The 71,563-nt window shown below is 41.1% G+C and overlaps 2 protein-coding genes across 5 annotated transcripts in view; both read left to right on the forward strand.

The window, feature by feature from the left end:
- Positions 1-2,770: 2,770 nt before the first annotated feature.
- Positions 2,771-36,335, forward strand: Ago1 (argonaute RISC component 1). Of its 3 annotated transcripts, none has more exons than XM_060379547.1 (19): positions 2,771-3,024; positions 7,639-7,822; positions 9,378-9,498; positions 10,080-10,261; positions 10,712-10,848; positions 11,077-11,211; positions 11,345-11,432; positions 11,985-12,132; positions 16,197-16,316; positions 16,569-16,700; positions 16,826-16,959; positions 21,474-21,658; positions 27,010-27,169; positions 27,342-27,432; positions 28,313-28,507; positions 30,122-30,256; positions 30,824-30,925; positions 31,231-31,430; positions 31,652-36,335. In XM_060379547.1, exons 1-19 carry the CDS (start codon positions 3,000-3,002, stop codon positions 31,758-31,760), a joined length of 2,583 nt encoding a protein of 860 aa, XP_060235530.1. In that variant the 5' UTR covers positions 2,771-2,999; the 3' UTR covers positions 31,761-36,335. The 3 variants fall into 3 exon arrangements, with proteins under 3 accessions (XP_060235530.1, XP_021515599.1, XP_060235531.1); XM_021659924.2 differs by having other exon boundaries at positions 2,772-3,024; positions 16,569-16,691; XM_060379548.1 differs by lacking the exons at positions 2,771-3,024; positions 7,639-7,822; positions 9,378-9,498 and having other exon boundaries at positions 10,130-10,261; positions 10,630-10,848.
- Positions 36,336-41,214: 4,879 nt separating this feature from the next.
- The window catches only part of Ago3 (argonaute RISC catalytic component 3), a 99,401-nt gene continuing 69,052 nt past the window's right edge, over positions 41,215-71,563 (forward strand). The window contains exons 1-5 of one of the 2 annotated variants that reach the window (XM_060379549.1): positions 41,215-41,605; positions 54,353-54,524; positions 62,723-62,843; positions 65,211-65,419; positions 66,688-66,824. In XM_060379549.1, coding sequence (XP_060235532.1) covers positions 41,587-41,605; positions 54,353-54,524; positions 62,723-62,843; positions 65,211-65,419; positions 66,688-66,824 — 658 coding nt within the window. In that variant the 5' untranslated portion in view covers positions 41,215-41,586. Of the gene's footprint in view, positions 41,606-54,352; positions 54,525-62,722; positions 62,844-65,210; positions 65,420-66,687; positions 66,825-71,563 lie in introns of those variants that run through there. The other variant, XM_060379550.1, reaches the window with a different exon arrangement.

A 71,563-nucleotide genomic window follows, 5' to 3' on the forward strand; every position in this document is an offset into this window, starting at 1 on the left:
GGTTTCCAAGAACATGTATTGACAGTTCCTGAATGGCCGGCAAGATGGCCCAGTGTAGCAAAGGCACCTGCAGCTGAGTTTGATGACTGTGGCCTATATTGTCCTCTGACTTCCCCACATATGCTATGGTGTGCATACACACAAAACAGAAATATACCGTAATAATTAAAAAAAAAAGAGGCCCTGAGTGTGTCAGCCTGAAAAACAAAAAGCTATCTGAATTTCCTTATACCACTTTTCTTAGTGAAGTTTCTAATGATGGAGGCAGTGTGTGAAAAGGGTCTGAAAGCTAGGCCAAAGCTGGACTCCACTAAACACTTTGGAGGCCAGGCAGCAGAGTCACCCGGTCCTTTCCTTCACATTAAGCACAAGGCTGAGTCCTAACAAAGGGAGACTCAGGCTCCGAGGGAATGCTGACCTTTCCACCTTTCCATTCTCTTAATCCAGGCAAAGGGCTTGCTGTTTCTGAAAGTTGTTGGTGTTTTTTTTTGTTTGTTTGTTTTTTTTCTTCTCTATTTGATTCAGCTAAACCCAAATTTACTAATCATTAAGGCACATATTTGCTTAACACTAAATGAGGCAGAACCGCATCTGATATGATCCATCTTTAAGGAGCTTATTGTGTGGGAGGCAGATAATGACTGTGACAGCAGCTGCTGCTGTGCTTGCATCATTTTCAGCACTGTTCTAAAGTCTTTCTTATTAATTCTTTTAATCTTTACAACAGCCCAATGATGTAAATGCTATATCACCACCATTTTGCACAAAAGAAAACTGAGATGCAGAGAAGCAAAATGGTGTGTCTAATGTTACACAGCTAGTGAATGGCAGGGCAAGGATTGAAGCCAAGAGACGCCAGCTCTAGAGCTTTCTTCTTAATTGCTGGAGACTGGTTTTTAGTGTGGTTCCCCAGATTAGCCTCACCTCAAGGGCAGGTGTGCACCTGCACGCATACACACACACTGTTTTTGTTTCTCGAGACAGGGCTTCTCTGTGCAGTAGCCCTGGCTGTCCTGGACTCTCTTTGTAGCCCAGGCTGGCCTTGAACTCACGAAGATCCACCTGCCTCTGCCTCCCCAGTGCTGGGATCAAAGGCATGTTCTGCCTTGACCCGCTGAAGTGTATATTCCTTTATCCAACCTAAGACCTATGACTCACACTGCAGGCAGGGCTCGGCAGCAGTCAGTGTTTTAACAAGCCCGCCAGGCAATTGTAATGGTTGCTCTTTGAGAAGCTAGCTAAAGTGAGTGTCGTAAGTTCATCTCACTGATAAAGTCTGCTCACGGTCCATCCCCTAAATTCCTTGCCCTTGGCATAGCATCTGGTGTAAATCAGGCGTAGAAAATACATAGGAGCCGGGTGTGGTGGCCGACTTTCATCCCAGCACTTGGGAGGCAGAGGAAACTGGATATTGTGATTTGGAGGCTAGCCTGATCTACAAAACAAGTCTCGGGTCAGCCAAGGGTACGTAGTGAGTCTGTCTCTCTCTCTATGTGTGTATGAATATGTGTATGTGTAAGTGATGTTTGAACGGGGCCTCACTAGAATTATCCTACCAGTGCAGTAGACCAAACGGGAAGGATATGTGAGATCACCAAGAAAGTAGGAGCGATGTTTCTGGCAAGGTCTGAAGAGTGTACCCACCCAAGGAGAATGAGAAGAAATGACAGGGGTAAGCACATCAAGACACAGTTGAATCGGGCAAATGGGCAAGGGAGACAGGAACCGACATTTTTGCCATGGAGATGCCATTCATTGAGACAGGACAAATATATATGTTTTGTGGAGGAAAGGAGAGGGTTAGGTTTGGACTTAAATTTGAAGTGTTAGATCCAGCTGGAGCTGTCCAGCAGGCAGTAGGAAATACGAAGCTGCGAGGTGGTTAGACATAAACACTTGGGCTTTAAGAGTGGATGAAGCCTTGAAGAGGAGGGAGGAGAGGAGAGTATAAAATCCAGGTTAGACAGAACCACAGTGAACAGAACAAGAGAAGTCACTGAAGAAAGCTGTATAGGACAGGCATTAGGAGACTTAAGAAAATGTGGACTCCAAGTCGAGTCTTAAAAAACAAAAAAACAAAAAAAAGGGGGATAGTGTCAGATGCTGCAGAGAGAAATAGTGGAGCATTAGCGTTTGGGTTTTGACACAAAACGTCATTGAAGCGATTTGGTAAGAGCAAAAGCAGATCGACCGGCTTCTGCATATGAGAAAGTGAAGTCAGGTGCTTCCCGGATTCTGCAGATAGAGAGCTCTGTCTCCACATTAGCGTTGAAACTGCGACATCTTCCAGAGTAGGCAGGGTCTCGCCGCCCTGCACGGCCTGGAAGAGAGGGTGGTGTCAGTGAGATCGGCGACTAGGGACGCAGAAAGAGTGACTTCGCAGAGACAGCCAAGACTTAAAGGATGAGGGTGATTGGGAGAGGTGGGAGGCAGGGCCCCTGGGTTGATGGGATGTAGGAGGGGAAGAGGGTCGGGGAAACGAGGTGGAAGCCGGGCTGTGTGCTGAGGGCGCGGCCTGTGGGTAGGTTTCCAGGGACCTGTTCAGGGAAAAGACAGGGCCCCAAGCTGCAGCCGGAGAAGGGGTGTCACCCAGCCCCGCCCCACTTACGCCACTGCGCGGTTCCGCCACCGGAGCCCTCCCGCCAAGCTGCACGGCCACGAGTAGCCGCCAGGGGCCGCTGCGTGCTCGCCGCGCCCCCGCCCCTCTCCATTGGCCTTTGTTGCCGTCGAGCGCCCCGCTTGACTCGTTCCCGTCCGCCCCCTGGGCCCATCGGTCGCGCCTGCGCACTGGCAGCTACTCGGGCGCTCGCAGGGGGAGCTGCTGCAGGCTCCGCGGCGGCGGCAACGGAGGCTGCGGGGGCGACGGCGCTAGCGGCCGGGCTTCGGGGGGAAGCCGAGCCCGGCCCGGGAGCCCGAGCAGTGCAAGTGCGAGGCACCTAGGCCCCTCACGCTGGACTCCTCAGTCTCCCGGACGCCTGTCCTCCGCACGGGTATATGGGATGGAAGCGGGACCCTCGGGAGCAGGTAAGGGCCCTCGGGAGCGGGAAGCGGTGTGTATTCCAAAGCCCTGGACGCTCCCGCGGGAAGAGCATGGTTCCCGAGTGCGGAGAGGGGCTCTCAGGGGATGGGGGCCCCCATTTTGAAGGGGGCTGTGTGCAGTTCCGGCGGAGAGCCATGTGAAGATCTGAGACCCGGGCTGTTTGTCCTAGGAAGCAGTGTGCAGTCCTGAGGGTGGGAAGTAATCCGGGAGAAGGGCCTGAATGCATGGGAGTCCTTCCGTGAGGTCTGGAGAGGCCTGTGGGGAGGCCCGGCAGGTGGCAGGGGGCGGGCTCCAGGTGTCCAGGAGAGGAGGGGGCGACACAGATGGGCCTGGAACTACTGCCTGCCGGGGGCGGGGGCTCGGCCGTTCTGGGCTGGGCTAGGCTAATGTCTCCGGGGAGTAGGCTCCAGAGCTGGCCTCTGAGCTCCGCCCCAGCTGGGCCTGAAGCGAGGCTGAGGGTCAGGGGCCGGTGGGTGGGGAGCTAGCTCAGGGATTTCCCCCTTAGGCTGGAGACTTGAGTGGTGTCATGGGAGCATGCGCGAAGGTACCAGCCTAATGGGTTTCCCTATGTGGTGGGGGCGTGGCTGTTTGAATACCCCCTACCCCTCTGCCCCGTTTGGTTTGGGAAAAGGAGTGTTATTGATGGTGAATTTTCTCAGATTCTGTTGGCAGAGTACAAATGGAAATTGCCTTCATCTCTGTTTTGGGGTGGGGGTCTCCGACATTTGCTCCTTAAGCCCCGTCGTGGCTGTTTGTTGAAAACCGTGTGGGCCTGGTACCACATGGTTTACAAGTTTCTAGACTGAGGAGAGATGATGGGGCTTTTAATCTAAGGATACTCTCCTTTTTTTCTTGAATTGGCTCTTTATGTTACAGTGTAATCTCAGTATATACTTGTGGCTCCTATTTCCCAGTGGGTCTTTTCCCACGTTAGGGCCATTAGACCCCAAACTACCAAGCTAGTGTGTCTGATAGAAGCCAGTTATTAGCCATGCAGTGGTGGTGCATGCCTTTAATCCCAACAGGCAGACTCTGAGGCCAGCCTGGTCTACATAGTGAGTTCCAGCAGAGCCAGGGCTACACAGAGAAAACCTGCCTCCAAAACAAAACAAACAAACAAAAAATTAGAAAAGAAACAAAATGTTGGAGGTGGGGACATGATTATAGCATTGACCCTGATTGTAGCCCTGACTTATTTTTTCTATTCATAGGCAGGAGAAAAGTAGATAATAGAGGAGAAACTGAGGCAGGGCTGCCCAGAGAGGACCTTTAGACTTAAGCCTGTGTTCTAGGTCTTTCTTTCACCCTGCGGTAGAAAAGACCCAGAATTCTTTAGGTTATCTCTTACCACCTCCTTCCATTTGGTGTGGGGATGGTAACAGGATTTTTGTTTACTTTCCAGAGATTTTGGGAAACATCTTTCTCAAGCCAATGGAATTGCTCCTATAACTCCAAAGTCTTTGATTCAGTGATCTGTAGTGACTGTGTTCCCCCAAACAAAAACAGGCTTGTAAGGAAGAGTGCAATTCCTAGTTTTCTGGGTTGCAGACGACTACCAACAACCTGTGGACTAGAGTAGCATCCACATCCCGACATGCTGAGGAAGACTCATTGTTCCAAATAACTAATGGTTTTATCCTGATGAATGTCTACTGGGTTATGGTGATGAAAAAAAATGGGCTTGTTTGTTACAGGAAAAAAGCTTCTAGGTGAAGGGCTGGAGCCCGGGAGTCAGCCCTATCATTGGGAAAACGTGTGGCGTGGGGTTTGCTTCCATCAATCATCAAAAGATGTAATTGAAATTCAGCCTGGGAAAGTCTGATGCAGAGACCCCATAACTTATTGCTTCCTTCTGGGGCTCTGAGATGTTGGAGGTTTGTTCTGAGAAGGCTCGAAACTAAAGCTGTGTTGTTCATGTCCAGATGTGCCTTCCGTGTGCAGGTGTGTTCAGGCTTGTGGACTGGCCGGGGAGCACCTTGAGGGTAGAGGTGCTGCCCGACTTATCTGTGGCAGCAGTTGCCTGGTGTATGGAGGCCCTGACACAGAGTGAATGGTTATTAATCGACTCAGATCACATTCAAGTGTGAACATATGGTTAAACCCATGTGGGTATTCTGTAACTTGTGTCTATGCGTGTGGGTGTTTAATGTTGTGTGGACAAATATTTCTGGAGAGGTTGGTCTCTTAGTCTTTTCTTGCTCACCACCTAGCTGACCAAGGGTACGTACCCTTCGAGTAGGCAGTCAGGTTCTTTAGGAGATGTGTGAGCCTCTGAGTTCCTGGGGAGGAATCCTGAGCCTGGGCCTTGAGCTGGGTTACTTTTCCTTCTCAGTGCTGGTTGGGGATGGGGGAGGGGGAGTGTCATTTTCAGGGCCCCTCCCTTCTTGCTTTTGTCTGCAGGGAAGGGCCCCGCCCCTTTCCCCCTAGGCTGGAGCTTTGTCCTCTGTGCTGGGGCCCTCATCTGCATCACAAAGTGGCCGTCTGTCCCTGTCTGGGTCTGAGGGGAAGTGTCTTCCTTTCTCAGGCTAAAAGCTGGGGGCAGGGCGAGGTTGGGGAGTAGAGACTGTACAGCTGTGGCGCTTTCCCCGGGATAGAATGGCTGAGGTAGTTTCCCTCTGCCTTCCCCCCGGTTTAGGGATGAAGTGCAGATACATTCTCCATTTCCCCCGACTCCTGGAGAGGACAGTGCTCTCAGGCACTGGTGTGCTGTCCATTTCGGGGGTGGGGAGGAGCTCTGAGGGGAGCTCATTTCTGCTCAACCTCTAGTTCTACAGGGGTGTCTTTCTCCTAAGATTTCAACTGATTATTCAGTCTGGGAGGCAAATGGTGAATAGAGGCCTAGAACTTGGGGAAGGGAAAGCTACCTCCTCAAGAGGGCGAGCGCTCCTCCCGTGCAGTTTGTGATTGCTGGGGACAGTTGCAGGCGTGTTTGCATGGTTGATGTATTCTTGCTGTGCTTATGGGTGTGCTCATACAGCAAACACCTGTGTTTACGCCCAGCATTAGCTTGAGCTGCGTCCATGTCAAGTGCGGTCCCTTCTTTTGAAGCCCGAGAGTTTCAAAATCATGATCGTGAGGAGAGTATGTAGAACAGTAAACTTTGAAGGGCTCAGTTGTATGTGGTAGGGATGTTTGTCTGTCAGTGGGCTTTTATGCAGTATCTGTTAAGCTTTTTCTAGGATATGTGTGAATAGTTTAGTTCCCTTGTTGCTGAGTTCTGAAGGCCCTTTGCCTTTGGGTTGAACTTGGATTTTCCTCTTTAGAAAGGGGCTGGGGCTGATTGACAGGTGCATTAGAGGGAGACCAAGTCCCCCAGCTTTGGGAAGTGTTTACCTTCCACAAATGGTTCTGGCCTCTTCCTGCCTGCATTGCTGAAGATACCTCCATGCCCTCCGTCCCTCCCCCCACCACCCCCAAATCTTTTATGTCTGTGAAAGCAGAGTTCTGGTTAAGGGAGGTTCTGGGCTGGTTCATCCTTTTCTCTTTCCACCTGGGCTGGTCCTCTGCTGGCAAGAACAATAGTAGCTGAAGACAAAGCCTTTACTTAGTCAACACTCTCTCTCTCTCTCTCTCTCTCTCTCACACACACACACACACACACACACACTCTCTCAGAGGGGGGGGGAGAGAGAGAACAGTAGAAAACAAGACTGGGAGTAGCAGTCATGTTGGCCTAGCCTAAGCCCTTTTTCCCAAGGGCCCCCTCTGTCTTGAAATTGATCCCTTCTGCTGTCTGGACCCTCTGTGTGGAAAGATAGGTGAAGCATAAAGTGTCTGTCTTATAGTCTCCTTGCGACCTAGTGTCTTTATTCTTACTGCTCTTCCTCCTTCCCAGAGCCTCTAACAATCTTCATGTGAGCTTTTTAAAATTATTTCTTAATTCTTGATCTTGATAGTTCCTTCCCTTTACCCCAGCTGCAACTTATCTTGCCCTACCTCCATCCTTCTCTCCTTTCTCTGACTAGTTCAAGCCATTTTCTCTTGTGACCTCCAGCTCTGACCTTTTTTCTCACCCCTGCTAGCCTCTCTTCATTTTCTTGGTCTCCAGATGCTGTTCTTCTAACCTTATCTTATCTCCAACCATTGCATGTCTTAATCCTCCTGTCTCAAAGCAGCACTGGCCTTGCCCTTCCCAGCCTGGCTTTCTTTGGGTCTTTCTTTTGTCCACTTTAACAGAGTATGTAGTTACAACGTTCTGGTGCCATTTTGTGTTCTGGATGGTAATGAGTGAAACGAGCTCCTTGTAGCAGAGAATAGAACGTACTTAATCTCAGGTACTTAATCTCAGGTGTCTCAAGGTTTTGTAAACTAGGACCCAGACTTAGCTCCTTCCCCTGATGTGGTAGGAACTCATTACACATTTACTTGATGAATTTTGAGATACACATTTTCCTAATTGAAGAAAGGTTTAAAACAAAAATAAAAGTGAAGCTAGTCAATGAGCCTGGGAATATCTGAGCTAGTGGAAGCCGCCTGCTGGGTTAGGAAACAGGAAAGAGACCCACACTCCGCTGGACTTGGTCTGAAAGGCTTTGTGTGATCACGGTAGTTAGAAGTTTGCCGGACTCTGTCCTCACGGGCTTCCTTTGTCTTCGCAGCTGCAGGCGCCTACCTGCCTCCCCTGCAGCAGGTGTTCCAGGCACCTCGCCGGCCTGGCATTGGCACTGTGGGCAAACCAATCAAGCTTCTGGCCAATTACTTTGAGGTGGACATTCCTAAGATTGATGTTTACCATTACGAGGTGGACATCAAGCCGGATAAGTGTCCTCGCAGAGTCAACCGGTAAGTGATACCCGTGGGTGGCACCAGGTCCAGTCTGTTATAAACAGGGAAGGAGGGAACACGTTGTCTAGAGAGCACTGTACGAGGGAAGTAGAGCGCCCAGCTCGTTCCAGCATTTGTTGAAATGGAGGAGTAGAGAACTTGTAAGGATGAGTGTGAAGGCGCTGGTAGGGAATGAGAGGGTAAAAGGCAAGGTCAGGAGTGGCGGGAGGAAGAGTAGGATGTTCTCACTTGCAGGAGATGCTGTGGGACGCACAGTCGGAGGGACTTGTTTTAGAAGAAGCAGACTGAATTGTTGAGTCGTTACTTGAAAACCTTATTGAAAATTAAAAACTTTAAGAATTAGCAGTGAAAAATTATTGTCCCATGAACATTTAAAAAACAATCTTGAGTGTATTTTCAGATATTTGTCATTGCATGCGTACATTAATACTATATATGTGCATCAATATTATATACATGTATATATAATACATTTTATATTAATATTACATTAGCACCAGTTACTGGTCATCATTGCTAATTACTAAGTAATTATATTATTAATAATTGCATTATTAATGTGCATATAGTATTAATTAGATTAATATTGCATAATGTATATGTGTATGTACATTATATATAAGTATATGTAATTAATGTGCACATTAGTCATATATAAGCATTGCATATAATCCAATAATATTTGCATATGTTAACACATGCGTATATGATATATTATATGCATGTGCATAATAATAATGTACAGTTCTAAATACTTTGTTCTATATTCTTCACTTTTCTGTTTCACCACATAATTTAGAAAATAGTACATATCAGTATGTAGATGTGCCTCTTTTTTTTTTTTTTTTGCATAGGACATAGATATTACATGGAATGGCCACATAACTTGCTTTGATCTATTGAAGAATATTTAGGTTGAGTCTAAAGTTTTGCTACAAGATTGAAACTGTTAAGTATTAAATAAAGATACATATTTTCACTGATGTGTGAGTGTATCTGTAGAATAAAGTCCTAAGAGTGGAATCCTTGGCCCAGGACAGTTTAAACTGAGACATTGTCAGTTTTTAGAGACAGTGTCAGAAGAAGTCAGAAGTGAGATTGGGGAAAAGATAACAGAGAATACAGAGGTGAAACTTCAGAGAGCTGGAGATGTGAAAGCATTCTACAGTGTATTTTATTATTTCTAGTCTAGTTCAGAACTTTTCTGTTTGTTCCTTTTTGTTTTTGCTTGGCAGACTTGGAATTAGAGGTTGTGGAAGGTTCAGCATAGACTTGGGAACAGCCCCTTCTCCCCTCAAAGGGTGTGTGGGGGTCGTGGTAGCCTGAGGACCAGCAGCGTTCCCGTAGGATGTCAGAAGCATGGGTTTCTAAGCTACACTGTAGGCCTACAATTCAGAAGCTGATTTTAATGAAATCTCCTGGCAATTCCTAGGGATGTTGAAGCTTGAGATGTGCTGCCATAGAGTAGAAGTTAGGAATGAGCACAGTAGATGGGACATAGAAGCCCGAAGCAATCAGTATTCGCAGCTTCACGCTGTGCCTGTCTTCACAGGGAAGTGGTGGAATACATGGTCCAGCATTTCAAACCTCAGATCTTTGGGGATCGCAAGCCTGTGTATGATGGCAAGAAGAACATTTACACCGTCACAGCACTGCCCATTGGCAATGAGAGGGTAAGGCTAGGGATGAGGCTAGGCCTGTGATGGTCTGCCATGGAACAGAGCTCACAGAGGCCTACCTGGAGTCTGGTAGTCCAGAGACCTTTTTTTTTTTTTTTGAGACAGGGTTTCTCTGTGTAGCCTTGGATATTGTGGAGTTCACTCTATAGACAAGGCAGGCTTTAAACTCACAGAGATCCACCTGCCTCTGCCTCCCAAGTGCTGGGATCAAAGGTGTGTGTCACTGCCCAGTAGATCCCTTTTTTCTCTTGTGCTGAAGAGAATACTTTGGAATATTTCGGGGCATGATGAGTCAGGGTTGGTGCCTAGTGTGTGTGTAATTCTCTGCAAATAGACTGAGATCACACTTTAACCAAAAAAAGGCCCAAAGGATTTTCTTCTGGGTTGAGGGGGCCAGAATCACTGAGGTATGATCCTTGGAAATAGGGTGTGGGTTTTTACACTGGGTTTTTATTCTGAGCCCCTGTGACTTTAAGGAATTTTGTCTGGAGTGTGGAGTGGGAGACAGTGAGTAAGGCAGGAAGATTAGTCTGTGGGAATATGGGAATAATTCTTTGCTTCTTTCTCTTTTGAAGGTTGACTTTGAGGTGACAATCCCTGGGGAAGGGAAGGATAGGATTTTTAAGGTCTCCATCAAGTGGCTCGCCATTGTGAGCTGGCGCATGCTGCATGAAGCCCTGGTCAGTGGCCAAATCCCTGTGCCCTTGGAGTCTGTGCAAGCTCTGGATGTGGCCATGAGGCACCTGGCATCTATGAGGTACTGAGTATAGTTATTATCTAAGCTATCAGAGTTGGCAAAACTGCTGTTGGGGGAGGAGGGAGTGAGTCTGTTTTAAGGTCCCTCGGTGTATCATTGGGACAAAAACTGAAGCCTTACCATATGTCAGGCAAGTATGTATATGTGTATGTGTATATATATGTAATATATATTATATATAATATATATATTATATCACATATACACACATTTAGATGGTTAGATCCTGGCCCTTCCTTAGATACCATTTTGGCCTCATTCCATCTATCCATGCAGGGCAGAGAAAAGGTAGAAACTTGTACAAGGTCAGTCTTACTATTGGCCCAAGAACAGAGCTGGCATTAAAGCCCCGGTGTCCTGCCTTCCAGGCCAGGGCTCCTCCGTGCCCAGGATGCCTCACAGGGTGGGGGCCTGTGCCCTAGGGACCAGTTCTCTGCCTGTCCCTGCCAGGTACACCCCTGTGGGCCGCTCCTTCTTCTCACCGCCTGAGGGCTACTACCACCCGCTGGGGGGTGGGCGCGAGGTCTGGTTCGGCTTTCACCAGTCTGTGCGCCCTGCCATGTGGAAGATGATGCTCAACATTGATGGTGAGTGGGGAGAGCTATGGAGCCAGGGGCACCCGAAATCCAGTGACCACACTCCCAGCCTTGTCCCTCCCAGCTCTGCAGCCATGCTCCTAGTCTAATTCCTGTCACCCTGGCATGCCCTGTCCCGATCCTGGTACCCTATGAAGAAGAGGGTATACATTTTAATGCCTTCATTAATTTTTTTTCTGAAAGAATCTGATGCAAGCTATCCCTCCCCTGTCCCCACAGTCTCTGCCACTGCCTTCTACAAAGCACAGCCAGTGATTGAGTTCATGTGTGAGGTCCTGGACATCAGGAACATAGATGAACAACCCAAGCCCCTCACGGACTCCCAGCGTGTTCGCTTTACCAAGGAGATAAAAGGTGAAGACCCACCCAAATGGGGAAGGGGAAGCACTGCTCTCTCCAGACCTAAGGGGAAACCCCCCTGGGAGAGGCCAAGCGAGGGAACATGAGCAATCTGTTGCGACCGTGACAAGTAGTGTGTGTCTCTCAGGCCTGAAGGTGGAAGTGACCCACTGTGGACAGATGAAGAGGAAATACCGCGTGTGTAACGTTACCCGCCGCCCTGCTAGCCATCAGACGTAAGTTGGCAGCGTTGCTGAGAATGGTCAGCTGGTAGCCGCAGGCCAACCCATTCCCTTCTCGTGCTCTCCCTCAGACTGAGACTTGCAGTGGGCTGTGCTTGAAGATAAGTGATGAGAATTTGTCATTCTCTCCCTGACAATCCCAGATTCTTTGATTCTTTAATCCTCCATGAGTTTTACCTTCCTAATCTCTTGGTTTCCTCCTTGGACCTTTACTATAAAACATGCGTGGTCCACTGATTACTGTTGGGTGTATAAATATGAAATCAGGATCGTCGAGTTAGGTGTAGGAAAACCATCAGATTCCATCCGCTTTTTGGAGGCCAGGCTATGCTGGACTCTTTAGTATCTATTCTATTCAGGCTTTAGAAATACAGATGAGTGCGATATGGCTGGCTGTTGTAGAAACAAAGCCATGTAGCACTTGCTTTCCCATGAGTGTCAGTGATCAAAGAGAATGAAGCAAGGCTTGAATTTGTCTTTGGTTGTGGCTGTAGAGGGGCGGGGTCAATGCTGAATTATGATACTTTCTTCCCTTCCTCCAAACAGGTTTCCCTTGCAGCTGGAGAGCGGACAGACTGTGGAATGCACTGTGGCACAGTATTTCAAGCAGAAATATAACCTTCAGCTCAAGTATCCCCACCTGCCCTGCCTACAAGTTGGGCAAGAACAGAAGCACACCTATCTGCCCCTCGAGGTAAGGCTGCCAGAGAACAGCGCGGCTAATGCTGGTCATCAGAGATCTGCTGAGCCAGTCATTGTCACCATCCTCATTTTGAAGTTTGGAAAGTTGATGTTCTAGGAAGGTTTAAGGTTGTATTCATATGACATATAGACTTCCTACTTGCTAAGTTCTTTTCTTGTCCCTGTCTTTACTCTCATGTTCTTCTGGGGCTGCTAGGCGGAAGGGCAGGCTGTGTTTATTGTTCTTATTTGTTTGTTTGAGACAAGTCTTCCGTGGACACTCACCTGGAAATCACATGTTGACAGGGATGGCGTCGAGCTTCCAATCCTCCCGTCTCCACGCCCTTGGAGCTGGGATTCTTGGCATACACTACCACACTCAACTTATGAGGTGTTGGGGATTGAACCCAAGGTTTTATGCATGCTAGCAAGCCCTATGCCACCTGAGCCGCCTCCCTACCTTGTATTTATTGTTTTGTGATTGGTCAGGCCAGGGATCTCAGATACTCACGTGAAGGTTGTCTCTTAACTTCTCTTTTCTGCAGTCTGCAGTTAGGGATAACAAGTGACCTGGAAATACAGTTCTCTCTTATTTTGAAGAAAATGGAGGCAGATATTACCTGTCATGTAAATCCCATTTCCCCGGTGGTTAATGTGCTTTCTTCTGGGAAAAATTGAAATCTGCAGATTTTCCCGCCTTTGTACTTCATAGACCTTTGAAATACAGCCATTGGCAAGAGGGTACTTGCTGAATTCTCTTAATAGTAATAATACTATTTATTTCTATAATAATAACACTAATTATTAAATAGTAAATAATCCTATCTAAGTCACAAAATACCAGTGTAGAATCTCTAGGCAAATAAATGCCTTGTGAAAAATTTCTGACTCCTCATTCTCTGGTCCCTTGTGTGATCATGAAAGATTATCATGCCAATAGGATAGGCGATGCCTGAGCTTGTTTAAAGTGCAGAATCTGCCTATACGTATTGAGTCAGAACCTGGTTTTTTGTTTTGTTTTTTGTTTTTTGTTTTCAGAGCTGAGGACTGAACCTAGGGCTAAAGCTTTCGTAGTTGTTCCTCCTGTCAGGAAAGCTTGTCCCTGTCCCTGCTATTAGTACAAGGATGTTAGCCATAATTTGGGGTTCAGGAGCAAATGTCTCCTAGAAGAGGCCATCTTTGAAAACAATAACTAAAATAGTCCTTTACCCTCACATCCTTACTTCCTTTTTTTTTTTTGTTAAGATTTATTTATTTACTATTTGTACAATATCCTGCCTACATGTGTGCCTGCAGGCCAGAAGAAGGTACCAGATCTCATTATAGATGGTTGTGAGCCACCATGTGGTTGCTGGGAATTGAACTCAGAACCTCTGGAAGATCAGCCAGTGCTCCTAACCTCTGAGCCATCTCCAGCCCACATCCTTACTTCTATCCCTTGACCTGTTTTATAATTTTTACAGCATTCACTGCCATTTGAAACTACATATGCATTTATTAATTTGTTGTCTTTCTAAAAGAATAAAAGTTCCATGAGATGAGGGACCCTTTCTGGATTGTTTTGGTTTTTTTGTTTTGTTTTTCTGTTTTGTTTTTTTGAGATAGGGTTTCTCTGTGAAGTCCTGACTGTCTTGAAATTCACTCTGTAGACCAGGCTGGCCTCAGGCTCACAGAGATGCACTTGCCTCTGCCTTCCATGTACTGGGATTAAAGGCAATAAACCACCATGCCTGGCTGTGAATTGTTTCTTTCACTTAGCATAATCATTTCAAGGTTCATTCTCACCGCTTTTAGGGTATTGTTCCATTATGTATGCATTATTTTGTTTCTTATTCATTGACAAACATTTGTGTTACACATTTTGGCTGGTAGAAAAAATACTGCTGTCAGCATTCATTTACATGTTTCTCTGAATATGTTTTTTTTTTTTAATCTGTTGTCTAGCATCATATGTAAGAGTGAAATTATACATAACTGTTTAATGTCCTAAGCACTGCCAGGCTTGTCTCCCATTTAATGGTCCTATCAGCAGTGATTGAGGGTTCCAGCTTTTAATTTTATTTATAGTGGAAATCCATAAGAAAATATGGATTATTTGAAGGTCTATAGCTAGGAACTAAAAGTAGCCAGTGCAACCAACCTCAGTCTTTGAATTCCTTAAGTAGTTATGCAGGCCACTGAGAGACTCGGCAAAATCATTTTGTTCATGTTCAAGTCAGTACATGCCAGTATTAACCTTTTCCTTTTCAAATTGTAGTCAGGTGTGTATAACATAAAAGTTAGCATTTTAACCACTGATTGTAGAGTTCTGTGATGTTATTTTCACATTGTTGTGTGAAGCACAACACTCTTATCTCCAGGAAATTTTCCTCATCCAGAATAGAAACTATAGCCTAATAGCCTCCCACCTCCAGCCTTGGCACTCTTTGTTCTACTTTCTTCCTAGGAATTGGCTACTCCTAGGTTCTTCATGCAAGTCTAAGCACATATTGATCCTTTCTGACTGGCTTCACTTAGCATGATGTCCTCAAGGGTGTCTCTGTTGCGGTGTGTTAGGATTCCCTCCCTTTTTGAAGCGTAATACACGTCTGTATTCATAAACCACATTTGGTTTATATTTTCTAATGCCAGTGGACACTGAATAGCAATTATGTAAATAGTGCTGCTGTGAACAAAGGTGTAAAAACACCTATTCAACCTTGCTTTCTCTTCTCTTGAGTACATAGCCGGAAGTAGAGTTGCTGGCTCATGCGGTAATTAATGTATTTCATGTTGTGAGGAACCACAGTACCGCTTTCCACAGCAGCTACACCATTTCGTATCCCCACCAACAGCGCACGGAGTTCCAGTTTTGCAGCATTCCTTTTTAGTTTTCTGGCAGTGCTAGTTCTGCAGCTGTAACTGCCCATGGCGTGCCACTATTTGAGAGCATCAGTAGGAAAGTTTGTTTCACCAGTTCTGGGTGTTCATGTGTATTCTTTGAAATGTGGAATTTAAACCAGGTAACCGTGGCCTGGCTTTCCGTCTCCTTGTTTAATATGAACTCTGGGAGCTAGGCCGTACAGAACAAGTTTCACATTTCCTTGACCTCACGACATCCTGAGACAGTGATTTTTATTTGTATTTAATCATAGCTGAGATGAAAGAAGTTGAGTCTTGGGGCAGTTAAGAGACCAGACCAACAGATATCTGTGAGTTCAAGGCCAGCCTGGTCTACAGAGTTCCAGGAAAGCCAGGGCTGTTACACAGAGGAACCCTGTCTCAAAAAAACAACAACAATAAAAAAAAATAAAACAACAGAAACAAAAAAGGGACTAGCCCTAGGTAATATCATTTAGAAGTACAAAGCTGCACTTCAAACATAAGCCTTTTGGAACTAGTTGGCTTTCTACTCTGTTATAAGAAGTCAAAGTCTTAATTGTCACTAGGCGTTGCTTTTGATCTCTATCTTGTGCACAGGACAGAGGAACCAAGTAGCAGAATGTTCCTCATACTAACAAAGAACACTGCCAACCAGTAGAAATAGTGGTTTCCTGTGGCTGGAGACAGAGTTCGGTTGATAGATTGCTTATGATGCGTGAGGCCCCCTCATAGCCCATGCCCCCTAACACACAAAAAAGACACAAGGAAATAGTGATTCCTGTACTTTTATTCCACAGGGGCTCAAGAATTTTTCACTATCTCTACTCCTTCTGGTTGGTTGCAGATGGAGTACCTTACTTCCTGCCACCATCCGGACAACTGCCATAGGAATCTGATTTGCTTATATTGTATTTTTAATATTCAAAGGAGCTGTGTACTTTTAGTCTTTGGGTAACACTAGTGTATGCTGTAATTTACTGAGTACAGTAACCCAGGAATGTGCTCGGTTCCTTTAATCTCTAGCCACCCTATGGAATTGCAAGTATTTAACACATGAGACCTGATCACAGTTCTACCCTGGATTTCAAACTTTTGGTTACAGTGTAGTTTTACGTAAGGGGTTCTGTAGTTCTGTTCCCCACGGTTGATAGCTAAGGTACTATAGAAGGATAGGCTATCCTCAGGCCGTAACTTAACTTATTTTCATTTCCTCAGGTCTGTAACATTGTGGCTGGGCAGCGGTGCATTAAGAAGCTGACTGACAACCAGACTTCAACCATGATAAAGGCTACAGCTAGGTCGGCCCCAGACAGACAGGAGGAGATCAGTCGCCTGGTTAGTAGGACTGCTGAGCGATGCATGCTGTTTGTTCACTGAGCCTTTGGGGAGCCTTGCTAGCATAGATGCTTCCTCCTCTATAACTCGACTCCTATTTCCAATTCCACTCCCTTCGTTTCTCCCACCCCCCTCTTAGGGCTAGTTTTTGGCAGCCTCAACTTCTCTTCAGGGCTTTCTACTTGGGACCCAGAATGTAAGCAGTGTCGCTACCTGCTGGTCTCCTGAGATTCCCCTTCTTTTGCCCTGCAGATGAAGAATGCCAGCTACAACTTAGATCCCTACATCCAGGAATTTGGAATCAAAGTGAAGGATGACATGACGGAGGTGACGGGGCGAGTGCTGCCGGCGCCCATCTTGCAGTACGGCGGCCGGGTGAGCAGGGTCAGGGCCAGACAACATCTCTGGGGCATACGGGGGTGACTGGGCTGCACAGTTCAGGGGCTATTGATCCCTCCTCACATGGCTCTACTGAGGCTCACCTGGGCGCCCCCTCTGCCTACCCCTAGAACCGGGCCATTGCTACACCCAACCAAGGCGTCTGGGACATGCGTGGGAAGCAATTCTACAATGGGATTGAGATCAAAGTCTGGGCCATCGCCTGCTTCGCACCCCAGAAACAATGTCGAGAAGAGGTGCTCAAGTAAGGATGGAAGAGGGTTGGTTTTGGGGTTGGGTGGATGGGAAGGATCCCCGAGCTATTGATCCCACAACCTCTAGGACTCAAAATTGATCTGCAATCTGCCTTTTCTCTTTTATCTCCATCCACTTATTTTTTTTCTGACGTACATTTCTGCCAATTCCCTTCTGTCCATAGTGCTCAGAAGAGTTCAGGAGCCATGGATGTTTCAGTGATGGTTATGGTGTGACTCTCCTAAGAGAGGCCTGAGTCATTTTAGTGTTCTAATTATCATAATTGGTAATAAAAGGCAGTGGTAACAACTATGTTTATGCTAACATTGCACTTAATGACTAATTTACGTTCTTCCATCTCGATAGTGAGTGGGTAGTGTCTTAGTTGCTTTTCTATAGCAGTAATAAAATATCACAACCAAGGCCACTTGGGAAATAAGAGTTTATTGAGCCTTAGCTTTCCAGAGGGTTAGTCTGTAACCATCATGACAGGGCTATGGCAGCAGGTAAGCAGGCATGGAGGAGTAGCTGAGCGTTTACATCTGGTCCACAAGCAGGAGGCAGAGAGAGTGAGAATGGTGTAGGCTTGTGAAGCCACCTGCAGTGACACAATTCCTCCACCAAGGCCACTCCTCCTAATCCCTCCCAAAAGTTTTACCTGCTGGTGACCAAGCATTGGAATATCTGAGACTCTCGGGACCAGTGTCATTCAAACCACCATATGTGGTAATAATTTAGGAGACTGAGGCTGGAAGAGGTCCAAAGCATGCATGTCAGGGAAGGTTCAGAGTTAAGATCAAATCAGATCTGAGCTTCAGAATTTATTTTTCTAAGGAGAAACTTTTTTTTCTTAATGTTTCTATAAAGGACCAGTAGCTGGTCCTCTGAACTGTGTTCATCAGTACATAGTTAAGTCAGATCCAAGTGACCTGAGGTAGGTGCACATGAATTGAGAGAGGACCCCATCATCATCCCTGGGAGGCTGGGAGCAGATGGCAATAAGGAAGAAAATGACACTGTCAAAAGCATAGTGTTTAGAGAAGTAAGCCGTAGTAAGTTTTATTGAGTACTCTTAAAACATCAAAAAGTATAAAAGGTGTGGTTCAGTTCTGTTATTTTTGCTTGTTTTTTGTTTTTCAAGACAGGGTTTCTCTGTGTAATCCCAGCTGTCCTGGAACTCACTCTGTAGACCAGGCTGGCCTTGAACTCAGAGATCTGCCTGCCTCTGCCTCCTCAGCACTGGGCTGAAGGTATCGCTACCCACACTTGGCTCAGTTTCCTCTGTCTAAAGTTGTGGCTCTGTAGATGTGGATCACTGTATTCTGTAATGAGGAAGCCAGTGGAGCGGACCATTTTGGTTGAGAAATGGAGATCTGTGCCCTTGATGTCTTTGTAAGAATTACTTCTGTCAGCCACTGCTGGATCAGGGCCCTCCAGGCTCCTGTTTTTCCTTCCCCCTATTACACACAGATACATAGCCACCACCATTGTAATTTCTCACCATTAGAATTGTTTTTGTATCTTTGTTTGTATTTTGCTCTCCTTTTCTGGATTCTTTAGCTTTAGACTAGGCTGTTCGTACATTTGGTCTGGCATTGATTGGACAGTCCTTAGCAATAGTGGAAGGGTTCCCAGTTCTTTGCCTTTATGCCATAGACATCTCATGATAATGCTATTTTTTTCTACTCTTTTGCTTTCCCCTTGTCTATTTTTGCCTTTTGTTTTTCGGTTTTTGTTGTTGTTTGTTTTTTTAAATGATCTATAGTTTTGGTATTTTGGGTTTACCAGGGACTGATAAACTCAAATTTGGAGTTTGATGCACCGAGTACCCTTTTTTCTTAGTGACCTCCTAAATATAGGGGATTAAAAAGTGGCTTGTGTATCTGGATCATTGGTACTCAATTTAATGCAGGGTTCTGGGCTAAAGATAAAATTCCTGAGTTTTCAGCCATGGCATATAGAGGAGTCTTTCTAGGGACAGTGTGCATAGAAAGTAGAAATTGAAAATGGAACTTAGAAAAACTGAAAAGTGAATGAAGCAAAGACTCCTAAGTATAGAGGAAAACATAGGATTCAGAGTGTAGAGAAAAGCATCCTTTTCACAAAGAAAGTGGGGGAGACAGAGGCTACAAATTGAATCCTATTAAATTTTTTTTTTTTTTTGTCTGTCTTTGTAACTATAGCTATGCCACATTCTGTGGCCTTGCACATTCTGGATATTGCAATACTTTTTGGGTCCTAGCACTAGACATAGTATCTCAATCATAGTCTGGTAGTGAAGGGAAGAAAGGGAATACCCATTTCTTGAAGTAAAGACCCATTATTAATGAAATCTGGTAAAACAAAATTTGATGTCTTGGTAGCTATACTACACTTGTATATGAGACAGAGTAAAGGAAGAAATACTGTTAGGAGTCCATTGATGCCCTGTGTCTTATTTATAGGGGGCACAGTTAGCCTGTACTGAGTTTTTATCTATTGTCTGTCTGTCTATCTAGCTTATCTATTTAATTTGGAGGAGGGGGGTTGTTGAGATAGTATTCTAGGGACAGAGTATCAACTTGTACCTCTCAGGCCAGCCTTGAGCTCATGGTCGTCTTCCTGGTTCAGTCTCTTAATGTTGGGATTATGAGTCTGTATATGCCTTGAGACCTGCAAGTTGTAGGGTTTTTTTTTAATGTTATTATTTATTAGGTCTGTTTGTTTTGTTTAAAAGTACGCTTTTTTTTTTTTTTTAATAATCTAGCTAGGCTGACATGATACCTCATGCCTATAATCTCAGCACTCAAAATGCAGAAATTGCCTTATCTTTGAGGTTGGAATTCCAGGCCAGCCAGGCCTTTGTAGAGTAAAACCTTGTCTTTAATGAAAAAGCAAAATAATAGTTTTAGTTAGGGTTTTTGTGATAAAACACCATGACCACAAACAACTTGGGGAGGAAAGGGTTTGTTTTGCTTACAGTTCCACACCACAGTCCATCACTGAGAGAAGTCAGGGCAGGAACACAAGGCAGGAGCCTGGAGGCAGGCACTGAAGTAGAGGCCACGGAGGAGTGCTGCTTTACTGGCTTGCTCAGCCTGCTTTCTTATGCACCAGAGGACCACCTGTCCAGGGTTGGTACTACCCTCATGGGCTGGGTCCTTCCACATCAATCACTAATTGAGGAAATGTCTGCGAGGCTTTTTTGCAGATGAATCTTATGGAGGTATTTTCTCAAGTGAGGATCTCTCTTCTCTAATGGCTCTAGCTTTTTGTTAAGTTGATGAAGAGCTAGCCAGCACAATAATAATAATAATAATAATAATAATGTATATAATAATATAGTCCATCCCTAAGTCAACATTCAGAGTTTTATCATACTTCACTAATTAAAAAAATTTTTTGACAAGTCTCTGATGTTCTGCATTCTACCTCCATTCTTCTCTTTTGATGTGGTTGCTCCTGGCATGAATTAATTTTTAAAAATTTTTTTTAAAGATTTATTTATTATTTATACAGTATTCTGTCTGTATGTGTGCCTACAAGCCAGAAGAGGCCACCAGGTGTCATTATAGATGGTTGTGAGCTACCACGTGATAGCTGGGAATTGAACTCAGGACCTTTGGAAGAAGAGCCAGTGCTCTTAACCTCTGAACCATCTCTCCAGCCCCATGAATTGTAATCTTATTATCTAGTTTTTTTATGGATATATTATTTTAAATTTGCATAAAATATACTGTATCTGTCTTACCTACTTTTTTAAATATGTGAAAAATTCTTCTTGAAATGTCATTGAAAAAAAATATGCAATATATATATATATATATATGAAGCATTTGTTTCTGTTTTCTTTGCAAATTACTGCTTTTATTAATTAAGTTTTTTGGTGCTGAGTGTGAATCCAAGGCCTGTACATGCTAGACATGCAGTTCCACTGCTGATTGCTTTTACTTTACATAAGATTTTTACAAATTAAATTGTTTGTCACCCATTTTTGCATATTTAGGGGTAGCTTGATTATTTGTACTGTACTACCCCCACCCACCTTCCCAGCTCTATTGCCTTTCTCAGGATAAAACCTAAAGCCAAAGGAAAGAAGCTTGCTTAGTGTTTGCTCTTTGCCTTGGTGAGCCAGTAGGGAAGGACAAGCTCGTTTTTTCCCTGAGCCATCTACACTTTGTACTTCCGACACTGGTAGACCCTCATGTACTTTGGGGCACCAAAGCCTTACGCTTAGGCATCTGTTTGTATTTTTCCCTTTGGACATGTAATAGAGTGCAAGTGTCTACAGGTCTCACTCAGACAGAGAAAGAAAGGCAAGAGCCCTGAGAAGTCTCCCAGGTTCCTTGTCTGAGCTCTCTTCAGCTCCCTTAGTGTTCTCTGTAGTTGACCAAGCTCTGTCTTGTTTTACTCTGCTTTTTGCATCAGCTGTGGTGGGTCATTCATGTTAGCACCTCACAGGGTTGAACTCCTAGGGTGAGGTGTTTGTTTCATCAAATTCAGTGGGATTTATTACATCTTGCCATGACCACGTTTGTGCTATAGGAACTTCACGGACCAGCTGCGGAAGATTTCCAAGGATGCAGGGATGCCCATTCAAGGCCAGCCATGTTTCTGCAAATATGCACAGGGGGCAGACAGTGTGGAGCCCATGTTCCGGCATCTAAAGAACACCTACTCGGGACTGCAGCTCATTATCGTCATCCTGCCGGGGAAGACACCAGTGTATGGTACAGTTCTCCTGGGATAGTGATAATAATGATAGGATTCATTTCACAGTAGTCTCTAGGGGCTTCTAGGGTGACTCAGTGGAGAAGTTTGGCTTTTGCCACAGGTGTTTGTTGATGCCAGTGGTTTGTTTGTTTGTGTTTTTAAATCAGAGAAATACTCTCTCTGAGCTATTGAGTCATTTAGTTTTGTTTACTGTTTACACTCCATCACATTTCTCAGGATCCCCTGTGACAGGGCCTTTCTGCAAGGATGAGGTAGCGGGATACAGAGACGGATCAGGCCAGATGGCTGTTATTGGGGAGTGTGTTGTTTTTCAGGATGTTAGGAGCTCAAGCTGAGGTGCTTCTGCTAAGTATTGTGGGCCTTTTGCAGTATGTCTGTTTCCTCCTTTTTAATTTACGAATGACTATAAGTCTCTTACTCCATTTTTCTTCCCTCCCTCTCTGCCTGCTTCAGTAATTGTGCTTTCCCTTCTCCTCTACTTCTCTGCATTTTCTCCCATCCCGTTTGGACACCTTTGGGACTTCATGTGTCTCAACCATTAAACATCTTCAGATTAACTGTACTAAAGCACATTGCAACAATTCTGCAATGTCTTCAAGCATTTTTTTCTATTGTTTTTTTTTTTCTTTTGTAAGCATTGTTTTTATATTCTATATGCTCACTTACTGAACAGCAACTCATTCCTTAGACTGTTTCCCTCTATCTTGTCTACTTTTCTCCTCAACCAGCTCTGGGATTAAGGACCTTTTTCTGTTCTCTTCTTCCTTTGACTTTGGGAGATATTTCTCATCTCTCTTGATTTAATGTCATTATTCCATGAATGCCTGGAATTCTAAGATTTTCTTTTTCTTCCCTCTGTCTTCTGTTGATATTCTCACTTGTTTTGGTTGCCTTAGACATTAACCATTACTATAATATAGTACTATAATCTTAAAACCATATCTTGAACTCTCAGTTCCCATTTGTTTGTCCTCTTTCCCTTCTGCAGGTTCATTGATCATCTCTTTTAATCTTTCTTCTCAAGGATTATTTTATTTATTTATTTATTTGCTTATTTATTTATTGTTAGTTTTAGTTTTATCTATTTTTACTTTTAGTTTTTGTGTTTTCAAGATAGAGTTTCTCTGTGTAGCTTTGGCTGTCCTGGACTCAATTTATAGACCAGGCTGGCCTGGAACTCACAGAGATCCACTTGCCCCTCAGTGCTCAGATTAAAGGGTGTGCCACCATACCTGGCCTTCAAGTAAATCTTTTAAAAACATTTATTTAGGGTCATGTGTGCATGTGTGCGTGTGTGCCTGTGTATACATACAGGTGTGCCGCAGTATGTGTGTGGCAGTTGGAAGACAGATAACTTGGAGTCTGTTCTCTTCTTCCACAAAAAGAGTTCCAGGGATAGAACTGAGTCATCAGGACTTGTGAAAGCACCTCCCCATATGCCCTTCTGAGCTGTCACAAGTCCTTCAAATCTTCCATGCATAGGTTAACATATCAGACTTTATTAAAAACCAAAAGCTCCAAAACTTGACTGGCTCTCATTCAGTACTGCATAAAGGGCTTTCAGGGCCTGATAGTATTTAACCTTTCAGCCTTGTCCTGTATTGTTCACCTAACAAGCCTACTACAAAGTCACTTGTCCTGAAATGAGAACCCAGTCAACCAGTGTGGGCAAATTGTCAAACTCTGAGCTTGATGAATTGATGATATAAAAAAGCAGCATCTAGCAGAGTCCTTGGCAGAGAGTAAAAACTTTAAATGCTGATTCTGTTTGTGCATTCCACTTTCTGGTTGTGTTTTGCTCACATCATTTTTTTCTTTGCTTGGACTGTCTGAATACTCTTTTTGCCAGTCTTACTCTTAAAATATTCTCCAACTTTCAAAAGATATTTTAAATTATACCTAGAAGATAAGAATGTTCTTTTTTGTGTGTTGGAGACAAGGTCTCACTATGTAGCCTTGAATGGGCTGCAATTTATTAAGTTAAGGCCTTTCATTTTCATTCAACAATTTGCCTGCCTCTGCCTCCCAAATGCTGAAATGAAAGGCACATGCTTTTATGCCTGGCTTGTTGTTGTTGTTGTTGTTGTTGTTTTTTATAAAGATTTATTTTAAACTGGGCATTGGTGGTGCATGCCCTTAATCCCAGCTTGGGAGGCAGAGGCAGGCAGATCTCCATGAGTTCAAGGCCATCCTGGTCTACAGAGTGAGTTCCAGGATGTCACATTTATTCAGTTTTGATTTAGTCCTATACACACTCTGTCTCTACATTTTTAGTTCCTTTTTTTTCTCTATTAGATTGATACTATTGGCTTTTTGAAAACTGTAAACTTACTAATTTTAATATATAAATCAATATTTTAGAATATTTAAGAGTGGGGTACGGTGGTGCAAGTCTTTAATTCTAGCACTTGGGGAGGCAGAGCAAGGTGGATCTTTGTGAGTTCGAGGACAGCCAGGACTTCACAGAGAAATCCTCTTTACAAAACAACAACAACCACACACACACACATAAATATATAAAATGTTTTTTGTCTTTAAAAATTTTTTAACTTGATTTTATGTGCATGGGTGTTTTGCCTGTTTGTATGCCTGCATACCATGCGCATGCCTGGTACCCAGGGAAGCCAGAACATGGTGTCAGATCCTCCAGAACTAGGATTACAGATGGTTGTGAGCTACCATGTGGGTCCTAGGAATCAAACTCAGGTCCTGTGGAAGAGCTGCTGGTGCTGTTAACTGCTGAGACTCTCTCCAGTTCTATAAGTAGATCTTAAGTATTAAGCCTAATGTTTTTTTTTTTTCCACAAAGTATCAGCAGTGTAACTCACTACTTAGTAGAACATTGTTACCACTGGGTAACAATGTTGCCCAGTTGGTGACCACTGTTGTCATCTCAAACACTACAGATTAATTTTGTCCATTTTTGGTCTTCATACAAATGCAGTTAATACTGTATGTATTTTTTAAATGTGTCTGCCTTCTTTTACTTAACATTCTGTTTTCATCCGTATTATATATAGTTGTAATTTCTTATGTGTTTCCATTGTGTGAATATATCAGACTTTATGTTAGTTTCATTCTACTGTTGTTGCACATATTTGGATTGTTTCTAGTTTCTAGCTTTTATAAATAATGCTTGTATCTGTCCTTTAAGCATTTGTGCCTATTTGTGTAGAGATAAGCCTAGGAATGGGTTTTAAGTGTATCAGACTTTACTCCAACATCAGTGTCCAATAGTTCTAGATGTTTCTGTCTTTTATGTTTGGCTAGCCTGTTTTATAAAGTGCTTATTCATGACATTTTTATTTACTTAGCTACCTTTTACTTATTGTTTTATAGATATTCTTTATAATTTCTGTATTGATATATATTTGTATTGCACACATTGTCTTTGTTCTGTGGCTTGCTCTTTTCTTTTTTTTTTGACACCTCTGCCTTAGCCTTCTGAGTGTGTATGTGTGTGTGTGTATATACATGTCCGTACACACATATCTTGCCATGTTCAGCTTCAAGATAATAGTTTGTTTCCTTTAATTTTTTTCCATGTTAGACATTTGATAATTTATCTGTAGAGAGAGCAAACATTCTGTTGCTTTGCTGTCTCCTGGAAGTTGTCCACTGCTGTTGCAGAGGCTGGAATCTCTGCTTTCTGCTCACTCCTAGAATCAGTAAGTGGACCGGGGAAAGTTATCTACAGAAGATAGTCATGGCTCTTTCCTCCCTTTCTGATATTCCAGTATCTTGAGTTATGGTTAGCATTTCTCCGCTTTCTTCAAAAAAATATTTTGTCTGACTTTTCTAAATGTTGATTTTCAAAGAACACATTTGCAGCTAACTTCTCATTCTTTTATTTTAAAAGAATTTCTTTATCCTTTTAAATATGCTCCCATTGAAAACATACCAAACTCCTCTTTGATCTTATGTCCTCTACTTTGTATTGTATATCACTAAAACAGATTTTTTAACACTAAATACAAAGAACATTTATGGTTTTCATTTTACCTGATCTCTCAGCTTCATTTGACTTTGTTAATTACTTGTTTCTTTTCCTTTGTATTCATAATACTACACTGTCTTGGGCTTCCTCCTAGCTCTGCTGAACTTTCCTTTTTTGTAGACTCATCTTCTTTGGCTTGTTCTACAAATGCTGGGTTTTCTTGAAGATTCAGATCTAGCCCTGCTCCTGACTTCTCAGCTCCTCATCCCTAGGAGCATCTAAAAGTTCTCTGAACTACATCTTCATTAGTGACCCCATTAAGAGCATGCCTTCAATTACTGTTTATACATCAGTAGTGCACAAATTTGCACTTGACATAAAAGCCTCCACCTGCTTCCCATTTGCCTAGTTATATGCTCACTACACTCATACTCAAAAAAAATATGATCTCTTTCTGGTAGGAAAACTAAAGACTTGAAAGTAATCCATAGGGACTGGAGAGATGGCTTTTCTTACCAAGGTCCTGAGTTCAATTCCCAGCAACCACATGGTGGCTCATAACCATCTATAATAAGATCTGGTGCCCTCTTCTGGTGTGCAGGCCTGAAGGCAGCAGAATACTATATAAATAATAAATAAATAATTAAAAAGAAGGAAATCCACAAACAAGGTATATTTGTGGAAATACATAATGAAACTCATTACTCTACTGAAAACTGATAAAATAATCCACTAAAGGTCATTTCCTTTCTGCTTCCTATAACTAAGTGGTTAGTCAGCCACCTTTTTGTGTGCTAGTGACTGAACCCAGCACTCATGCGTGTTAAACACACACTGTACTCACTACATTCCAGCCCTTCAACTGCCTGTCTAGATAAGGTACTCGTACTGTTCTGTAGATCAGCATCTAATGGTCACTTTTTTCCTCTTTTACAACATGCTCTGAATTTCTCAAAAGTATCTTACTATTTCCAGGTAGGCTGCTGCTTGCTCCTTTGTTGTTTTGAAACTCAGGCTGCTACTAAAGTCAGGTTCTTCCTCTTTCAGTCCCCCAGTTGCTGGCAATATAAGTGTGAATCATCACGTCTAACTCAGGGTAGATTTTTGCATGTTTCCCTACTGCTTGGAATGATCTTTCTTACCCTCACCTTTCCAGATTTCAGTTCAGTCATTGTGCACGGCTGACTGGGTTATTACCCCGTTAGATTTTCATATAGCTCTGTTTTTCTGTTGTTGTTATTTGTTTGTGTGATTTTAAAGATTAGTAGTAGATGCTAAGCACTGTAAGAGAAAGGACCGGGAATGTTTCCAGTCATCCTTGCCTTCCCTAGAACTTTATGCACTGAGTGACATCTAGGAGACCTTTAGCAAATCTGCCAAATGCATTAATCAGTTTCTCTCCTCCCATAGCTGAAGTGAAACGTGTTGGAGATACACTATTGGGAATGGCAACGCAGTGTGTGCAGGTGAAGAATGTGGTCAAGACCTCACCTCAGACTCTGTCCAACCTCTGCCTCAAGATCAATGTCAAGCTCGGTGGCATTAACAACATCCTCGTCCCACACCAGCGGTATGCACTCTTCCTCACTTGCACTTGTCAAGGTACCCCGCTGGGACTGAGGAGGAGACCCTTTCCAGGCAGAGTGACTGAAACAGGAGGGAAGAAAACTGGAATGGGTACTGGATGGTGCCGGCCAGAGAAGACTCAGTTCCTTACCATTTCGTTTTCTCTCCTTGCTCAGCTCTGCTGTTTTTCAGCAGCCAGTGATTTTCCTAGGAGCAGATGTTACACACCCCCCAGCTGGGGATGGGAAGAAACCGTCTATCACAGCAGTGAGTGATTCCTCTTAACTCTGAGTCCTTAAGAGTGCACGTGGGTTCCATCCCGAAGCCCTGCTCTTCCTGTGCACCGACAGGAAACCTAACTCTGTAAACCTAACTCTGGAGGCAGGGGTCAGAGATTGGGGGAGTGGGAAATGGAGTTGGGGTAATGAGAGTATTGCCTGTGGCTAGAAACTTTGTCTCTCAGTCGCTCTTTCTCTACATTCCTGTTTTTCTTTTCAGCTTCAGTTTTTAGGAGGGTAAGGAAGTGACTGTGTATCTCTTCTCTGAAATCTTTCAGGGTATTACTTGAGTGCAGGATTGGCCTTTCTTTTATTTCACTTTGACCATTGATCCATCTACTAGATTACCTGTCTTTCCGCTCCCTGTGATGTCTGGAGAACTTAAACTTTTTTTTCCTTCCCCTTTTACTCTGGGTGAGTCTTATTTTTATAGGAAAGCATTTCATCACTGAACTAGTAAGTCCCCACCCACAGGGCACTTAATTTGAAAGAAAAAAAAAATGAAGAAAGAAAAGCAATAAAAATGCAGGTACATGAATATGGATCAGGAGTTCAAGGTCATCTATAAAGCCATGTCTTTTTGCTGGGCTGTGTACTGCAAGGGTACTGAAAGGAGACATTCCTATCACATATTAAATAAATAAATTCTGCTTGCGTGGCAGAACCAACTGAAACCGGTGTTTATTGGATCCTAACCCCTTACTCATCCCTTTTGCGTGGCAACCAGATAGGTAGTGTTTTCTGATGCTAAGACTCCTGGTCAAGGTTTTCTGGGAATGTATGAAGTGAACTCATCCAGATGTATAGCGTTCTCACTCAGACCCATTGTTTCTCCGCAAAGGAAGGTGATGCTTTCTCTTTGTTGTTAGGTGGTGGGCAGTATGGATGCACACCCCAGCCGGTACTGTGCTACTGTGCGTGTGCAGCGCCCACGGCAGGAGATCATCGAAGACTTGTCCTATATGGTGCGTGAACTGCTCATCCAGTTCTACAAGTCCACTCGCTTCAAGCCCACCCGTATCATCTTCTACCGAGATGGGGTACCTGAGGGTCAGCTCCCCCAGGTATGGTTCCCAGTGCCTGCATTTTCTTGTTGATGCCAGAGTACTATGTTTTCAAAGTTGCTTGTGCTGGGAAAGGCCATGGATCACAGCTGAGGAGCAAAATAGCAATCATCTAGGGAGCTTTGTTTTAGCACACAGTTCTCAGTGCTCCTGAGTAGTTAGACTGTTTAGACCAGTGGTTCTTTTATTTTTTATTTTATTTTATTTTGTTTGTTTCTTGAGACAGGGTTTCTCTGTGTAGCCCTGGCTGTCCTGGAACAGGACCAAGCTGACCTCAAACTCACAGAGGTCCGCCTACTTCTGCCTCCCTAGTGCTGGGATTAAAGGCATGTGCCACAATGCCCAACTTTGTTCTTTCTTTTGAGACAGGGTCTCACTATGTAGCCCTGCCTGTCCTGGAGCTCACCTTGACTTACAGAGATCACCCGTCTCTTCCCCTGAGTGCTGGGATTAAGGGTGTGTGCCACCGTCTACAGCTAGACCTGTGGGTCGTAAGTGTTAGCATACCTGGACATCACCTGCAGCAGAGTTTCACATAGGCTTGTGTTAAAAGCAATCAGCAGTTATTTTAGCTCCACTAAGACCTCTGTGCCTTTATTTTTTACTTTATTATCAGTCATCATGGTGGCTTTCTGAGATAATTCTATTACTAAAAATTAATAGATATAAAAAAAAAAAAGACTTAAGAGATGTTAAAAACTTGAACTCTAGTTTCAGCTAATTTCAAAGTCAATCATTCTCTACAATATAGATCATTTTTTCTCTTGTATCCCCGGCCAGACTCACACTTGTGACTCCCCTTCTTCCACCTCCACAGTGCTAGACTTCTACATGTGCACCGTTATGCTTAGTGTATAGAGTTATTTTTTTTCTTATATTCCTTGAGATTAAACCCAAGGCTGTGTACCTACATGGCACGTGTTTTGCTTTAGTTCCAGTCTCTACCCATTTTGACTTTCTGTATTTATTGCCTATAGTAGCATGTCTATTTTCTTACAGTCCTGCTGTGGTGTGTTTATTTTTTAAACTGAATTCATCCCCTTCTGTACCCATTGCAAGTGTATACATCTAGTCCTCTCTAGTGCTTCAGCCTTGTCTGCTCTTAGACATCATGATCTTAGAACAGACTTAAATTTAGTTTTTTAGTGTCTTCTCTGTAATTTTTGGTTCTGTTTCTGTCTCTATTTCTGTATTTCTTTCTTTCTTTTTCCTTCTTTCTTTCAAGACAGGGACTCATTATGTAGCTCTGGCTGTCCTAGAGCTCACCATATTGACCAGGCTGGCCTCAAACTCATAGAGTTCTGCCGTCCCCTTTCTTCTGAGTGCTGGAATTCAATATATGCACCACCATACCTTTCTAGTTCTTTGTCGTCTCAATGTAAGGTTTCTTTTTTCATGGAGACCAGATAGGTGCTGTCTTCTTGATGCCAAGACTACTGGCAACGGTTTCCCAGGAAAATATAAAACAAACTGAGTATCAAGACCTATCATTTCTAATTGTTGAGTGTCAGCCTATAAAGCTTATATGCGTAAGCCATATACAAGTTGTTAGTTTTTTAGTTCAATACAGCCTTTGAACTAAAAAAGGGCCACGTGTCTTTTTCCTGTGTTTAGATCCTTCACTATGAGCTGCTTGCCATTCGAGATGCCTGCATCAAACTGGAGAAAGACTACCAGCCTGGGATCACTTATATTGTGGTGCAGAAACGCCATCACACCCGCCTTTTTTGTGCTGACAAGAATGAGCGAGTAAGTGAGGAAGTGTTGGGGCCACTTGTACCCTCAACCTGTCTCCTGTATCTTGAGAGAGAAGCCTCAAGAATTTAGTTCTTGGAATTTAGTTCTTTTTCCTGTGTGTCCTTCCTGGCTCTGTTTTCCCCTGGCTTTGTGGCCCATCCTCTACTACTTTCCTTCCCTCTGTGCTTCCTTCTCCCCTCCTCCCCTTATACTTCCTCTCCTCCTCCTAGCTCCCTAGCCTAGGCCCTATATATAGACCAGCTCCCAGAGAAGGGAAAGGGAACTACCATTTATTGAACGTCTCCTATGTGCCAGACACTGTTCAAGGAGTCTTCCTCACAGCAACTCTGTGAGGTAGGTACTATTAATCTCTTCATTTAACCTCAGAAAGGTTAAATGACTTGCAAAGCCAGGATTCAAACACCTGACTTTAGAAGCCCATTATTTCAAGAGCTGGTTCCCTCTGAGAATAGAAACGCCTCTGATTTTGGAAGTCTGGGAGAGTAAGAGTAGAATCTAGTAAAGGCTATAGTGAGGGCCAGGCAGGTCTTGGGATCTTGGCTGTGTTTGTCTCTACAGATTGGGAAGAGTGGTAACATCCCAGCTGGGACCACTGTGGACACCAACATCACCCACCCGTTTGAGTTTGACTTCTATCTGTGCAGCCATGCGGGCATCCAGGTAGCTGGGCTGTGTCCTGGGTTTTTTACTGGGTCAAGGATTAGCTTATTATTATTAATAACCTGGTTATTCCTACGGCATCTAGAACATGTCTACTGTAGCTTAGTATGTTAAAAACAGAGCTACTGTTAGTCAGCCCCAAGTACACTTGCAGATTGTTTTATAATTGTGATTTTGTGTCTGTGTCTTCGTGGGTGGTGGGGTATGGCCATGCAGCCTAGCTATATTGGTAATTAGTAGTGTTCTTCTGTTAGCCGCCATCCACTCTGCCCATCCAGGGGCCACTTACCGTCTTTTTTTCCTAGGGTACCAGCCGACCATCCCATTATTATGTCCTTTGGGATGACAACCGTTTCACAGCAGATGAACTCCAGATTTTGACATACCAGCTGTGCCACACTTACGTACGATGCACACGTTCTGTCTCTATCCCAGCACCTGCCTACTATGCCCGCTTGGTGGCTTTCCGGGCACGATACCACCTGGTGGACAAGGAGCATGATAGGTAAAGGCTGGCTCTTTTCCTTTTGCTTCAGTTTCTTTTACCGATCTTTTTAAATTTTTTGTTGGTAGAAGGAAGTGGATGTTATCCAATTTGGTGCCCTTGGGCTCCTGTATCTTACTGTTTTCCCTTAAATTGGTATGTGAATTGGCACTGTAGGGGTGGGTGATGGAATTAGCAGCAGTTTGGTTCACCAGGACTTTTTTCATATTTTTTCTTTTCAGTGGAGAGGGGAGCCACATCTCGGGGCAGAGCAATGGGCGAGATCCCCAGGCCCTCGCCAAAGCTGTGCAGGTTCACCAGGATACTCTACGCACCATGTACTTCGCTTGAAGGCAGAACGCTGTTACCTCACTGGATAGAAGAAAGCTTTCCAAGCCCTGGGAGCTGTACCACCCAAATCCAGAGGAAGCAAGGAAGAGGGAGGTGGGGTCGGGAGGAGTCTAGGAGGCCTTGTTTCTATCTACAGAGGGGAGATAAGGGTGGGAAAAGGACCAGCAAGACTGACTACCAGCCAGAAATCTCTGATAGCAACCTCATGTCCTCCACCCCTCTCCCCATCTTGTCACATCTGACCCCAGTGGACCAAAAGGAGCAGCACTAGTGCCCACCATACACACAGTTGTCTCACGTGACTCACAGTGCTAAAGACTCATGCTTGACAGCTCACTAGGGTCAGCTCTGCAGTCCTGCGGTCAAATGCTGGTATGCTTGGGTTTGATAATTCTAGATGAGAAAGTGGGTGGGAGGAGGGAAGGAATTTTTAGGAGCCTTAATCAGAAAAGGTCTAGATTTGTTTAAGAAGAAAAATGAAAACAGACTCAGATCAATATTTTAGAATACTAGATGTTTTCATGGGTTCAGAATCCAGTTTGTAGGAAGATTTTTAATGCTAATGGTTTGGGTTGCTCCTCCCCAGCTGCCACCCCCTCCCATTATATGTTTTCTACCCCATACGTCTCTTCCCTGACAGACATCCAGCCCCTAGTAACACTTAAGGCACTATGGCACTTAGCTCTGAAGTGACACGACCCTGTCTTCCTTCCGCCTGCTGGTGGGTAACCAGTGCCTTCCCTGTAACGGTAATGCTGCAGAACTGCAACCTTTTGTACCTTTCTTTGTGGGATGGGGTATGGGTGGGAGATGAGATAGGTAGAGAGGGAAGAGATATCCCAGCGCCAGCAAGCCTCCAGCCAGAATGCCAGCTATTTTTCATTTGAAGGAATTGACTTCAATATTCATTGAGCATTTAAAAAAAAATTACAACCTCAAGATGGTTAAAATCCATTGACATTTGCACTTTCAGACAAGACAAGTCTCCAAGCTGCTGAGATGACTGGCCCTTGGCCTTTCCCCTTTAGCCTCCTCTTTTCCCTGGCCCTATACCCCCCACCCTGTCAGGTCTAGAGTTACCCTCATAGCATTTCTCATTCTTGGCTTCTTTTCCCCCAGATGGTCAAGTCTCTTTTGTTTTTAATATTTCTTAACTGGGGTGTCTTATAACAGAAGATCTTTAGGACTAAAATAAGAAAACAGAAAACTAAATGTTATTTTTATACCATAACTTGAGTCTATTGCCAAAATCTGGAAGTCCCTCCCATACTGGATGAGTTTGCATCCCAGGAACATGGAGCTGTCAGCAGGAACTGTGGAGCTGACTATTCTGGCCTGGCTATGTAGGGGTGGTTGTCCCCCAAGGTAGGGATCAGCCGCAGTCATTCCGCTGTGCAGATAATACCTTTTTCTTGCTACAGCCTCCCTCTGCTGCCCTGTCCTGCACTCTTTCTTGTAAGTGTGTCTTCCCTTTTTCTGGACTGGACTGTCCTTTGATCCTTTGACTAACCGAGATTCTAGCATGTCTTCTGGACAGGCTGGAGAATTTTGCTGCTCCCTTTTGCTTCTGTTTACACAAATGAATTTTTTTCTGTTTCCCACTAAGGCATGTGAGTGGGTGGCATAGGCTTTTTTTCTCCCCCTCTCAAGATACTGGAGTTCAGCTGTCTTGCAGGACTGGAAAAGAAGTAGGTTCTAGCTTTGTCCTTGCTGACCTTAAAGCAAGGGCCCCTCTTCCCTTGACTGTTCTCTTTTTACTCCTGCATTACTGCTTGGGATGGGGAGTTTGAACTTGGGTGTACAGATCCCTGTCTAAGGAGCTTGAGCTTAGTTTTGTTCTGCTCTGGTGATGGAGCAATGATATTTTACATCTAGGCCAGGCTTAGAGGGCAGCCGGAGAAAGGAAGGTCCATATCCTGGGCTGTGGAATCAAAACCTGTCCCTAGCAGCCATTGGACAGACCCAGATTTGCTATGCAAATAGTCCAGGTTCAGTTATGGCTGGCTACATTGTTCAGTAACTTCCCAAAAGGTAGCACAAACATTCCTTCTGGAAAAAGCCCAGGACTGTTAAGTAGTTCCTCCTGTACTTTTTTTCTGCTGGCTATAGTATGGAGTGCCCCGTGGGCACAAGCCCAGCCGAAGAACAGAACAGAGGGCTCTGGGAAGAGGCAGCTCACTGGAGAGCCTACATTCCTTACACAAGTGCCTAAACAGAGTGATGCCAACACTCCATCTGCCCTGTCCATCGCCTTCATACACAGTATACTTCGTGTTCCGTCACCCTTTGGGGAGGGAGCTCTTCGCACACAGTGTGCTGTCAACTTGGGTACATTTGGGGCCTTGGATAAGGGCACTATTCCTGGAGGGTCCAGTCATTTCACCAGCATTTGCAGATGCCCATAAGGAACAGGTGGCTGTCATAACTCCCAGCAACAAGTTTTTGTTCTCTCCTTTTTTCTTTGCCTCACTCTCTCTAGTTGTGTTTCAAGCTAGGGATTAAAAAGCAGTCTTAGTCCATTGGTATTTATGTGCCATTCAAGAAATAAAAGCAAAAGAATACTGGGGGCATGATGTCCCATGTCTGTAATTCTATAAAATCTCAGCACTGAGGCTGAAGCAGATTTACAAGTTCAGGGTCCACCTGGGCTGCTCAGTGAATTCCAGGCCATTGTGTACTACATAGCAAGACCACGTCTCAAAAAAAAAGGAAGAGCGAGATAAATAACTTGGGTGATACAGCTTCCTGCTGTGATTTTAAAAAACAAACAAATCTTTTGAGACTTAACTACTACTGACCAGGTGGGTTCTTCCCATTTAAAGACGGTACACACACATTAAAAGTGGTGTTGTCAAGCTTGTTTGGATTTGGTTTAAGTGGTGCATTGTACCGAGCTCTGGGAGGATTCCAATCTCATCTTGGACAGATCTCTTTCTCCTTTTCCCTCACCCCTACTATTCTGCTTTCCTTTTCCTCTTCTCGCTTTCCCTGGCTTCCTTTTCCCTCTTCACTCAGCTTGCTTGCTGGCTGGCCTGCCTGCCTGTCTGCCTGTGTGATAATGAATTCTCTGCATGGCTGCAATGATCCCACTGTTAGTTGGCAAGGTCAGGCTTAGTTCATTGACTACAGAAGACCAAAAACCTGTTTCCCATGCCTAGTGGTGTTAACCCTGGCTTGCACTGTCCTCAAGCTTATACTAGGTCAGAGCAGCAGGCCTGTCTAACTGACAAAATCAGTAGGGTTTCTGGCAGTTTCAACACTTTCATTTGGTGGAGCTCTTTGCTGAGAGTGCCCTAGGGTAGCCGGGTAGAGGACAGATATAGAGGAAGAGAGTAAAAAGAAAATGGAGAGTTTGGATAAGATGTGGTAAAGGAGAATGCTGCTTTGTATTCACTCCAGTGTGACCTATTGGTTGAGGTGCTATTGCCAGCCACTTGGGATAGGCCTGGAGCTACCATTACTGGGAACTTGGGATGCTTGGACTATGAATAAAGCTGAACAAAGCTAAGTATGAAACTACTCTAAAAATCTGGTTCTCAACTGCAACATAGCTCTTCTTTGGCCTCCTCTTTGGCTAAGCAGCAATGGTTTTGGACAGTTTTCTTTTTAACCAGGATTATGTGAATGATGCCAGGGACACAGTTTTCTTAGCTGGCCCATGGAATGCCTACAAGGCTGCTCAGTGTTGTAGACCTGGCATCAGGCAGCATGAAGGAGGATGGAGTTACTTTCCCTTTAAGGTAGAAGAGTCACCTCTTACCTAGCCAAAAGGCAATTTGGAAATTCATGTTGGGGAAAGGTTTTGTTTAATTTACTGGACTTTAGATAACCCAGGATGGTCGTTAAGATGCTTTCCTTGAGCAGGGATCATGGCAGGGATATGCAAGGCACTCTTCTACTCGGCCTTCTAAGCAGACTGGGAAAGGGGGATTCTCTGGTTTTTCTCTTTCTTCCCACTTACTCGGACTTGCCTTCTCCCTGAGCCACGAGAGAGGCTGGGTTGGTGCTCTCCCCTTACTCTGCTCCTACTGACTTAGAACCTCTGGCTGCTGTATGATAGCCCAGGAAAGGGAATGGAAAGAATGGGCTCAAAACAAAACAGAACAATGTAAGGAAGGCAGATTTCCTTCCTTAAAAAGGGAAATCAGAAACTCTGCAAGAATTGTGTGAGTAAAGACAATGTGTCTGAATGCACTGAGTCCTCTGGTGTCATAGCAATAAGGAAAAATGAAATGACTTCCTGTGCACACAGTCCAACCTGATTGCTGTATGATGTTGCACTTAGCAGCCATGTGGTGGGCATGTGTGACTACTCTGGGTTTCACTTTATTTTCTAAACTTTTTATTCCTCTCAAGTCCAGCATGGATGGGGAAATGTCCCTGAAGCCCCGCAGCTGTGTACTTGTTTGCATTTGTTTCCCATTGAGACTTGTGTTTGTGTCCTGCTTTGAGCTGTACCCTGTCCCGTCCATTGTGAAATTATCCCAGCAGCTGTAATGTACAGTTCCTTCTCAAGCAAGCAACAGCAGCACAATCCTGTGTTTTATAAAGACAACAGTGGCATTTATTTCTAAAGTGCAGTCTCTGGTTTTTGTTTTGTTTTTTTTTCCTACCAGCAAAATAAACTGTTGGGATTAATTACGTCTCTGATAGGTTTTAGGATGGAATAATAGATTGCCCTGCAATCATACTATACAGGGTCTCTGTGCATGCTTCACAAACATGTAAAACACTGTTCCAGGAGTATTGTGGGAGAAGGTAGGCACAACTCAAAAGTGAAAAAATCAGAATGTCTTTTAAGTTTCTTGGGGAGAACACTGGTCATAGAGTCCTTCAGTACAAAAGATCACAAGTGACTGGCCCAAAGCTCCATCAGTGAAGATGGAAAGGAAAGGGCAGATTTGGGAAGTAGGACATCATGCCCAATAGAGGAAAAGTAGTAGGATGAAGAGCTTATGTTTTTATGTGAACATGAGTGGACTGAGACATTCTTACCAAGATGGGATTGGCGAGACTATAGAAGGAATATGTGATGAGAGATAATTATCCTGGTATACAAAGAGGAGTTTTCTTGGAGAGTCCTATTTCATATCCCTGGTGACCCTCAAATTCACAATCTTCCGAGCTCTACCTCCCATGTACTAGAATTGGATCCCACAGCACCCTGCTAGCCTTACAGTTTTGAGATTCTATTGGGAAATACAATTAAAGTTTCCAGTAAACACAGCCTTGGTGCCCAGGCAAAATAGGAAACCACTGTTAGAAATACTGGAGTCACACTGTGTAAAAGGTTGCTAGGGCTACATGTGCAAGGGAGACAGCTTAGGAAAAGAGAAATAGGCTGTATAGACTTGTGAACGGGAAGGAGGCAAGGTGACAGCCAAGTCACCACTAGGTAAAATTTACTTATTTGGGGCTGGTTTAAATAAAATGGAGAAAATAGAACAGAAAGGCAATCTCACCCACTCCCAGCCATCCTTGCTTATTTTATGATCCTACTCCCCATCTTGTCTTGAACCTTACAATATAACTGGTCATTCTCTAGTAATTCTCAAAAATGAGTATTAGGGAAAAATCAATAAAGCTGAGAGTAGGACTTCTAAATTGTCCATCTAACAGCACTTTGAAATTCCTCTTGTTCTATAGAAGAAAAGAAAATTAATAAATCCTAATTTGTCCCTAACCAGTTTAATAGATTGTGTGCTTGGTACACCAGACAGAACCTAATTTGCTATGCTTATTGTTAAAACTTGTTTTCCCCTGGAACTGTGAACCCTTAGGAACAGAAACTGCATTCTATCTGTCATATCAGGACAATAGCAGATACCAAGAGTTTGTATTTGAGGATAAGTGAAATGAGCTAGAGATCATTAGTACAAAGGAGGTAAATTAAGAATTGATACTGAAGCCAGGCACGGTGGTGCATACCTGTAATCCCAGCACTTGGGAGGCAAAGACAGTTGGATCTCTGAGTTCGAGGCCAGCTTGGTCTACAAAGCCTGTCCAGGACAGCCAAAGCTACACAGAGAAACCTTGTCTCAAAAAAAAAAAGTACTGAGGTTTGGTGGTGCATACCTTTTAACCCCAGCATTCAGGATGCAGAGACTGATCTATATGATGAGTTCCAGGTCGGTAAGAGAGGGACGTTAGGTGGGTGGGGGGAGCACAGGATAGAATTCGTAATCGTGAACTTTTAAGTAAGCCAAAACATGTTTCTGCATCTTTGGGTCAGCAGAGTAGGAAAAGATCTGATGTCAGCAAGTTATCTTTCAAACACCCCCAACTGCAGAGATTCTTAGGTTTTATACCTTAAGCTGGTGGCATTCGTTGTCAAGCTTGTAAGGTCTGGCATCTTCCCTGGTGCTACTAAAGCACTGTGATTTCCGAACACTGGGGATGATGTTCAGAGAAGGTCTCTGGCAGAGCCCACTGAGGAATTATCACTGGCAGACAGTGTACATATAATAGGTCTAGCAGTCCTCTGGAGGCCAAGTGTTATGACTTTGCAAATTATAACACTAAGCCTGTGGTTACCACCTGTCATACTCCTTCGGGACACGGCCACCTAGACACCATGATCCTTTCAACAGCAAAGCTTAAAAGAGGTTGGTTGAACTTGAACAACATATTCCTGGACAAAATAAGATAAACTTATTACCGTGAGGAAGACAAAGGTTTTTGTTGTTTTGTTCATTTCTCTATTTTGAAAGACTTAGCAGTTGTCTGCTTTGCCAAACTTGACATGGACTGTCTAGTCCCAGGACCCACGTTTTGGTAGGTTTGTTTATTTATGTCTAGATATCCTTTTTTAGTTCTGGTTGAGCAGCTTTCTCTCTGCTTTATGATGTAGCATATACCCTGAGGTAAAGTAAGAATGGGTACTGTGAATATCTCTTGCCTTAGACCGTAGAATCTCATGGCAGTTAGGATTTGGAGATTAAAGTTATGGTGAAAGATAGTACTTAGAAGTCCTCAGCCTCAGCCACACTTTTGCCAGGCTGCTCTCCATATTCAATAATGTTGAATTAGGACATTAAGTTTCATAAAGTTTCTTATTTTCCAGACACTTTCAGCTATAGGCCGAGGAAGGTTCATGTGTTTGGAAAGATACACAAGAAAACATGAAAAAGGCAATCCTTCAAAGCAGCCATGTCAAAAGTTAGAAGGACTTCCCCTCCACTCCAGTGTTTCATTCTAATACAAGGAAATATTCCCTCAGATGCCTAGCAATTCAAGTTTCGTGTCTCATTGCATTATTTTCTCATGCCACTTAGCAAAGCAAAATTATCCTTTCTTAAATGGGTGTTATCCCTTGAATCATAAGGATTAGGAAGGTTAGTTATGTCTAACAAGAAAGAAGTAGATGGGGGTGGAGAGATGGCTCAGTACTTACAGCACTGACTGCTTCCAGAGGACCCAAGTTATATTTCCAGCACCCACATGGGAGCTCACAACTGTCTGTAACTCCTGCTCCAAGGAATCCGACACCCTCACATATACATATGTGCAGTCAAAAACCAATGTATATAAAATAAATAAATTTAAAGAAAAAAGGAGGTAAGGACACTGTATGTCTTTAAGTCTAGACTCGTTGGAAGCATTTAACCCCAAAATGGTATTCAGTCAGGGGAAAACCTCATATAGCTTTGCTGTGGCAAGAATCTCCAAGACTTCTTTGCCTCCCTACATTAAATTTTAATTCATGAGCCTTTCACATGTGCTTACTCTAAAAAGGTGTGGTTCTAAATAGCAGAAGTAGCTAGGAACACATGTAGACATTTACTGGATTTTATTGACTCTAAGGGCCCAAATCTTGCTACAGTGTTCAAAAAGACAGTACCCTGGAGTTAGAGAGATGAATCAGTGGTTAAGAGTACTGGTTGTTCTTCCAGAGGACCCAAGTTTGATTACCAGCACCCACGTGGCTGCTCACAAATGTGTAACACCAGTCCCAGGGTTCTGACACCCTCTTCTGGCCTCCATGGACACCAGATACCCACAAGTGTAAACAAAACAACAAACGACTGTGCCACCACACCATGTTTTCTGTAAGATACTAGATAAACTTGCCTTCATTTAAGGAACCAGTTCCAGAATCAAGATGAGGGGACAATAGGCCCTTGTAGTCGGAGATTTACTCGTAGAGCCTAGATCAAGGTAAAGATTGTATATAATCAGAGCTTGAACATGACTTAAGATGTGCTGATTAATTTGGTGATTTGATATTTTAAAATTGGGAAGGGTATTTTCAGCCAACAGGAAAAGGAGAGGCAGAATGGGCCCTTCCATTTACTAAGCATTTATTATACGATAAGCACATTTATTAAGTGCTTCAAAATTATAACCGTAGTAAGTATTTTTGTTATTAACATTTGTTCTTCTGTGCTTTCTGTGCATTGTACATGTTGTTCTTCCTTTTTTTTTTCCTTCTGATGAGGAAACTGAAGTCCAAAGGGATAGAGTGACTAATCCAAAAACCCGTAATGGGGAAGGGCTAGTGAAAATGAAAATCTTTCTCAATTTCTTTAATATATATAGTATACATATATATAGTCAAAACGTTACTGATTCATTGGGACACAGGGAAAAATAATGAATCATGCTAAGGGTATCTGTTTTCAGTAAGCCAGGTAATTTTTTTTTAAGGATGTACTGTTATCGTGACAATGTGCTGGATCTAGGCTCCTGTATAGATTTCATTCTAAAGGGTTGGAGGCAGATCATAAAGTAGTCCACAACCTGACTGGGAGAGAGGTTACCTCGGGAAGATTAGCAGGGGAGCCCACCAAAGTGGTCCAGAAAAGGATGCCAGAGATGAAAGTTTGGGATGGGATGGGAAGAGGAGAATTTCCGGCCAAGGGAACCCAAAGGCTCCAAGTCAGCAGAAAAGCACCAGACCAGATCAGGAAACTCGAAGCCGATCAGTTTAGCTGTAAAATAGTCTTGAGGAGTCTGGAGAAGGGCCATGGACTCTTAGCAAGGCGTTTTAACTCGTTCAGGTTCCTCAAATGGATGATGAGAGTGTTTAAACATAGGAACGATTCTGTCTGGTGTTCACGTAATGTCCTGTTTCTTTATCTGTTTTAAAACTGTATTGAATTAAAACAAACAAACAAACAAACAAACAAAAAAACCCAAAACGGTGGTGAAAGCAACCGTGCGTACTAGGCGAAATCTGCTGTGGTGGTCACCGCCGGGTGCGTGTGTTCCCAGCGGGCGTGGCCGGCGGGGCTAGGAGGGAGGACGCACCCGTCCCTCTCAGGTAAGCTGTCCGTACCTCAGGTGCACTCCGCGGGCTGGCAGCGATGTCGCCTCAAGCAGCGGCCCCCACCCGGGAGGCTGTCACGGGGGAGGCTGGCCCTCGCTCGGGATTGTCACCGTCAGGCACAGCGGATGCAGGGGCGGCCGCGCGCTCGCGGCTCCGCCCCGGCCGGGCACCCGCCCGCCCACAGCTCCCCGGAGTCCTCCCGGGGCTGGCCGCGCCCGCCCGGACGTTCCTCCCGCGGCGCTCGGCTCGAGGCGAGTGCGGAGCTGGCGAGCGGGGCGCGATCCGGAGAGCGGAACTGACGCGAGCGGGCTTCCGGGGGCGACCGGGGAGAGCGGGCGGCTGTGGCGGCGGCGGCGGCGGCCGGCGGGTCGGGGAGCGCTGCACCCGTCCGCGGCAGCGGGCGACGCAAGTTCCGGACCGGGCTCCGGCGGCCTCGCCTCCCGCCTCCCGCTGCTCTTGCTTAGCTGTCCTTCTGCCCCGAGCTCTCGGAGGGTGTCCCCGTCCCTCGCCTCAGCGGCGGCACCGTTCTCTCGTGAAGCACTCCCCCCAGCTCCATGAATGGAAATCGGCTCCGCAGGTGAGTCGGGGCTGCTGGACAGGGCAGGTGGGGTCGCTACCCCGAGGTGGTCCCCTGAGCATCCTTGCTCCTTCCACTTCAGGTGCTGTCAGTATGCGTTGTGAGGGAGTCGCTGGTTTTCGGGCCCAGCGAGGGTGGCCTCTCCAAAGCCCCGCAACTACTCTCCTGGGGCCCCCTAATTGGAGAAACTACCAGGAGGGTTTAAGTTTAGGGTTAGCTAGGAGATGCTGGCCCCCTTAGGGTGCTATTCCCCTGAGGATATAAGTTGGAAACGTGAAGGCTGCGCTTGTCCTTTAGCCTGGTTCTGTGTCCCGTGGAGGCTGGACAAATCAGTCATCACCTTTATCTACATCTTCATGTAGTTTGAGGATACTCTGAGATAACTGAAGGGATTAGGTTTGAAATTGGTGTTCGGGCAACGTCAGATGCAAGATGGCATTGCTTCCATCCACTGGTGTGGCAGTGTTGTCTGTAGTTTCTGAGGAGCTGGGAGATGTCCTATCCGTCATGATCGCCGCTTATGTGAAAAGGTATCTTCAGAATGCTGACGCTGTTCCTCCCTGTTTTCTGTTCCCTACGACAGCAGTTGTCATATACCTGGAGATCTGGAATTTAGGAAAACAGTGTTATCTCCTGAGAGAGAAAAAAAATGGCAGCCTTAAGAAAGGAAGTCAACCTGGACAGTACTTGTCTTTCAAAAGAAAAAAAAAGTAGTCAGTGATTCTAAAGAAATTGATAGAGCAGCATGAAATAGGTGTTACATAATGTTTTGCTGGCCAAGTGTTTCCTAAATTTGAAAGTTCTCTTCATCCACAGTATCAGTGATGTATAGTTTTCATAATATTTGGGGGGTTGTCTTGTTATGGTAAAAACAAATCCTTGAATTTCATATCTCCTCTTCCAGTTTCAAAGTCCCCAAATATAAGAAAAACTAACTTAAAAGAAACTAGTGACTTAAGAAGACTTCAACTAAGTTAAGGACATAATTGTCAAATGAATACAAAAAGGCTTTTTTTTTTTATTACATGGAGTTTCTTTCTACTAAGTTTCAACAGTTTTTTCTTTTTATGTTTCTTTTTTTTTCTCCTCCATGTTTTCTTAAAATCAAAATTGTCTAGAGTGAAGTTTTTGACTCTTACTATCAATTTGTGTTTTTCTTGTTTTTATACATTTTAAATTCTATCTGTACTGCTCTTTTTGTATAAGATATCTGATTATTTCCAGCTATCTGATTTTTATACAACTACCCTGTTGTCGAGCCTGGAAAACTAACTATGAAATTAAAGATTTTGTTAATCATTTACCTAAAACTTTGAAGATATTTCCCCCAAATTGAGTATTTCTTCTCTTTGAGTGTTTCACCTAAAACATTGACAACATTTATTACTTGTGATATCAGACCACTTAGTCAGCTAATAAAATTAGCTAAGCTAATTGTAGGGTAGGTCTAGTTAAGACTTATCAACTGGGCTGGAGTGATGGCTCAGAGGTTAAGAATACTTGCTGTTCTTCCAAAAGGTCCCGAGTTCAGTTCCCAGCAACCACATGGTGGCTCATAACCCTCTTTAGTAAGATCTGATGTACAGCAGAATGTTGTATAAATAATAAATACATCTTTAAAAAAAAAAAAAGACTTGTCAACTAGCTTGGAAACGGTGGCTCACCCCTTTGGTCCCAGCACTCCAGAGGCAGCGATGGTTCAATCTCTGTGAGTTGGAGACCAGACTAGTCTGCATAGGGAGTCCCTGGCCAGCTGGGGTACATAGTGAGACCAAACAACAAAACAACAACAACAACAACAAAAAAAAAACAACCAAATTGTTGATTAAATTAAAACAACCAAAATGGTTCTACCAGCCATGCTTGGCCATCTTGAAACATAAAAATTCAGGTGTACATGTGTGACTAACTGTTGTTTAGTATCAGGCTCAAGGTTGTTACCATCAAAAAATTTTGGAGGCTGGGTATGGTGGTCCATGCCTTTAATCCCAGCACTCAGGAGGCAGAGGCAGGTGGATCTCTGTCAGTTTGAGGCCAGCTGTCTATATAGTGAGTTCCAGGCCATCTAGGGCTACATAGTGGGAACCTTTCTCAAAAAAAAAAAAAAAAAATAATAATAATAATAATAAAAATTGTGGTTGTTCTAGCAACTTTTATGTGATTGTTACAGTGAATTGTTACATGCTTAGGAAAATGGACAACTAGCTTTTAAATTCAGATATAACAGATGCATATTTTAGTTTAACATTTTTTTAGAGATATGAAGGGCTGAAGAGTTGGCTTAGAGCACTTGCTGCTCCAGCAGAGGACCTGGGTTTGACTCCTAGCATCATGTGGTGGCTTTAATCTCTAACTCCAGTCCCAGAGGATCTGCCCTCCGAGGGCATCAGGCATGCATATAGTGCACACACATACATGCAGGCAAAACACTCATACAGAAAACAACAAAAATAAATATTAAATCTGAAAAATATTAGCTATAGATGCTCTGTAACAGAGAATTTGGCTCTCAAATTCTTTTTTTTTTCTTCTATATGGAGATTCTCAAATCACTTAATGATAAGATTGATTCTTATGTGGATACATAGCTTAAATTTATTTAATATAATAGAGGATTTGAAATATAAATATCATATAATTATTTCATGATGGAGCATTCCTCCCTAAACATATTTATTCTTCCTTTCCTATTCACATGAAACATGACAAAGGTTTTATTTTATTTTATTTTTGAGACTAGGTCTCATTTTGTAGATTAAAGACGTGTGCAACCATGCATAGCTGTATAAGAGATTTTTTAGTTTGTCTTATGCAATCCATTAATTTAGTGCCATCCAAATTTTGATTTAACCAAAAAATGGAATAATTCATTTTTAAATAATATTTATCATTTGTGTCTATGATTCCTTAAGGGTACTTCTGATGGAAATTTTTTTCTGGTCTAATTACAATTGAGTTAAAAATATGGCCTGTGCTTTGTTTTCAAATAAAATGAGAACAGGAAAATCAGGAAATGTTCGTTTAAGTGCTACTTTATTTTTGAAACCGAGTACTCTTAGTTGATATTTTAGGTCAAGTCCAGCTGTTGTTCAGAAAGGAATTGAATATAAATATTCTCTAATAATCTATGGGATGACTGAGAGTTTCAGTTTTGGATTGCCTTACTAGCATACTCTAAATTCCAACCTCAGCATTGGTGGGGAAAAGGCTTATGGATGGAAAGCATTTTTATCATAAATTATTAATATTTAAGTTGATTTGCCATGGATGGTAGTTTTATATAATCTTTCAAAATGAGTAGACTCTTAGTTAAACCTTTTTAAAAAAGATTTATTTACAAGCCAGGCACAGTGATGCATACTTGTAATCCTAGCACTCTGGGAGGCAGAGGCAGGTGGATATCTGAGTTTGCGGCCAGCATGATCTACAAAGCTGTCCAGGACAGTCAAGGCTACACAGAGAAAAACCTTTTCTCGAACCTCCCCCCACCAAAGAAAGGTTTATTTACTTTTATAGTGTAAGTGTTTGACTGTGTTTATGTATCATGCATGCCATGTGTGTTCCTGGTGCTCACAGGAACCAGAAAAGAGAATTAAATCCCATGAAATCGAGCTACAGAATGGGTCCTGGGAACTAAACCTGGGTCTTCTGTAAAAGCAGGAAGTTGTCTAACTGTTGAACTGTCTCTCCAGACTCCTTAAGTTAAACTTGTAATTTCTCTCTGATTATAGTTGTCTTAGAGCTCTGTATTTATTTATTAATAAAAATTTTTGAGTCAGTTGAAAGCTAGCAAGATGGCTGGCTTACTGGTAAAGGTAAAGGAATTTGCTACTAAGCCTGATCCAGGTTTCCCTCTGACTCCTAAAAGTTGTCACACACACACACACACACACACACACACACTCACTTTATTAAATAAATAGTGTGAGGGGGACAGGGAAGAAAACTCATTTGGGACTAAATTTCAGAAGAAGAAAAGCTGTATGTAAAGGAAGCTAGAACTAAGGCAAGAATGAGACTCAAGAATCTGGCATGATGGGGGCAGTCCTGTCATCTCAGCACCCTGAAAGGCTGAGGGAGAATTGTGACTATGAAGTCTGCCTGAGCTACCCAGTGAGACTCTCTCAAAATAAAAGGGAAGAGTTGAAGAAGATGTTGAGAATTATGGATTCAAAATAACTAACATACACAGTGACATCAGATTCTCAGCTGTGAATCAGATTCTCAGTTTAGTATTTAAAACAGTCCATCACTTTGGGAAGTACTTATTGTTATATATAATTTTATATTTATAGTTTGTTTTGAGGAGAAAAATGTTGTATTGACGCTTTGTGTGTTGGTTGTGTGTTGGTTGTGAATTTGGAAGTACATCACTTAAAATTTCGTAAGTGCTGTCTGGTAATGGCCATCATAACATTTTAATATTTGCTACTTAAGACTAGCAGCTTGAATTAGAAAAAAACATGCAAGGTTATTTTCGTTATTGTTTTAGAATTTAATTTTTCTATAAATGATAGGGTACCCTGAAAGAATATTAGAAAGGAGACAAACATCATTTTTCTTTTTTTCTTTTAAAGAAATTAATGTTTATAATATGCAAAATACTTGGTTATATTGTAACATTTTCATAGAAACATATAACATGCTCACCCCTTCTCCTCTTAAAGAAAGAACTTAGAGTCCAATATGGTGACACTTTTATCCCAGCACTCTGTAGGTGGAAGCAGGCTCTCTGAGTTTATGACTACCTCATCTACAGAGTGAGTTTAAGGTCAACTAGGACTATTCAGTGAGACCATGTCTCAAAAACGTTAAAGATTTTAAAGAGGAGGTAAAAACAAAACAAAATAAAACATATTTAACCCAAAAATGTAGTTTTATAAACATAATGAAAATATTTGAAAACCCCCATAAGCCTGTCACTATGATAAAACCAGTTTTTACTTTGAAAAGTCAAATTAGAAACTAGTTAGCCTAAGAAAGTCTCTGTGAAACACAGCCAAAATGAATGAAAAGGTAAACATGCTATTTCCTTTTACTCTTTGGACAAATTTTGCCTAATATTAATTTATATTAGTTTATATTTTTTTTACTGGGAACAGTTCATTTGTTTGGTTCTGTATGCCTGGCCAAACAGCATGCAAAGAGGTCTGAGGCCCTGTGAAGGGGAGAGTTCCTGGAAGAGTGCTCTCTAGTATATGGAAAAACCCTAGCTCGGAGAAAAATGCTTGCCAGATTGTCTTTAGCTGCTGGATTCTAGTTGAAAATTATTTTACTTTATACTACAGATATCTAGTTTCATTTTTTTTCTAAATTCTTAAAATATTCTACCTGAAAAACAAACTGGTCAGTGTTTTGTTTAATTAACAAAACATTCTCTTACAGCACTTAAACCTTAAAGACTAATTTGTTTTAAATAGTCAATATGTAAGAGAAAAAAAGGCCAACGTTAGAGATCTGTTTCTAGGAAAGTAAAACTAAAAAGATAATTTATTTTTAACTGATTCTTTTTCTAGTGCTGTTTAGTCTCAGTGTAGGGATGAACAACAAGACATTCCTACTTTCTAAGTCAGTTGTCTATAATACTCCTAGATCCTTATTCTTGGCTCATTAACAAAACAGATGTGAGAAAGAATATTGTGTGTTTTTCTACCATAATGATTATGCTGTTAGGATACATGAACAGCCTTTCTGTATTTGGACTTTTCTGTGGTTGTCTGCCATTATCTATGCTAATATTAATGACTTTCTTTGGCTAGCCAATTTTTTTTTTTAAAAGATGATTGAGATTCACACAACTAATGCTTTTTCTTATATTATAAATGTGGAGGTTTGTGGTTTGATTAACAAACATTTCAAATGAATGAAAAGATGAATAGATGCTACTTCCATATATTCTTTGGGCACATTTTGCTTAATAAGTTGGTGCTAATATATATTAGTTTATTTTTATATATAACACATTAGCTTATATTTGTGCTTATTTTGTGATTTGGTTCTCACATTTTCTGGAATAGCAATTTAATAAAAAATCTGGAAGTATTCATTTTACATCAGACATTTTATTCATTTCATAATTTTAAATTCTTGGGAAACCAGAAGGCATTTTAGATCTAAACAATAAATGAGACATTTTTAGATTTTTTTTTCATGTTTAAAGAAGAAAGTTTGTGGAAAATTTTCACAATAATATGTACTATTTTGTTTCATTTTTATTTAATATTATTTTGATACTCTATCCTGATTTCTAAATCTTCTAACAACATAAATTATGCATAATATTTATTTGAATTTAAAAACAGTTAATGAATAAATTACAAATTAGGCTACTTAATGTTTGCTCTTTTTGTTGTTGTTTTGTTTTGTTTCAAGACAGGATTTCTCTGTGTAGCCCTGGCTGTCCTAGACTCACTCTGTAGTTCAGGCTGACCTCAAACTCACAGGGATCCACCTGCCTTTGCTTCCCCTAGTGCTGCAATTACAGGAAGACTGGGTGCTCTTATTTTCAAGGGAGAAAAATCCTTAAAAGATTCTTCCTAGCTGTGTGGTGGTGGCGCACCTTTAATCCTAGCACTCAGGAAGGCAGAGGCAGGTGGATCTCTGTGAGTATGGGGCTGGCCTGGTGTACAGAGTGAGTTCCAGGACAGCCAGGGATACACAGAGAAACCCTGTCTCAAAAAAACAAAACAAAGCAACAACAACAAAAGATTCTTTCCTGTATTAACATCTGAGACAGTTAACCACTTCTAGATTTAATATTGTATAAGTGATTATATAGTTGTACTGAAAATGACTACAACTGCTGTGTGTTTGGATGAGTTTATGAATAAAAAATGGAACTTGAAATTAGCAAATAGGAGCTTACTAGAAATTCCATGCTAATGTGTACTAGTTAGTCATATGAACCCAAAGGTAAAATTTTACAGTCATGTCATTATGTTAAATTTGCAGATGAACTTAACACATTTACTTATTTGAAAAAGAAACATGTTCTTTTTTTTATTATTAATTACACTTTACTCACTTTGTATCCCCCACCACTGTGGTTCCCTCCCTCCTCCCATCCCAATCCCTCCCTTCCTCCACCCTCTGCCTGTGTGCCTCTCCCCAAGTCCACTGATAGGGGAGGACTTATTTTCCTTCCTTCTGATCCTAGTCAATTAGGCCTCATCAGGAGTGGCTGCATTGTCTTCTTCTGTGGCCTGGTAATGCTGCTTCCCCCTCACGGGGAGGAAATTAAAGAGCAGGCCAATCAGTTCATGTCAGAGACAGTCCCTGTTCCTATTACAATGGAACCCACTTGGATACTGAACTGCCATGGGCTACATCTGTGCAGGGGTCTTAGGTTATCTCCATGCATGGTCCTAAGAAACATGTTCTTTACTATAGAATAATAAATACATATTGCTTGTTTTAAAAAACAGAACTATAAAGGAATGCAAAATAATATTATGTAATAATATTGTTCTGCCACATAAAATTATTAGTCTGGCATGGTGGTGAATACTGGTAATGCTAACATGCAAGAGGCTAAGGCAGGAAGCTCTCCAATTCAAGGTAAGCATCAAGAGACTTATCTTAAACAAGATAAGTGAGGCACATGTCTTTAGAGATAGGCAAATCTGTGAGTCTGAGGCCCGCCTGGTATACAGAGCAAGTTTCCAGGGTTACACAGAGAAACCCTGTCTTAGGGGGCGGGGGGAGGAAGAAAGGAAAGAAGAGAAAAAAATGTCTGCCTCTCTATTGTACTGTTTTTAAGCTGCCTTTCCTGTTAAATCATGAGCTGGGCACAGTGCTGCACATCTGTAATCCCAGCACTCAGGGTGGCAGGGGCAGGTGGATCTTGGTGAGTTTGAGGGCAGCCTGGTCTACAAAGTGAGTCTAAGAAAGCCAAGGCTGCACAGAGAAACCCTGTCTCAAAAAACATAATCATAATCATGTATTATGAATATTCCTATCATGTCAGTACTTATACCTATGTGTCAGTAATGATAACTTTTGTGGGTATATATATTTAATTTTTATATTTTATTTAATCAGTCTTATAGGTGGTAATTTAGGTTTTCTTTGAGCTTTTATTTTTATTTTTTAATATTAATTACAGTTTATTTACTTTTTATCCCAGCTGTAGACCCTTCTCTCATTCCCTCCCAATCATACCCTCTCTCCCTCATCTCCTTCCTGCCCCTCTCCAAGTCCTCCTCCCCTTCCATTTGACCTTAGCTTTATCATGTTTCATCAGGATTAGCTGCAATGTCCTCCTCTGTGGCCTAGCAAGGCTGTTCCTCCCTCTGGGGGTGGAAGGGAGGGGTCAAAGAGCCAACCAGTGAGTTCGTGTCAGAGACAGTTGAGGTTTTTTTTAAATTATGAATACAACTTCGATAAATATCTTACTATTAATACACAGATCTTTGGATAGTAATTCAGTGCTGACTTTTGTATAAATTCTTAGACATAAGATTGAGAAAGCACATATTCTATGAATATTAAAGCACAAGTTTCTAAAACACCCATAATTTGAGAGCTGAAGAGATGGCACACTGGATAAGAGCAGTTGCTGCTCTTTCAGAGGACCTGGGTTTCGTTCCCAGCATCCATGTGGAGGCTTACAATAGTCTGTAATTTCATTCTCAGGAAGATACAGCTCCCACTTTTGGCCTTCCTGGGTAATGCATGTACACAGTGCTCAGGCAAAACACATAAGATAATATGAAAAAAAAAATGAGTAAAACATTTATAATTTGTTTATAACATGTAGAATGTGCTGTAGTTTATTTTTTAGTGCTTATTTTTATCATACACATTTACTCTAGATTATTATTTAGCTTCAGACATAGAACTTGTATCTATTAGATTGTTAGATCATTAAATAGTGTAGACCACATAAGAAAGGGAGAGGTGGGAAGACAGGTCAGTCATAGTGCTTGCCATGCAAGTATGAGAACTCGAGTTCCATAGCCACTCTTCACATAAAAAGCAGACATGTGCTTGTGATTCCAGCTATGGAAAAGCAGAGATGGGTGAATCCCTAGGGTTCACTGGCCAGCCAGTAGAGCCTGATTGAGAAATCCAAGGTCCTAGTGTGGGAATCTTCCTCAAAAACAAAGTGGCTGACCACAGAGGAACAATGCCTAAGGTTGACCTCTGGTCTTCACAGGCATGTGAATAAACATATACAAACACCTACCTAATGTACACAGACATGTACACACACACATAAACAGACACATGAAGGAAAGAAGGGAGGAGAAAAGGGGTGGAAGGTGGGGAGGAGAAGTGAACAATAGAGGGAGGAAGAGAAGAGATCACTTTATATTTGAAGTTCACTTTGGTTGGCTGATGTTAGACATTTCCTATAATTATTGAAAGAAAATTTGAGGTAGAAATTCCAAATACTGTTTTATATTTCTCTGTAATTAACACTGTCATTTTTAGTGGGTAATATGTTTATTTGTTAAATAACTAAAATAATGTTTCATTAGAATCAGGTGTGGGTGGCTTCATCCCAGCACTCATGAGGTCTACAAACTTAATTCCAGGTTAGCCAAGGGTACATATTGAGACCCTGTCTCAAGAAATAAAAGTAAATAAATTCTTCGTTGGAAGTATAATATGTTGAATTGACGGAACTGGTTTGTCCATTAGTCATTGTAGAATTCTGTTCACTGCTTGCTCATGAAACAAAATTTTGGTTTTTGTCAGATTGAATAAAAAACATGAAACAAGATAAAAATAAAGGAGAAAATGGTGGGGAAAATAACAAATTATAAAAAAAAATGGGTTTTAGAAACAAGATTCTGACTCTCAAATTAACTGTGGCTTCTTTTCCTTTTCTTTCTTATTTTTTTTAAGATTTATTTATTTATTATTTATACAGAATTCTACCTGCATGTGTACCTGCACACCAGATCTCATTATAGATGGTTGTGAGCCACTATGTGGTTGCTGGGAATTGAACTCAGGATGTTAGGAAGAGCAGCCAGTGTTCTTACTCTGAGCCATCTCTCCAGCGCCCTTTTTTTTTTTTTTTCCTTTTCTTTCTTTTAAATTTTATTTGTTGATTTTGAGGCAGGGTTTCTCTGTGTAGCCCTGGCTGTCCTGGAACTAGCTCTGTAGACCAGGCTGGCCTCGAACTCAAAGGATCTGCCTGCCTCTACTGGGATTAAAGATGTGCAGCACCGCACCCTGTTTAATTGTGACTTAGTGACTTTTTACTGTAGGTTCAGTTGTAACAAAGGTGCAGGATGTTAACTTTCCAAGGTAGACTTAGGATTTGTAGGCAATGAAGTTATTAAAAGAGAGAGAACTGACTCTGGATTCAATGTTTAGGCTCCTTCAACTTCAGTTTCCCTATTTGTGCAAATAGGATAATAAAAAGAGTAATAGTAAAAGGGAATTGATTTTTCTCTCTTCCTATTCTTTAATACATTTTATCATAGAGAATTTAGGATGTATATAAATAGGCAGAATTGTAGTATAAACTCCCATGTACCTAGCACCCACACTCATACAAACTTCAACCCATGTTTAATTATATCCCTTCTAATTTTCCTCTCTCTGTTTTTTATGCTTTTTTTTTTTAACTCAGCATTGAGAAGATGGCTCAGCAGGTAGAAGTTCTTTTGTTTTGTTTTGTGTTTTCAAGACAGGGTTTCTCTGTGTAGCACTGGCTGTCCTGGAACTAGCTTCTATAGACGAGGCTGGCCTCGAACTCAGGAAATCCACCTGCCTCTGCCACCTGAGTGCTGTATGTACCACTATGCCCAGCTGCCTCCATCTATTTTAAAAAATTACATTTATTTATTTTACATGCCAAAAAATAAACAAACATTATTCAGTGTGTATGAAACTACATTAATAGACTGCCTGAGTCATTTGTTTCAAATTTGCAGTCATTTTTTAACTTAAAAATGTTTTTAAGAACTTTATATAACAGTATTGTATTTATAGAATTTTCACTCTCTTCCCCTGTTTTAGCTTAAAAACAAATAAACAACAAACAATCTCTTCTGAGAACATTATCTTTTTATTCTACAAGAAAGTCTATCCTATAAGTAAATACAACTATAAAAATTCTAGACTATGCCATATTTCTGGCTCTGCCGTTTATCTAAACTTTGACTTTCACTGAATATTTACATTTCTAAATCTTTCCTGCTCTATCAAATGGGAATAATTGGCCTGCCTTTTTATATTTTCATAGATATGTACTTAAAAAATATCAATGAAATTATTTAAAAAAATCACAGGTAGGCTAGTGAGATAGCTCAGTGAAGGTACGTGTTACCAAGCCTGATGACCTGAGTTCAATCCCCAGGACCCCACATGGTAGAAGGAAAGAACTGACTCCCCCATGTTGTTCTCTGACCTCCACAAATATTCTATGATATGCACATAAGTAAATAAATACATACTAAAAGACTAAAATTGTGTGCTATTATGATATAAAAACATATTCAATCAAAATATAAAAAGAAAAGAAATGTAATTAAATTACAACTATACATGATGGTAGACACCTTAATACCAATATTCAAGAAGCATTACAGATATGTATCACCACCCTCAGCTAGACTCTGTTTTTCACCTGTGATAAAATACATATACCATTAAATTTATCATCTGTACACTTAAATGTATAGTTCACTAAAGTACATTCACTGTTATGCAAATAGACACTAGAATCCTTTTCATCTTGGAAAACTGAAACTAACAACATAGCCCCTAACAACCTTCCTTCCTGTCCTGTTTGTTTGCTTGTTTGTTTGTTTGTTTGTTTGTTGAGACATGGTTTCTTTGTGTAGTACAGACTGTCCTGGAACTCACTCTAAAAGCACGGTCTAGAACCAGGCTGGCCTCAGACTCAGGGATCTGCCTGCCTCTGCCTCCTGGGTGCTAAGATTAAAGTCGTGTGCACTATCTCTCTTCTTCTAGTCTTCAAAACAAGACAAAAGACCATTTGCTTCTTTGTTTTGTGTCAGGGGAGGATAAATGCATGCCACCCATTAGAGGCAATGTGTGCGAGTTGTTGCCTGCATGTATGTATGTGCACCATGTACATGGCTAGTACCCAGCGGAGGTCAAGGTGTCAGATCCCCAGGTCCTGGAAATTATGGATGATTATGAACATCATGTGTACTGGGAACCAAACCTGGGTTTGCTACCAGAGGAACGAGAGTTCTTAGCCACTGAGCCATCTCTCCAGCCCCTCCACCTTACTTTCTGAGAAACTTTTTCACTGAATCTGAAGCTCAGATTTCAGCTAGACTGCCTGGCACACAAGTCCCTTGAAACCACCTCTCTCTGCCTTCAATGCTGGGATTTATAAGCACACTTAGCTTTTACATAGGTTTTTCCCCAAACCCAAACTCAGGTCTTCATGCTTACACAGTAGACAATTCAACCACTAGAGCTATCCCTCTAACTTCCATTTTACTTTTTATATTAAGTTTTGTTCTTCATTTTCTTTTTTATTTATTTTACTATTAGTCCCATCCTCCTTGGATCTTATATGCACTTGCTTACTTCAGTTTGCATAATTGCTCTTCTGTCCCTCCCAGAGGATAGTTGTTTGTTATTAATGAAGAGAATAGAATAAGATGAAATTGAAATGCTAGGAATAATGTTATTTTTTAGAACTAAGTTTTAACATTTATTAGCTGTACCTACAGTTCTAACCTACTCTAGTTGAGATTATGTAAATATGGACTTTAACTGTGTGATACTTTTTTTTAATCTCCCTGACAGGACCCATTGGGGCCCAGCCCCTGCTCATAGTGCCCAGAAGACCTGGATATGGTACTATGGGCAAACCCATTAAACTGTTGGCTAACTGTTTTCAAGTGGAAATTCCAAAGATTGATGTCTACCTCTATGAGGTAGATATTAAACCAGACAAGTGTCCTAGGAGAGTCAACAGGTAAGAATCATGAAGTTTAGCTGTCATTTTCTATTTGTATTTGCCTTAGTAAATTATTAATGAGTATTTTATATATTTGAATAACAATAATACATAACACTTTGACCAGGAAAACATGACAATTTTGAAATTTGTACTTCAGCAGTGAATGATAAGAAAAATCTTCAAACGTCCTTCAGATTATCCCAATATTTATGAGCTTACATGTTATTCATGTGGCAATAGAAAAGATACAAGTCACATTTACATGTTGTTTGAAATCTGGCAAGCATTCTGAGCACGTCTTTTGTATTGCTGTTAGGTAATTTATTGTTTGTGTATATTTTCTTCCCCAGCTCATTTTACCATTTTCATAATGCTTCCTTTAAAATGATGGTGGTGTTCATATACTCCCATTTTTAAATTTTAAAAAATAAGTAAACAAAAAGTAAAAGAAACTTGTAATTTAATAGTGTTAACAAGACATGTAAAAATATGAATGTTAGATCAATTTTTCTTGACTTAACCTCCTAGTTACTAAGATTCCTGTATAACTGAAAGTGAATGAGACTGAGACATTATTTGATGTTAAAACAATAACTGTGAGTGTTATAGAGTTCTTTTGAGGGTAGGAAAGGTTTTGGGGTGTAATGTTGGAAATAACCTCTTAAGAGGTCAGTTAATCCAATACAAATGAAATCCAGGAAAGTAAAATGACTTAAGAATAACACTTTAGCAGGAAAGATGAAACTAGAACTCCAGAAGCCTGACTTGGAAAAGAAAGAATTTAGTTGATCTAAAACAGTAGATACTGTTTGTCCATCTATCCAAATTGTGTTTGTGTGTATGCTTATAGGACAGTTGGGCATGGTGGCACACATCTTTAATTCCAGCACTTAGAAGGCAGAAGCAGGAGGATCTTTGTGAATTCAAGATCACCCTGGTCTACATAGTGAGTTCCAGGACAGTCAGAGCTATGTAGAGAGATCCTGTCTCAAACAACAGAAAACCACTATGAAAGCAAATGAGATGAATTCAATAGTAGGTAGAAAAGAACAGATGTTGTAGGGTATGATTGTTAATCTTCTTTGTCATCTTGACTGGATTTGGTATCACCCAGGAAGCACTTTACTTGTGATATGGGTATATTTGTGAAGGTTTAACTGAGCATGGAGGACCTACCCAAAATATGGGTGGTATCATCCCAGGGACTGTGGGTCCAAAGCCAATGCAAAGGTAAAAGGAGGAAGCCAGCTGAGAAGCAACATTAGTTTCCTGAGTTTCCTGACTATGGTCATAGTATGAATATGGACATAACCGACTTTTTTGTTGCAACCTTTAATCTGTGAACTGAAATAAACCCTTCTTAAATTACTTTTGTCAGTTGTAACAAGAAAAATAATACAGAAAAATAGTACTAAGTAGATTCGTTGCTGGGATAAAAATGTAATTGGGGAGAGAGGAGGGAGAAGGCTCAGTGGGTAAAGGTGCCTGTCACCAAGCTTGATTGCTGACAACTTGAGTTTGTTGAGCCCTAGGACCCATATGGTAATAGGAGAGAACAGACTCACATATTTTCCTCTGATCTCCATGTGTGCACCATGGCATGCTTCCCCACATACACAAAATTAATAAAATAAAATGCAATTAGACCTTTGAAATGGTGGAAGAAGGAGGCTCCCAAGCCTCAGGTGTTGGACATGGTATGCAGGGTTTGTTGTTTGGCCTACTGGGTTTTGGTCTCTTTAGTCTAGTCTTCCTAATCCTCTCTTTTGGACTGGGGATGTTTACTTTGTGCTGTTGTGTAGTGTATACCATATATTGGAAGATCTGGACTAGAGAAGCTCTAGAATGTTGTCAGCAGAACTTATGGGTCATTCTGAAGGGACTTTGGAAGACCAGAATGCATATAGCAAAGGCCTAGCTTATGAGAGTTCTGGAAGTCACTCAACTCAGAAATAGGCTATCCAGCTCATCTGTGTCATAGTCTGGCAAAAAAAAAAGAAAAAAGAAAAAAGAAAAGAAAAGTCTGGCCACATTCTGCTTTGTGTTCTGAAAATCTGAGTGAGAATGAATTAAAAAGCAATGGACTATATTGTTTGATAAAGAAATTTCAAGACAGAGTAACAACATCCTGGCATTACAGACATGGGCCATCATATCTCGTTTTTCAATATTGTCAAACACCAGCTTCAACAGGTCAGGGTACACTGAGGCATGGAGTTGGTGTCAGGGCTAGTACTCTGTAACTGGAGAAAGACTGAATTCTTTAAACTTTTTGAATTCTTCAGGAGCCTGAATTCTTTTAACTCTTTGGGGGCTGGTGAGAAAGAAAAGGGGGAAAGAATCACACACACTTGGTAGATGAAGTAAGACAAGCTCCAACAACCGTTATTTTTTCTCTGTTTTTTTTTTTTTTATTTTATCCTCTTTAAGGCCAAGTTCTCTACGTAAGAAGAAAAATTACCTCATAGCCTCATAAAAATAATTATCACAAAAACAGATAAATTTGTTAGACAAGAGGGAGTTACAGCAGGATTATTGATTACATGTTTTTCTATTAAAACTCGTACCTCACTAAACATTCTTTATCTACAAGTTCATTATAAGTCAAAGCAATAGTTTTATCTATCTTTTATTCCAAAAGCTCATTATAAGTTCAAAGAAATAGTTTTTATGTCATAGGTTAACAAAGATTACCAAGAAACAGGTCATCTATCTTATGTCTTATTTTTAAGTCTTTTATAGTTAAACTAGCTAATCATCCATTCTTTGTCCTTATGCTCATAATAGAATTATCCACTCCTTGTTCATGGCTTTTCTTTTTTTCCCCTTTTTTAATTATTATCATTTATTGAATTTGTATCCTGGCTGTGGCCCCCACCCTTCTCTCCTCCTGATCGCACCCTTCCTCCTTCTTCTCCCCCTATGCCCCTCCCTTAGTCCACTGATGGGGGGGTCCTCTCCTCCCCTTCTATCTGACCATAGCCTATCAGGTCTCATCAGGACTGGTTTTATTGTCTTCCTCTGTGGCCTGGCAAGGCTGCACCCCCCCCCCAGGGGGAGGTGATTAGAGAGCCTGCCACTGAGTTCATGCCAGGGAAAGTCCCAGTTTCCCTTAGTAGGGACCCCACTTGCAGACTGAGTCTACGGGCTACATCTGAGCCAGGGTTTTAGGTCCTCTCCATCCATACTCACTCATAAGTGGTTATTAGATATATAATACTGGCTAAACATACTAAAATCTATATTCCTAAAGAAGCTAAACAACAAGGAAGACCCAACCAAGGACAATGGATGTTTGCGGCTTTTCTTATCATGGTGCACACCAAGACTTATGACCTCATCCCTGGACCTAACCTAGAATGAATGTTTTCCTTGATCATTAACTTGTCCTAACCCTATTTTTCTTCGTAGTGTGATTTGCGTGCTTGTAACGCATAAAAGCTCGCTGAACTCATTTTACAGTCTTTACTATTCTACAAGGAAGAAGTCCATTTTACATTTAATTCTGTAAACTATCTGAGCCATTTCTCCAGCCCTGCAATGAACATATAGAGATATGTGGCACTAAGGCATTAACCATAATACTAGAATAAGTATTGTAGCCAAACAAGTTTCCACTGTAGTCGGAAGAGTTTTCTTGGAGAAATACTCAGAAAATGCTCAGGAGTCATTCTGTGAGTCAGCTTCTCTGCAGACTTACTCTCTAGACTTATTTTCTGCTTTTGGGTATATGTGTTGGTCTTGTCTCATTTGTTGTTGTTGTTGTTGTTTTGATTAAAAATGACTTCGGTGGCTGGAGAGATGGCTGGGCAGAGCACTGTCTCCTCAGAACCATCCGTAATTCCAGTCCCAGGGGATCTAACACTCTATTCTGGTCTATGTGTGTGGTACCAGGCACACACATACTGCACAGACATTCATGCAGGCAAAGCACTTATACACATAAATAAAAATTTTACATATATAAAAAGAAAGCGAATGACCACTTGATAAGAGAGCAGGTTCAATAATTTAAAGTGGTATATATAGTTTTTAAAAAGTGAGTGGTCACAATAACTAAAATTCAAATATTTTAGAAGTATGGCCTTAGGTTTGTTCAGCTAAATATACATGGAAATAAACTTGAGTAGACTTGCAAATTTCTTCAAGGTCATTAAATGTTAAACTTAGATATGTGTAGCCTGGTGTGGTGGCACATGCCTGTAATCCTAGCACTCAGGGAGGCAGAGGCAAGTGGATCTCTGTGAGTTTGAGGTGAGCATGGTCTACAAATTGAGTCCAGGAAAGCCAAGGCTACACAGAGAAACTCTGTCTTGAAAAACCGTAAATAAACAAACAAACAAACGAATAAAAGAAAGAAATTAGATCCTTGTTCATTAAATTATAATTTACAGTCTGTGCACCACAGCATGATGGCATCAGAAGACTAAGATGTAGGAAGTAATAGTTGAGGAAAGAATGGGAAGGTATGCTGTAACCCTTTATAAGACTCAGCATGCTAAGGTAAGTTCTATTTTCAGAATTAATTGCAGGATCAGTTCTTAATTTTAAGCTGTAGCTTGAAGTTCTAAAAAGATAAAAGAATATTACTTTTTGTAAGAATTCTCCCTTTGCCAGACTAAGTTTATTAGTGAAAGGAAGCTGTTAAATGTTAGATAAAACTTAGCCCCATTTACTTAAATATTCTTTCCAAAATTTTATCTTAAATACTTTTTTTAAGTTGAAATGTTGGGCTGATTGGCCTAGCATAGTGGCACCTTTAATCCTTGCACAGAGGCAGAGGAAGATGGATCTCTGTGAGTTCCAAACAGCCTACAGAGCAAGTTCCAAGTTAGCCAGAGCTATACAGTAAGACCCCATCTTTAAAAAAAAAAAAAAAAAAAAAAAATCCTGCAAGATCACTTAGTAGGTAAAAGCACCTGTTGCCAAACCTGATGACCTGAGATCCCCATGGCAATAGGAGAGAAATGATTCCTACAAATTGTCCTCTGGCCTCCACATGCATGTCATGGCATATGCACCTATCCACATACATACATAATACATAAGTACATACATTACATACACACAAAATAATATAATTTAAAATTTCCAAGTTAAAATGTTATATATTTTAATATGTAGTTTCACATCTTCTAAAGCTAAGAAATTGTTTTAACACTGCAAATGTTCTGCTAAAATATTTACATTTGCACAAAAATATCAAGAGACTATATTCCTACCTTCTCTACTTCCATTGTTATAACAGAAGAAAGATATTTCATAACAATACTATATTAAAACTAAGTTAATAGTTCCCAATAATTGCTAGAATTCATTCCTTGGTTTTAGAATGTTTGAAAGCTAGGTTATAGCGGGACTTCTTCAAACTTACCAGCAGTATAAATAATGACATGGAGACTTTTTTTTTTTTTTTGAGACTTTTATATAGTTTAAAACTTAGGCCTTTTTCTGGGGCAGTCTTCCAGCTACTGTTTAAACTTGACCCAACTATTCTAGCGTAATTTAGGAAATCTCAGGTTAAATGCTGTTGTATGAGAAAGGAAAAACAAATAATTATTAAATATATTGAAAACCGCACTTTAAAAATATGCAAACTGCCAGGCAAGGTGGTGCATGCCTGTAAGCCCAGCAGAGGCAGAGGCAGAGGCAGAGGCAGAGGCAGAGGCAGAGGCAGAGGCCAGAGGCCAGAGGCCAGAGGCCAGAGGCCAGAGGCAGAGGCAGAGGCAGAGGCAGGCAGATATCTGTGAGTTCCAGGGCAGCCTGGTCTACACAGGTTGTCTGCAGAACTGAGAGACACTCTTCACGGTGTCTTTACAACTTTGACCTACTCCAAACTATAATGCAGCAAGTGTTGTATGAAGCCTTCTCCCCCTTCCTCTGACACCTGCTTCCTCCTGGTCCCTTCCTCTTAGCAGAACCATTGACATATAACGCTTAACCTCTTTTGTGTGTCCTCTGCCAAAGCATGGGGCTCCCTCAGCCATAAAGCATGTCAGTGCCCAGATGGAGAGTGGCTGGGACAGGACTGAACCTAGCTGAGAACTCTGGGTTGGGCTTTTACTGTTTCCCGGTGCTGGGGACTAAGCCAGGAGCTGTGCATGCTGGTCACACACTGCACCACTGACAGCTGTGCACCCACAGCTGCAGAAATCTCAGGCCACAGTCGCAACTCACAAAGACCCAGGGCAGAGAGGTGCGGCTCCAGAGCACATGCTACTCCTCCAGAGGAGCAGAGTTCAATTTTCTTCCTTCCTTCCTTTCTTCCTTCCTTCCTTCCTTCCTTCCTTCCTTCCTTCCTTCCTTCCTTCCTTCCTTCCTTCCTTCCTTCCTTCCTTCTTTCCTTCCTTCCTTCCTTCTTTCCTTCCTTCCTTCTTTTCCTTTCTCTTTCTCTCTTTCTCTCTCTCTCCCAGTGCTGGGATTAAAGGCATGAGCTACAGTGCCTACTCCTAACACAGACATTTGTATTTTAGGAATAAAAGTGTAGCATAGGAATTTATTTAGCAGTGATATGTTTTAAGTCCAATTGGAGACAAAAACAAAAAATATTAAAAACAAACAAACAAAACCTAAATAATCCAAATGCTAGAACTAAAGGAATTTAAGGTGGCGGTAATTTAGAATGGAGTGAAGACTGGAGTTACTAATGCTTCAGAGGTGGAGTCAACAAGCCATCAGGTAAAGAGTTCAGCCAGGCTTCAAAATTGGGAATTAAGGAAGACGGAAGAACCACGAATTAAATAGAAGTAATAACAAAGTAAAACCAGATTTAACCAAGGAATAAATTTGTTGAATCCAGCTTTAGACGTTTTCTGTTCAGTTTTGGAAGGTCACTAAAATAGAGCAGTTGTTCAATGCTAGAAAAGTTATTAAGGAAATACTATGTCTTATATATCAAAGCAGGATGTTTTTTATCTCTGAGATATTTTGACCATTTCAATATCCTCTACCATTTTGATGTTTAGAGTAGTTTGAGCATCTAGGAATTAAAAACAGTTGTTGAGTTAAAAAAGAAAAGTAAAAACATCAAACATATGAAATATGTATGATTTATTTGGCAGTAGTATGTAAAAAAATTCAACTTTGTAATAATGGTCACAAAAGGAAACTTTAAATAGCAGCCTTTGAAATTTGTGGAACCCCAAAGTTGATAGATGAATCAAATATTTGGTGTCACATTAGATATGAAAGATATGATATTGATTTAAAACAGTTTCAATAAAACTCGAAATTTGAAAAGCAGGGTGGGAAATAGAGATTTTTATTCTATGTAGGAAATTTATCTGGGAATCAAGTCGGCTTGACTTCTTTTTTTTGTTCTGGAAAATGCTGATTTCCTTCTCTCCCTTTCCTCCTCGCTTGCCTGGGATGGATTTTAGTCTTTTGACTTTACTTTAAATCATACTAGTACTGTGCAATGTACTCTCATTATGATGTATTGAAATTGTGTAGACAAAAAAAAGAAAATGTGTAAACACTTCACTGTCTTTAAGCATTTGTGAATAAAATGATTTGGAGGTATTTGAAATAATTCTGTATAGGCTATAATTTTGTAAATTGACGTCTTTAATGCCTTTCCATTTGATTATATCTAGGGATCATAATGTTTGCTGAGTGAAAATAGAGTTGTCTTTTTGTGATTCTGGGAAGTGAACATAGGGTTTGGTGCATGCTAGACAAATGTTCTACCACTGAGCCACCTCCCCAGCTGGACATTTCACAGCACCTCACTGACTAGGCAGTGCTGTAAGAGTGAGGAACATAAGGAATATAGATGTGTTTGTTGCTCTCAGGAAACTCACTGTAGGAATAAGGAATATAATTATGATATAATAGACTGATTGTTCTAAACAGAGACATAGATAAGATGTATTTTAACACAATGCAAAAAACATTTTACTTTCTGAGAAAGAAACTTAAACAGTTGGGGAGGGATGTTGAGAAGATGAAAGGGATTTTGAGTCAAATGCCAATAGTAGTTTTCTGGTCAACAGTATCCCAGAATGATTAATTTATTGGATTCATTCTTCCTTTTGTCTGGGAAATATGTGTCATCCTTTGCCAGCAATCAATCTTTCTGCTATTTTAAGCTATGGTTCTGAAAGCAAATCTTATTTTGAGGTCATCAAACAGTGCCAGGAACTATTTCAGCTAATAATTCTGTGTTTCATCTTGCAGAGGATTATTTGCATGTATTTTTTCCCCTTTCTTAGAGAAGTAGTTGATTCAATGGTTCAACATTTTAAAGTGACTATATTTGGAGACCGTAGACCAGTTTATGATGGAAAAAGAAGCCTTTACACAGCCAATCCACTTCCTGTAGCAACTACTGGGGTAAGATGTGTTTCTTTATTCTAAAGCTATGCTTGTGCTATATTTCCCGTATTTTATTCTTTTCTTAAATTTACTTATTCTTATGTTATGTAATTTACTATTCTTATTTTTTCTGAGCATTTTGCCTGCATGTACGTCTGTGCACCATGTTTGTGCAGAGCTTGAGGAAGCCAGAAAAGGGCATCAGATCCTTTGTGATTGGAGTTACAGCTAGTTATATGCAGCCTTGAGGCTGCTAGGAACCAAACCTGGCTCCTTAAGAACAAGTGCTCTTACCTGCTGAGCCATCTCCCCAGCACCTCTATCTCCTTTTAAATGATCTTACTACCATTTTAAATTATCTGTATTAATGATCTTTTTAAAACTTCTGTGGGCTGGAGAGATGGCTCAGAGGTTAAGAGCACTGGCTGCTCTTCCAAAGGTCCCTAGTTCAATTCCCAGCAACCACATGGTGGCTCACAACTATATAGAATGAGATCTGTATACATAGTAAATAAATAAATCTTAAAAAAAAAACTTCTGTTGAAGTAATTTCAGGTTACAAAAAAGCTTCAAGAATAATGCAGAAAACTGATATACTCTTTACTCAGATTCACTAATGTCCTTAACATTTGCTGCACTAATTTTTACATTTTTTTTCTTATTCTTTTGCTCTTTCATTATAGCTGTAAGTATATTGAAATAAAGAAACATACATGCTTACTTTTTTCTAACCCATTCACAGTTAGGCTGCATATATTATGTTCAGTAATAATAATTTAACATATATTGTTGCCTAAAATAAGAATAAAATCTTTTATTCTCCTGATGCAGTTGTTATTTCTGAGGCTTACTGCTTCTGTCTGCTAGCCTAGGCCTAGTCCTGGAAGTTTCTAGCCTCTGCGCAATCTTATCTAGGCCTAGAATATTTTTAGCCTCTGAGACTTACTGCTGAGACTTTCTAGCTCTTTCTGAACTCTGGCTGGCTGGTTCAACTGAGCTGTTCTGGCTCAAACACCTCTCCAAGCTGACTGATTCAAACTAGCTTCTCTCACTTCTGACTGAATTGCTCTGCTTGACCTCAAACTAACTCTAGCAATCTGTTCTAATCTTCTGGCTCCTTCTCTTTCTCTGTCTCATCTGTCTTCACCTGTGTCTAACTTGTTCGCTTTTCAACCTGTCTCTGTAAAACCCTCCTGGTACACCCCCACCTCTCTGTGCTGCTCTAAGTTTCCTCTCTGTTCTTGTGTATGTTGGGCATATCCTATTCTGTCAACTCTTTCTCTGATTCGTCACATTGTTTGCCCCTCAATTAGACATTGCTTTCAAACATGGGTGCTTCCTTCTATAAACTAACTTTACCTTCATTGTTTGGGATTAAAGGTGTGTGATAAGGGCACATCTGTATTCTAGCCAGAGTAGCTATGTTGCTGGACTAAAATTTCTCTGCATCTTCCCCCTTTCTGTTTAAGCTAAAAATTGTACACAATCCAACTATTTCAACAGAAACAATTATCCATCCCGTAAACTTAACAGTCCGAATATCCTTATGAAGATCCCTTGAAGTGATGATCCTTTATAACTGTGGTGCTGATCATCTGTCCTTCGGCAAATGTGCATTTCAGCATCAAGGTTTTTAGTCTGTCGTCTGATGAACAATCTGTCCTTCTTAAGCTGGTTTGTTGAGCTGTCTCCATGCAAGGGATCTGCTTTCTGCATCCTCGGCGTTGCTGTCTGTTTTTCTTTCTTGAGTCATGCCTTTCTGACTGATTTGTTCTGCTTGACCTCAAACTAACTCTAGCAGTCTGTTCTAATCTTCTGGTTTCTTCTCATTTTCTGGCTTGTTCTGTCTTCGCCTGTGTTTAGCTTGTTTCTCTCTCTCTCTCTCTCTCTCTCTCTCTCTCTCTCTCTGCAACTTGTCTCTACAACTGTCCCAGTAAAACTGTTCCTCTCCTCTTTTCTCTTTTCTTCTATGAGTGGGGTATATTCTATTCTGACTCATTCTGTCAAACCTTTCTCAGACTCATCACTTTATTAGCCTCTCAATTAGACATCACTTTTAAACATGGGTGCTTCCTTCTGCAAACTAATTTTACCTTTATTGTTTGGGATTAAAAGTGTGTGTTAAGGGCATGTCTGTATTCCAGCCAGAATAGCCATGTTGCTGGATTAAAATTCCTCTACACCTCCCTGTCTCCTCAGAAAAGAGGAAGCCTCCTATGAATATGAATATGAATATGAATATGAACCAACTTTGGCAATGTCATTTTCTTAATTTGACACTAAGATTTTTAAAAATTTTTCCTGTTATCTTTTTATAAGTTAAATTTTAAATAATTACATTTATCTTTTTCAACATTTTATACTTGGGTCTTGTCTCATCAACAGGTAGATTTAGATGTTACGTTACCTGGGGAAGGTGGGAAAGATCGACCTTTCAAGGTGTCAGTCAAATTTGTATCTCGAGTGAGTTGGCACCTACTACATGAAGTACTGACGGGACGGACTTTGCCTGAGCCACTGGAATTAGACAAGCCAATCAGCACTAACCCGGTCCATGCCGTTGATGTGGTGCTCCGACATCTCCCTTCCATGAAGTAGGTGGTTCTGGCTCTCTTGCCTCTTTAGACCTTTAAATAGGAAAGAGTGACTAGTATAGATAGGCCTTCCTGGTTAACCTGTATATGCTGTATGTTTTTCATTATTTCATTCATACATTAATAACGTGTGAAATATATATCACTAGTAGCTAGAAATTTCTAACCCTTTTTCTTAGGACCTATACGTCACGAATAACTGACATTTTCAGATATATTATGAATTAAGTCACCTTGTTTTAAAAGTTACTTCATATTTTTTAAAATTATTTATTTATCATATATACAATGTTGTGTCTGCATGTAGACCTGTGTGCCAGAAGAGGGCACCAGATCTCATTGTAGATGGTTGTGAGACACCGTGTGGTTTCTGGGAATTGAACTCAGGACCTCTGGAAGAGCTCTTAACCTCTGAGCCATCTATCCAGCCCATGACTTCATATTTTATATGAAAGTGTCAGATTGTGTTGAAATTGCTACTCTTGAGCTAGAGATAGAGTTAAGGGTTGGAGTATTTGTCCAGCATACTTGAGTTCCTGCATTCAGACTCCTGCATGGGAAAAAAGGAGAGTTACTATTTTGTAAAATCACAATGGCAGTTCATGTTTCTGGATTTAAGTATGTCAGATATATATCTTTGAAACAATTAGTGTGGCTATCTTGAAACATATTTGTAGAAATAACCGACTCTTTAACATTTTAAAGTTGCAATGTTCTTATTTTAGCCAGGCGGTGGTGGCACATGCAGGGAGGCAGAGGCAAGTGGATTTCTATGAGTTCGAGGCCAGCCTGGTCTACAGAGCAAGTTCAGGACAGCCAAGGCTACACAGAGAAACCCTGTCTCGAAAACCAAAAGTATTTTAAGGGACAAATGAGGCAGCATACACTTTTAAAGCCCAGCACTTGGGAAGCAGAAGCAGGCAGATCTCTGAGTTTGTGGTCAGGCGGGTTTACATTGTAAGTTCTATGCTGCAGAGAGCAACACAGTGAGACTCTGTCTTAATAATAATAGTGATGATAATAATAATAAAAATAAAATAAATAAAATATATTGCTTTGTAAACTAACAGATTCTGAAAATAGACAATTTCAGAGATGAATGCTGATGAATTTCTTCATTTAGAATAGCTTTTTGCTTACATGTGTATTTGTAATTATAAGTATCATTATAGTAAATGAATTGTTTTTGCTCTAGTGTCCCCTGTCCTGCAGATTTAAGTATTAGGATTAGAAGGAAAGGATTGAACATGCCATTCTAATTTTTGTAGATACACACCTGTGGGGCGTTCCTTTTTCTCAGCTCCAGAAGGATATGACCACCCTCTGGGAGGGGGCAGGGAAGTATGGTTTGGATTCCATCAGTCTGTTCGGCCTGCCATGTGGAAAATGATGCTAAATATTGATGGTAAGGGAACTAAAACCATATTCTGAATTGGATAGTCGATTTCTATATGGCATGTATGTGTGGTTTTATTTATAAACTTATATATACTAGTGTCTTAAAGTAATACCTGGATATCTGTGTGTATGAGACAGCTTAATAAAACCTTAATATTTTTATTATGTTTCATTTATAAATTCTTTATGCAGAGACTGAGAATGCTACTAAACTTGAAGCAGACACATGAAAATGTGTAAAAGCCCTTGTATGATCATTTGAGAATTTTATCTTACAAATAATTCACTTTTATTCTTTTCACTCTTAAGTCAGCATTTTATTATAAAATTTACATCATTAAGAGAAATGTGTTGGTCATAGTGACCTCAGCCAGGCATTCCTGTTGTGGTTAATATGTTACTAATTACATTCTCATTTTAAGGTGCTTTCCTGCAAATATTTTCACGCTTATGTATAAGAGAATAAAATGTTGAATTGCCATATTGTGTAGCCATTATTCATTTTGTCAGGATTTTTATACCTTTGTTAATCTATCTATATTTTTTTCTCTGTGTAAATATTTTAAGTCACGTTCTTATTTTGTTTTGGTTATTTTGGGGTTTCTCTGTGTTGTTTTGGCTGTCCTGGAACTCACTCTGTAGACCATGCTAGCCTTGAACTCAAAATGATCCGTCAGACTCTGCTTCCTGAGTGCTGGGATTAATGGTGTGTGCCACCACCTTTGAGCTCTTAAGTCACAGGATGTTATTTTGTCCTTCTATATACACCACTGAAAATTGGAATGTTTCTTATTCATTAGCAATGTCATTTTTTTAATGTAAGAAAAATTTTAAAAAATAATATTTTCGGGGGCTGGAGAGATGGCTCAGAAGTTAAGAGCATTAGTGGCACACTGAGTGCCTATAATCCCAGCACTCAGGAATCAGAGGCAAGTGGATCTCTGAGTTCGAGGCCAGCCTGGGCTGTAGAGTAAGTTCCAAGACAGCCATGGCTACATAGAGAAATCCTGTCTTGAAAAAAAAATCAGTATTTTCAGATTTCTCTCTTTAAAGGTTGTAAATGTTTGCTATCTAATGGTCAGAATACTTGTTTCCTTATGTATGTCATCAAACTCTTAGATTTTTGCCAATTAAATTTGCTATTTGTTGTTGCTTTATTTGTCTTATATTTCTGGAAACAGGTTCTTATGTGTGGTTCAGCCTAGTCAAAAACTCACTGTGTGGTCCAAGCTGCCCTTGTACTCCAGTCTTGGTCTTCTAGTTGTAGATTTTTAGGCATGATCTGCTTTCTGTGCCTGACTCAAAACAAAAACAAACAGTTATTTACTTATTTAAAGATTACTTGTGATTCATTCTTTTTTACTTTAACATTTATTGTTATTTTTAGATACTGAGAATGGAGCCCAGGGCCTTGATAGGGCTAGCCATACACCTTGATAAACTGTTGGTTTATATATTTCATTCTTTTTTCTTTCTTTTTAAATTTATTTTATGTTTGAGAATTTCACACATGTATAAAACATATTTTGACTGTATTCTCTCCTCATTTCCTACCTCCATTCCCCTGACACTCCATTTCCCTCCCATCTTCACACCCCCCACTCTTTAAAACAACTTCATGTTTTCAGTTAGATCATGTTTTCAGTTTTAGTGTGCAAGAGTATGGGGCCATTCACTGGAGCCAGGCATGCCCCAGAGGGAAAAATTACTCTTCCTCTGTCAGCAGCCTTCAGCTGCCAGTTGTTCCGAAACTAGAGGTAGGGCTTCATAAGTTTTGTGACTTACTTGATCTTGTATAAGTACCACGGTTGCTGTGAATGCAATGGCCATGCCATATCCAGAAGTCAGCATTTTGCAGTATTCCTTTCTGTCCTGAAACTCATAAAATTTCTTCTACCCTCTCTTCTATGATATTTCTTGAGCTTTTCATTGGGGGAGAGTTAATATGAATGTCCCTTTTAGGGCAAGGACTTAGTCACTTATTCTCGGCACTTCCAGCAGTTATGAGTCTTTGCTGATCTTTTGCTACCCACTGCCAAAAGAAGCTTTACTGATTAAGGTTCATAATTAAATTGCTATTTGTAGTTTCATCTTTGGAATGGTGGGTGGTGGTTATTTTGTTTTTGTTGATTTGTGTTCCCATACACAGAACTTTGCTTGTTGGCATACACACACACATGCATGCACATGCAATGATCACTTATTTATGAGTTGTAATGTGTGATAAAGCTATTGTCATATCTTTAAGACCATCCTTACTTGTTTTATGATATAGCCTTTAGGAGTACTGTGTCTGCATCTAATGTGTAAGAAAACAGGCTATTTTTACTAACATCTACTTGACTTCTGTAAGGTGTTAAATCTTGCATTGAATCCAAAATCACGCTGTATTACTTCTATTTGGTTGCTTCAGAAAAGTTTTAAGGCTTTCCTCATATACATCTTACTCGTTCTTGGTATTCCTGGGTATTTTCTGCTATTAGATAGCTTTAACATTTAATGGTACTTGTTTAATATTTAACATAACTGGTTCTTATAAATATGAAGACTTTTAACATCTACATGGAACTTTTTAATCTTTCTGCATTACTGAATTGCATATTTAGAGTTTTTCAAGTGGTTTTTCTTGACTTTTCTATGTTACAGTCATATGGTCTATAACATGAATCTAGGATCAATTCCCGGCATCCACATGGTAGCTTACAACTATCTAGTCCCGGGGGATATAGCACCTCACACAGATATACAAGCAGTCAAAACACCAGATTTATCTCTGTTATTTTCTTGTCAGAGTATGTTGCTAATTTAGATAGGATAGTAACAAATGGCAATTATGATCCTCTTTTTATTCTTCATTTTAGGAGAAATGTCTCCAGTGTTCTCTGATAGGTACTATGACACATGCATGTTTTTCCTATTATTGTTAGGAACGTTCTGTTACTGTTAAGGAGCATTGTTATTCTATTTTCATAAGTACTTTAATCAAAAATATACATAAAGGGCTGGAGGGATGGCTCGTTGGTTAGGAGCATGTATTTGTTCTTCAGCAGACTCTTGTTCCATTTTCAGCACCCTTGTCAGGGTTTCACAACCACCTGTAACTTCATCTCCAAGGAATCTAGGGCCCCTTCAGGCACCTACAGTCACACACACAAATGCAGAGAATATATGTTAAATTTTGCCTTATGCCTTTTTAGTGTTTATAGAGCAACTGATGGCAGCAGTTCTCTTTTTTGCAAACAGTAAAGCATTTAGGTTCTTTTAATGTAACACTGGATTCTGTTTATTTAATGCTTTACTTTTTAACTTACAATACCCAAGTAAGATTAATTTTAAGGTGGCTTCTCTTTCTGTGAAAGTCTTTTTCAAGTTTTGATATTAACATATTTTATTTTATTAGTTTTTGTTTTTGTTTTGAGACGGAGTTTCTTTGTGTAGCTTTTGGCTGTCCTTCAACTCACTCTGTAGAACAGGCTGGCCTTGAACTCACTGAGATCACCTGCCTCTGCCTCCCAAGTGCTAGGATTAAAGCCATGCACCAACACCACCAGTTTTAACATTATATTTCATTTAAAGTTTTAAAATGTTTTCCATTTTCTAAAATTTGCAACAATTTTAAAGAAGTACTAAAATTGTTAGCTCTTAGAAAATGTAATAGAATCCCCTGAAAAACTTTGTGACCTGCTTTGTTTTGTTTCTTTTTGTTTTGTGGCTAGTTCTTTTAAAATATCCTCTATTTATTATATAAAAATCAGTATCCATAGACTGGAGATATGGCTCAACAGTTAAAAGCACTGCTTCCTCTTCTAGAGTACCCAGGTTCAATTCCCAGCACTGAGATGGCAGCTCACAACTGTCCAGTCCCAGGGGGATCTGGCATGCTCACACAGACATACATACAGGCAAAACACCAATGCACATAAAATAAAAGTAAATAAGTCATTTTAAAATTTTAATTAAATAATTTAAAAGATCAATATTCAGGCCGTCTATAATTATTTTCATAAGTCTCATTATTTACTATAAAATTTTTATTTTACCCTTATTTTATTTAATGTATAGAATTTTATAAAACAGTTTTTTTTCCATTGCAATACACATGAGGATCTTTTTATTACAAATTATTACAAGCTGCAGCTTGGGCTCACACACCCCCACTGCCAAAGTGGTGAGAGCCAAAAGCCATAAACAGTTTTTACTATTTCAACCTTTTTCTATTTCTCTGATTTCCCTATTTCCTGTTTTTGTATATTTGTGCTTTGTCCCTTCTCAGTTGATTAGTGGCTATTGATTAGTCAACTGTTTTTGTATTGTTTATATTTATTCATTTTATTATTTTAAGTATATGGGTGTTTTTTTGTTTTTTGTTTGCTGGTTTGCCTGCATGTATGTCTGTGCTCTACTTGAAGGTTAGAAGAGGGTGTAGGATCCCCTTGGACTGGAGTGACAGATGGTTATGAGCCTCCCTCCATGCAGATGCTAGGAATAAAGTCTAGACCTCTGCAAGAGCCTCCATTAACTACTGAGCTATCTCTCCGGAAGCCCTGATTTTTTTTTTCCCCAGCAGAAGTAATTTTGGTTTATTTATTTTAGTTCTTCTGGCTTTGCTTTCTATAATTTTTCTTTCATATTATAAGGTTTTTCTTCTTCAACTAGCTGAATTAAAGTTTTCCTCCCTTTTGAAACTAATTAGTAACATTCATTTTTTTTCCTCATTAGTAAAAATATTAAAAAATTATGAATTTT

The sequence above is a fragment of the Meriones unguiculatus genome, chromosome 3 (genome assembly GCF_030254825.1).
Source record: "Meriones unguiculatus strain TT.TT164.6M chromosome 3, Bangor_MerUng_6.1, whole genome shotgun sequence".
NCBI classification, from domain to species: Eukaryota; Metazoa; Chordata; class Mammalia; order Rodentia; family Muridae; genus Meriones; species Meriones unguiculatus.

Coding starts and splice junctions, on each gene's coding strand:
- Ago1 (XM_060379547.1), top strand. CDS start 3,000: ATGGAAGCGGGACCCTCGGGAGCAG. Junction 10,262..10,711: donor AGGCACCTGGCATCTATGAG/GTACTGAGTATA, acceptor TGTCCCTGCCAG/GTACACCCCTGTGGGCCGCT. Junction 21,659..27,009: donor GGGGAAGACACCAGTGTATG/GTACAGTTCTCC, acceptor CTCCTCCCATAG/CTGAAGTGAAACGTGTTGGA.